The sequence below is a fragment of the Vulpes vulpes genome, chromosome 4 (assembly GCF_048418805.1).
Source record: "Vulpes vulpes isolate BD-2025 chromosome 4, VulVul3, whole genome shotgun sequence".
In the NCBI taxonomy this organism is placed as follows: domain Eukaryota; kingdom Metazoa; phylum Chordata; class Mammalia; order Carnivora; family Canidae; genus Vulpes; species Vulpes vulpes.
The window spans coordinates 116,664,539-116,726,325 of record NC_132783.1 but is presented as its reverse complement, the minus strand read 5'-3'; the positions used below and the strand labels follow the sequence as shown (position 1 = coordinate 116,726,325).

At 43.4% G+C, this 61,787-nt stretch overlaps 2 protein-coding genes and 1 pseudogene across 2 annotated transcripts; 2 read left to right on the top strand and 1 right to left on the bottom strand.

Annotated features, from left to right (window-relative positions):
* The first annotated feature begins 7,914 nt into the window (after positions 1 to 7,914).
* GM2A (ganglioside GM2 activator) lies at positions 7,915 to 21,500 on the top strand. Its single transcript, XM_026008306.2, has 4 exons — positions 7,915 to 8,322; positions 13,476 to 13,637; positions 19,270 to 19,452; positions 19,820 to 21,500. The coding sequence occupies exons 1-4, from the start codon at positions 8,233 to 8,235 to the stop codon at positions 19,973 to 19,975; spliced, it is 591 nt and encodes a 196-aa protein (XP_025864091.1). The 5' UTR covers positions 7,915 to 8,232; the 3' UTR covers positions 19,976 to 21,500.
* Positions 21,501 to 32,636: 11,136 nt separating this feature from the next.
* SLC36A3 (solute carrier family 36 member 3) lies at positions 32,637 to 58,131 on the bottom strand. The gene is made up of 10 exons (XM_026009829.2): positions 57,992 to 58,131; positions 54,870 to 54,960; positions 52,373 to 52,461; positions 49,190 to 49,285; positions 43,027 to 43,111; positions 41,711 to 41,929; positions 39,466 to 39,564; positions 38,923 to 39,089; positions 35,959 to 36,128; positions 32,637 to 32,905 (listed from the first exon to the last, which is right to left on the bottom strand). The coding sequence occupies exons 1-10, from the start codon at positions 58,129 to 58,131 to the stop codon at positions 32,637 to 32,639; spliced, it is 1,425 nt and encodes a 474-aa protein (XP_025865614.2).
* LOC112927656 (rab9 effector protein with kelch motifs-like) lies at positions 45,805 to 48,754 on the top strand (annotated as a pseudogene).
* Positions 58,132 to 61,787: the final 3,656 nt, after the last annotated feature.

The following is a 61,787-nucleotide window of genomic DNA, read 5'->3' as shown; positions in this document are numbered from 1 at the left end:
CCCCCCGCAGGCCCGCGCAGTTTTGCATCCCAGGGCCTGAGCCCCCGGCAGGGCTCGGCCCAGTAGATGCCCGTCGAAGGAACGGTCGGGACCGCCAATGGAAGACTTTGGAAACTGTAAAGGACTCGCGTGCAGGTTGTGACGATGGTGCCGCCTAGCGGAACTCCGGGGCCAGTGCATTGCCTGCCCCTGTCCCGAGTCCAGGTCCCAGGTCCTAAGGATGTGAGAAAGGAAGGCAGAAAGAAAGGTGGATAGAATTAACTGTCCTTATCAGGCAGCCCGTTGACAAATGCTTGAGGCAGGAGGAGTATGACGTTCCTCCAGGAAGCTCCCAGATGTCTCCACGTTAGTGCCTTGCTAGAGGGAGAAATAACCTTGGTGTGACAATAGCAAGTCCTTAGGTTTCCTGAGTCTTCTTTTAGCCCATGAAAATGGGGCAGGCCGGGTGGCTCAGTGGTTTAGCCCCGCCTTCCGCTCTGGGTGTGATCCTGGAGAACCGGGATCGAGGCCCACATGTAGACCCACATCGACATTGAGTCCCACATGCCCCCTTCACGGAGTCTCTCTCTGTGTCTCTCATGAATAAATAAATAAAATCTTTTTTTTTTTTTTTTTAAAGGTAAGAAAATCTTGTTGGGCGGCTCAGATGGTTGAGTGTTTGTCTTTGGCTCAGCTCATGATCCCAGGGTCCTGGGATGGAGTCCCACCTTGTCAAGGGGGCGGTGCTCAGTGGGGGAGGCTGCCTTTTCCTCAGCTCATGCACTCTCTCTCAAATAAATAAATAAATAAATAAATAAATAAATAAATATCTTAAAAAAAAAAAAAAAGAAAGAAAATTCTGTTGGGATTTCCCTTACCTTTACTTCCCCAAATCCCAAAGTATATAATCAGTAGCTCCTCACAATCCTGGGGCGGCAGCACCTCTTGCTGCCCACGAATCCTGTCCCCATGCTTTAATAAAACTGCCTTTCTGCACCAAAGATGTCTCAAGAATTCTTTTCTTGGTTTTTGGCCCCGCACCCCACCACCCTCACCTATATTCCAAAGTGACATCACTAAGGGGCAAGATTCTCATACTACCCTCCCGAACCCCTAAACCCACTAGGAGTTACTAGACAATTAAGGTTCTTTGAAGGCATTACCCAGACCTCCTGAGAAGTCAGTGGGATTGTCCTTGGTTGACAATTACTGACAGAAACAGCCAGGGTCTGTTTAACTCAATCCTTCAGAGCTCCTTGGGAGGCCAGCAGGGGAGCAGAGACAGAAGCAGGAGGGGGGAAGGGGAGGAAATGTAGAACAGAGCTTTTCAAAGAATAGCTTCTGGTCAGCCTGCTGGGATTCACCCAATTCCCTGGAGCTGGATGCTGCCTCTGGACTGGCCCTCAGACATCCTGAAACCCATCCCATGTCAACACGCAGTAGGGTGATGTGCAGAGATGAAAGCCTGGCAATGCCAGGCTTTGTCCCTTCTGCTCTGTCTCAGTAAACGGAGGAGAAGGAAGGTCACCTATAGCCTTCCTTGGAAGGAAACAGTGACCCTGTCTGTATCCTACCTCTGCCACTTGGTGGTAGAGAAAAGTCAATCAGTCTGGACCCTTGCTACTCTCCTTGTATCCTCAGATCAGCCAGCGTTGACTTCCAGAAGAGCCTGTTAGAAACGTACATTCTGGGATCCCTGGGTGGCGCAGCGGTTTAGCGCCTGCCTTTGGCCCAGGGCGCGATCCTGGAGACCCAGGATTGAATCCCACGTCGGGCTCCCAGTGCATGGAGCCTGCTTCTCCCTCTGCCTGTGTCTCTGCCTCTCTCTCTCTCTCTGTGTGACTATCATAAATAAATACAAAAAAAATTAAAAAAAAAAAAAAGAAACGTACATTCTTGGGCTCTACCTCAGACCTAGGGTATCATAATCTGCAGTTTTAATGAGATCCCAGGTGTTGTGCATATATTTTACTGTTAGATAAAAGTGGCTTTAGACCAGTGGTTCTCAATATTGGCTTCACCTTGGAATCCCCTGGGGACTTTTGAGAATGCTGATGTCTGAGGTGCCTGGGTGGCTCAATTGGTTAGGCATCCAGCTCTTGATTTCAGCTCAGGTCATGATCTCAGGGTTGTGAGACTGAACCTTACTTACATCAGGCTCCACCCTCAGCAGGGAGTCTGCTTGTGATTCTCTCTCTCTCTCCCTCTGCCACCTCTAAAATAAATAGACAAATCATTTTATTTTTTTCATTTGAGAGACTGCAAGAGAGTACAAGCAAGGGGAAGCAGAGTACAAACAGGGGAAGAGGGAGAAGCAGGCTCCCCACTTTGTGGAGAGCTCAACACGGGGCACAATCCTAGGACTCTGGGATCATGACCTAAGCTAAAGGCAGAGGCTCAACAGACTGAGCCACCCAGGTGCCCCATAAATCTTTTTCAAAGAATGCTGGTGTCTGGGGCAGACCTTCAGGGCAGACTCTCAGGGGCAGCCAGAGCATGGGTTCTCAGGTCATTTGTTTAAAGCTCCTCAGGTGGTTTCAGTGTGTGCCAGCACTGAGATCACAGCTCTAGGTAAAGCCTCTAATGAGATGAAAATTTTGGGGAATCAGAACCATGCAAATTGGTACAGGAGCTTCCCACCCTGGGCCTTCAGACTTAGGCTGGTGGGGGAATCAGATAGGTGTGGCTGGTGCTCCAGAGGCAGTCTCAGTGCAGTCTCACCTGTCAGACCAGGCCAACCCCTGTCCCCCAGCACATTGTCAGGCCAGCAGGTGCTCAGATTTCAAACAGGTGGGGTAAGAAGCAGGTGGTGCTACTCTGTGCTCAGCAATCCCGCCCAGGGGTGTGGCCCTGAGCCAGGGGACTAGAAGGCATTGCTTAAGGCCGGAAATACCGTTTACCATTTAGATAAAAATTTTTGGCTTCAATGGAAAACTATTTATTGCCTAGAGCGTCCCCTTCCAATATCGGCTTGTGATTCTATGGGGGCGGGGGGGGGGGGGGGGGGGGGGCTCTGTGCCTGTCATTGCCTCTGAAGATAACTCATGCCAGCGGAAAATCATCTTCTGGACTTGTAAATGCTAGTCCTGTGGAGGTTAAATTGACTTCTCTCACCTACCATGGAAGAGGCAGTTTTGCCTCCATTTGTGCATTTATCTCAGTATTCCTGATCTACAAATGCGTTTGTTCTTTAGACTTCCCTTTGCACTGGTTGTAGCATCTGTATCCCTCACTGAAAAAAATAAATAAAATCTCTCCTGTGTGCTCGTTTTCTATCTGTATGAGAGCTATGATTTTACCTTCTTTTTGAAAATGACCCTTTAATCACAAGCACAGCCATGATTTAAAACCAGATGTCCAGGGACACCTGGGTGGCTCAGTGGTTGAGCGTCTGCCTTCAGCTCAGGGCCTGATCCCAGGTCTGGGGATTGAGTCCCACACTGAGCTCCCTGCATGGAGCCTGCTTCTGCCTCTGCCTATGTCTCTGCCTCTCTCTCTGTGTCTCTCATGAATAAATAAAAATCTTTAAAAAAAAATACATAAAACCAGATGCCAAGACTACATTTGGGTTGAAACCACACAGAGACCTGGCTACAACAGAAATGAGAGATGCAATTGCAGGGGCTCTGGAGACTGCTGAGCTCAGGTCCCACGTAAGGGGTCAATGACCATTCAGCTTCAATGGAATGTTGTCTGCAGGATTGTAGGCTGATGTGTCCAGATTCTCTCTCTCTCTCTTTTTTTTACAGAAAAAGTTGGAAATCCACAATTTAGTGAGGAATTACTTGTTTTTATTATACACTGGCAAGTAAGTACATCTCTAAGAAAAACCATACAAACAAATTGTGTTTCAGGCTGGTATTGCCTGTCTGTGACTTCTGATCTGACTCAGTGCCTGCTTCATATGCATTTAAAGCAGTAAGCACTCCTCACTCTACTCTGGGGCACTCACCAGACCAGCCTTTCCACGCATGCTGGGTCCTGGGAACATTGACTCACTCCCCAGGGGACACAGCTGCTAGGTCATCCTGGGCCATACCTAGGTAATCCTCAAGGAAGCCCATGACCATAAACATTAGAGTACTAACAACTTCCAGGCTTCCAATCCATCACTCCTAGAATGTGATTTCAAGGACAAGAGCCTTGTTTTAATAATTGTCACTTTTATGTGTGCGTGCACTTATTGTCAAGCAGGTGCTTCACACCACTAGATGTCGCTCTCAGCTACACAGAATTGTCTGGAATTTAAAAATGTACCAATGCCAGAGATTTAGGTGTTGTTGGTTTGGAGTGTGGGCCTGGGGATGGGGATTTTTAAAAGCTCCCTAAGGTGATGGTGGTGTGCAGTCCCAGCCAATAACCATGGCCTGATGGTCTTGACCATGTTTAAGTTTTATACTGGCTCTCAGCCCAAATGTCTTTCACTTCTCCCAAGGATGATTCTCTGCCTCTGCAGAGAATTCCTACCAGACTCAAGAAGGCAGGCCCACCACACTTCGTATTTTTTTGTCTTCCAGGATAATTACTCTTAGATAGTATCTTGTTAATGCCTTTATTTGCTGACTGCCTTTCTGGAATGGACTTTGTTGGGGTAGGGATGGGGTTATGACGTGGGGGCAGGACTTTTATATAGTTCAACTTTAAATCTGTATTTGTTGAATGAGAGAATAGTTTAGCACCAACAACTAGTTGTTTGTTGACATTATTATTATTATTATTATTTTAATCTTTGTTTTGTCTTACAAATGAGGAAACCGAGGCCGGAGAGAATAAAGCCCTTGCCTAGGCTCTCACTGGACAAAGCCCTGGGTCTGCCCAACACAGAGTGAGTGCTCCGAATGAGACACTATCCTTGTGGTTTCACCTCCCACCTTGGTTATGGTCTTAGTTTCCAGTCACTGTGTCTGTGGCGTTCCAGCATCTCCTCCAAAGCCCTTCAGATGGAGGTGTCAAATACTCTCATCCACAGGGAATGTGCCAACTCACTGAGAGATCCTCCAAGGTGGCTGAGAGCATTAACCTTTGATACCCAAGATCAATAAGTTCTTGTTTGAAGGAGTGTGCTTCCAGGCTGAGGGACTGGAGCATTTAGGAGTGGGGAGGAAGTGGGTAATGGGGTTTAGGGGCCTTGGCAGGTGCAAAAATGAAGAAGAAATGATGCTGGAATGGAGTCAGTACAGCCCTCTTTCTATAGCCAATGAGGCTCCAGGGCTGACCAGCATTGGCTTCCAGTTCCCCTATCCAGCACCTGCACAGCCACCAAGGAGTGCAGCCACATGAGCATCTCTCATACCACTGTGGGATCAGCTTCAGGAGAAGTGAGTTCTCATTTTGCTATTGCTGTGTGTCATTGGGCAAGTCCTCTATCTCAAGGGGCCTGAAAGTGCACTTGCATATAATGAAGAGTCTATTCTAGATGAGAGAAAGAAGACCTTATCAGAATGGGAGGAAGGTGTGCAATTTATGAAACATATTAATTTTAGCCGTTCTGACTGGTGTGAGATGGTATCTTATTGGAGTTCTGATTTGCATTTCCCTGATGATTGATATCCAGCATCTTTTCATGTGTCTGTTGGCCATCTGTATGTCTTCTTTGGAAAAATGTCTATTCATGTCTTCTGCCCATTTTTAATTGGATTATTTGTTTTCAGGGTGTTAAGTTTGATCAAGTTCTTTATATATTTTGGATATTAACCTTTATTGGATATGTTTTTTGCAAACCTTCTCACATTCTGTAGGTTGCCTTTTAGTTTTGCTGATCATTTCCTTTGCTGTGCAGAAGCTTTTTATTTTGATGAAGTCCCAATAGTTTATTTTTTTTTTTTTGCTTTTGTTTTCCTTGCCTCAGGAGACATATCTAGAAAAGTTGTGATGGTTGGTGTCAAAGAGGTTGCTGCTGTGTTTCCCTCTAGGATTTTGATCGTTTCCTCTCTCACATTTAGGCCTTTAATCCATTTTGAATTTCTTTTTGTGTATGGTGTAAGAAAGTGGTCCAGTTTCATTCTTCTGCATGCTGTGGTCCAATTTTCTCAACACCATTTGTTGAAGATACTGTCTTCTTCTCATTGGGTATTCTTTTCTGTTTTGTTGAAGATTAATTAACCATATAGTTGTGGGCTCATTTCTGGGTTTTTTATTCTGTTCTTTTGATTTGTGTCTATTTTTTTTTCCAGTACCATACTACCTCCATGATAGAGGTTGAAATCTGGAATCATGCCTCCAGTTTTGCTTTTTCTTCTCAAGATTGCCTTGGCTATTCAGGGTGTTTGTGATTCCATAGAAATGTTAGGATTGTTTGGTATAGCTCTGTGAAAAATGCTAACCAACAGGTGTTGGCAAGAATATGGAGAAAAGGGAACCCCCCTTACACTATTAGGAATGCAAACTGTTGTGGCCACTCTGGAAGATGGTATGGAGGTTCCTCAAAAAGTTAAAAATAGAACTACGCTATGATCCTGCAATTACACTACTAGGTATTTACCCAAAGACTACAAAAATACTAATTCAAAGGGATACATGCACCCCAATATTTATAGCAGCATTATCTACAATAGCTGAATTATGGAAACAGCTCGTGTCCATTGACTGATGAATGAAGATGTGGTATATATACACAATAGAATATTACTTAGCCAAGAAAAAGAATGAAATCTTGCCATTTGCAATGATATAGACAGAGCTAGAGTACATTATGCTAAGCAAAATGAGTCAGAGAAAGACAAATACCATATGATTTCACTAATATGTGGAATTTAAGAAACAAAACAAACTAACAAAGGGAGGAAAATGAGAAAGAGAGGCAAATCAAGAAAAAGACTCAACTTTAGAGAACAAACTGAGGGTTAGCAGAGAGGGTGCATGGGGTGAAATAGGTGATGGGGATTAAGGAGAGCGCTTGCTGTGCTGAGCACTGGGTGATGTATGAAAGTGTTGAATTACTATATTGAACACCTGAAAGTAATATTACACTGTATTTTATTAATATTGAACTGAAATTTAAGTAAAAACTTAAACAAAGCATATTAAAAGATTGGATAAAGTCTGGCAACGTACCAATGCCAGTTTCCTCGTTTTTATAAGAATACCCTGATCTTTTTTAAAACTTAAAATCAATTAGTTAACATGTAGTGCATTATTAGTTTCAGAGGTAGAGTTTAGTGATTCATCAGTTGCATACACCATCCAGGTGACTTTTCTGTAAATCTAAAATTAATTCCAAAATTAAAAAAATTATTTTAAAAAAGCTGATTAGGTAAGTTTTAAATTCTACTTATGTATTCATTTATTCAACAAAGATTGATTGCTCATTATGGGTCAGGTCCATGTTAGTGACCAAAACTCATAGTCCCATCCTTTGCAGGGTTTACAATCTAGTGGTGATTTGGCAGGAATAATATCCCCATTGCTTTTTTAAAAAGCAAAACTTAAAAGTATTATAGCTTAACAAAATCTTGCTTGATGGGCTACATAAGCAGATGGGCTATATATCCTTGCTCTATCACTTCCCAGCTCTGTGACCTTGGCAGAGCTAACTCCACGGTGTACGTATGTCTTCCTCAGTGCTAAGATGGGGCAAAAAGATTTCTCATAGGCGTTTAACGTGCTTAGCATGCATTAAAGCACTTACTCTCGGTTATTACAATTGTGATTATAATTATTGAAAAAACACAGTGATTCGGAACACGGATACAGGAAAACGTAATATGAACAGGGAGCGTGACATTGGGTCCAAGAATGCACGCGGGTTTCAAAACAAAAAGGCTTTTCCGCAGCTAAGGTCACTGCGTCGGTTTAGCAACTGCAGTTTTGGCTCCGCCCCGCCCCGCGCTCGGCCCCGCCCCGCCCCGCCCCGCGCTCGGCCCCGCCCCGCCCCGCCCCGCGCTCGGCCCCGCCCCCACCCGGCCCCGCCCCGCGCTCGGCCCCGCCCCCGGCCCCGCCCCGCGCTCTGGCCCCGCCCCGGGCCCGCCCCCGTCGTCCCCCGGCTCCGCAGTCTCGGGCCCGAAGGAGGGGCTGCACGGCGGTGCCTGGAGGCAGGGGCTAAAGGAGGAACCTCTGCTGGGGGTTGTCGGGAGAGCTCTATCCAGCAGCAGGCCTCGCAATCTCTGATCCCCCCACTGGGCGGGGCAAACCTGGAAGTGGCGGCGCTCGGTTTTGCATAGCAATGCCCAGCTTTGCATAACCACCGAAGGCTTGCATTTAAGGGCGCCGCCGCCGCCGCAGACCTAGTAAGCCTGCACGGACCCGCTCTTTACAATGGCCTCCCAGATGGATGCTGTGCTCCTGATCGTCCTGGGCTTGCTTCTCGCCGGCCCTGCGGACCCTTCACGCGTCCGCCAGAGAAGGGTGAGTGTGCCCCCCACTCCCGCCCGCCCTCGCTCCTTTCGGGGCTGTTTCCAGCTCGCCGGTCCGGTTGGGGTGGGATTATGGGGGTGGCTACTCTGCTTTCTAGAATTCCTTCTCCTCTGCAGAGCCTCCCAAAGTCACTAACTGTGGGACTCCGAGTGGGTCCTTTTCTCTCCTGAGTCTCGGTTAACCCATCTGTATAGTGAACGTGGGCTATTAGGCCTTGTTCTGCTCCACTTTTAGGGAAGGTTCATCTCCCTTAGGTCTCTACTCTCTTGCTCTCTTTCGGAATATCGAACATCCGAGTGAAATTTGGCAGGACTGCAAGGCCTAAGGAACTGCTCTCAGGCCCAGAGACTCAGCCTTGTTTACCTGCCCCCGCCTTCCACCTCCCATAAAAAGGCCTGGCACTCATCCCTTCCCCTTCTGTCTGCTCTGTGGCTCAGCTTGTCGTGACAAGCGTGGGTTTGAGAGGCAGGTAGGCCCAGACCTGTTCTTCTGGTGACAGAGATCCAGCCCTGTGACCCACTGCTTCTAATTACAGGCCACAGAAGAGTCTTCACTTTTCCCTCACCCTATGCTCCAGACCCTTGGGAAGGGGAAGTTCTGTCTTTCTGAGACCTGGAGAAGCCTAGTTGCATTTGTTTCTTTGCTGCATAGCTGTGGGCAAGACACAGATGGTCTCCTCATCTGTAAAATGGACATGATGATACCAACCTGCCTTTCTCAGATGGGTGTGGGTGAAGGGAAATGCTTTCATGGTTGGAAAGGGGCTAAAGTAACAGGTAAAGTGATACAAGCCGCTAGACTCGGCCTCACCCTGCCCCCGGGGGCCAAGGGGTCTATTTTATTTTTCCTATTGAATGAAAGCATAAGGACCTCTTGGCCTAGAGGCCAAGACAAGAAGGACTCCCAGTGTGTCCCTGAGTATAGGTTGAGAATGTTTCTCTTGGCTCCAGGGCTGACCGCTATGAGGTGGAGTCGAGCTAGACCTCGGACTTGCCCTGCATCCCCAGTCTCTCCTATGTGTTGACCATGGATGCCATCCCAGACTAGAGGGCTTTAGATCAGCACTTTTGGAGAGGCCCTGAGACATCATAGAGTTCACCCACCTTGCTCAGGCCGGTAGAGAATAGGTGCCACCTGTGATGTACAGCAAAAGGCACTTTCAGTTTTCTCTGTGCTCATGTGATTCAGAGTCTGGTGCCTGAGACCAGGAGCCAGATAAGGGCAGCGGGGTGATGGTAACCACTTAAGCATCTGGAAACTTGTTTTATTTCCTCTTCTTGTGTTAACCACTCTTGTGTTGCTGGGCTATGACTGGCATCAGACAGCGGGGAGAATGTCTAATCCCGTGCAGGCATATGGTAGGTGCTTAATAGACTCTCTGACACTGTATAATGACTGTCATTTATTGTGCACACACTCTGTGCTATGTGTTGAGCTGTGTGCTTTTTTTTTTTCTAATAAACTTTTTTGGGGGAATAATTTTAGATTTACAGACAAGTTGCAGAGATAACACAGAGTTCTCTCATAAACTCCCCACCCAGTTTCCCTGATGTTAACAGCTCATATTACCATTGTGCATTTGCCCAAACTGAGAAACTAGCATTGGTTCATCAGCATTATCTAAAACTCTAGACTTTATTGGATTTCACAAGTTTTCCCATGAATGTCCTCTTTGTGTTCCAGGATCCAGTCCAAGGTAGCACAGTGCATCTGTCATCAGGCCACCCCAGTCTCCTCTGGTCTGTGACAGGTTCTCAGTCTTGTGTTTTCATTGTTTGCCAGGCTTGAGGTGTGGCCACTGTACTTTCTGTGCATACTTCTCATTTTCCCAGCAGCCCTGTGAGAAGATATAATTATGTCCATCTAATAGATGAGGAAACAACCTCAAGAGGGTAACTTTGTCCAGGGCCTCAGCTCGTGTGAGTGGCTGAGGTATGATTGGAACCCGGGTCTGTGATATGATATATACCTGTATTTTTGCCTCCAGAGCTGTGCATTTTCCCTCTGCCCTCTGTTGCCTCTTCCCACGTGTTGGCCTATCCTGGGGATGGCAAATACAGTAGTCTCTCCTTTATCTGTGGTTTTGCCTTCTGTGGTCTGTAAGCCCAGTGAGTCGCAGGCTGGAAGCAGATGATGCCCCTTCTGACTTCATCAGATGTTTAATAGTAGCCCTGATGCTATATCACAATGCCTGCATCACCCACCTCTCCTCCTCTCATCACACAGGCACTTTCTCGTCTCACATCATCACAAGAAGAAGGGTGAGTGCGGTACAGTAAGATATTTTGAGAGGGAGAGAGACCACACTTACATAACTTTTGTTACGGTGTGGTGTTAATGATCGTTCTGTTTTCTATTAGTTATGGTTGTTAATCTCTTACTGTGCCAAATTTATAAATTAAACTTCATCATAGGTATATATAAAAAAAGCATGCATAGAAGAAAATCCATAGAATATATAGGGTTCAGTACTATGTGTGGTTTCAGGCATCCACTGGGGGTCTGGGAACGTATCATGCACAGGTCAGAGGAGCTCCTGTGCCAGGTCTGGCCCTTAGTGGGCATTGCTAATCCTCTGTGCCTCCTCTTCCAGACGAGGCTGGACCCAGCTGCAGAAATCTTTGCCAGAGCGGCTTCTAGTCAGGCACGGGGGAAACTCTGTTGTTCTGCCTCCCTCAGGGGCTGAAGGAAAAGGGAGCTTAGAAGAAGGAAGGGAATTCTTCATCTCCAACAGGACGCTCGGGACACCTGCCCCAGCCTGGAATCAGCCCTCGATGTGAAGAAGGGTGCCTCAGAATCTGTGAAAACAGCCCCAGAAAATGGCTAGTCCTCCTACCTGCCTTCCAGCCCAACTCTTAAGTCCAGGCATTCTTTCATTTGACAACGGCCTCCTAACTGGTCTCCCCCTTCCAGACTTGTTCTTCTCCAGTCCATTCTCAACCATGAACCAGAGCGTGGCACTCTTGCAGTGGGGTTCTGTTGCACTTACAGTAAATCCAGGGTCCCAGTTATGACCTACGAGGTCGTACATTAAATGACCTTGCCTCCCCTCCAGCCTCATCTGGGTCAGTCATCTGCTACATGTAGCCCAATAGCCTTCTTATAGTGCCCAGGCCAGCGAAACTTCCTACCACAGGGCCTTTGCCCATGTAGTCTCTGCCTGGATAGAACAATCTTTCTCTACTTACATGGCCGACTTCTCATCCTGCAGGGGTCCAGCTTAAGTATCATTCCCTTACTACCCTGTTTAAGTAAGTCCTTTGTTCCTCTCAACATTACCTCTGTTCATTTCTTTTCCGGCGCTCTGAAATCACGGTGGGTAACATTTATTGGCTTTAGACTCTAAGCTCCTCAAGGCAGGGCAAGAACATCTCTAATTGTTTACCACTATGAACACAAACTTAGACCAGGGCCCGTGCTCATTGCTCCATAAATATTTGTGGGATGAATACTGAAGGAAACATTTATCGGCTCCTACCCTGCGTAAGGGGCTGTGGGGCACGCAGGCATGAATCAGACCCTGTCCTGTTCTTCTTACTCATGTCATGACATTTCATTCCAAGGGACAGAAACTCATTCCAAGAAGCTCAACTAAAGGGAAGTTTACTCCAGGTATACAAGGAATCTCTTGGAACTAATGGCAGGAATGGAGGCTGGGCCATATAAATGGCTTTCATTCAGTGAGCCAGCTCATGCTTTGGGCCTGGCATTGTTAAGAGCTTACATGCACGCTCTCATCTTCACATCCCTAAGAGGAAAGTATAAAGCCTCCACTTAAAAGATGTGGAAATTGGAGTGCCAAAGGGGAAACTGGCCTATAGAATCATGTGATGCTGTGGCTGAGCCAGGCCTGTTGACTCAAGCTCTGATTTACCCTATATCTCACTCCAGAGTCCTGCCTTTCACTGCTAACCCCTTATTGCCTATTTGGACAGGGGTGGGGTTGGGGAGGGGACACTTCTGTTTTCTCTTCCAGAGACCAGCAGAGCCCTTAGTTCTTGTCTCTTCCCAAACTTTGGCTTGGTCGTGAGTCACAGGTCTAGGTGTTCTGACCTTATCCCAAGTGTTATGACCCAATGACGGCAGAAAGCCTTCTAAGTGATTTGTGCCTCAACCTCCATTTCCCAGAGGCAAAGAGAATCTGCCGGCCTCGCTTGGGTTAGAAGTTTCCTTTCAGCCCAGTTGGCTGTGTTGACGATGGGGTCAGTTGGAGGTGTGGGGCTGGCAGGTATTCCTTCTAAGATGGGATGCACATAGTGGGAATGCCTAAAGTGTCTCTTAGGTGGCCTTCAGGGGGCTGGGAAAGGTGCGGGTGGGTGGGCAGAGTCTGCACAGTGTAGGAAGTGTTAAAGATCATAGATGAGTAGGCAGGTTCTGTGGGAGTGGGGAGTCAGCGGTCTTGTGTAGCCAGACAAGATGGTGGAATCTAGAGACCTCTAGGGGATATTGAGGAAGAAGAGGAAGTGGCTCAGCAAAGGGGAGGATGGTGATTCAGATGGGACAGAGTATGGGCAATGGGATAGGAGGCAGGAAGCACTGGTTAGGATTGGGGAAGCTTGTTCACTAGGGTTCATCGACAAGCGCCCCACTGGGTGTCTCTCTCCGTGTGTCCTATTCCCTCCCCGAGCTGATTGCATACTCCTTGAGGGTAGGGGTTTCCCACTGTGTTAGTTTCCAATTATTCCTGGCCCTGGATTGGGCATGGGGTGTGACATGAATAAGATCTGGGCATGAGGCTGCAAAGGTGAACCCTCCAGGAACTTCCCTCTTAGGAGATGCCAGGGCTGGCTGGAGAGGGGTGGAGGGGTGGGGGGCTAAGAGTGGAAGTCAGAGAAGGCACCTACCAAGGGTGGATGTGGTTGTTCACCGGTTTTGAAGCTCAAGATCTGACATCTTGTGCTTTCTAGTTAACAGCACACTTTGGGGAGATTCTATTTTTTGAGTTTTCTGGTGTAGTACTACCTTGGAGATGGGTACCAAGGTGTTATCCTGGGCTTACGGATACAGAGGTGCAGATAAAAGCTCAGGGAGGGGAAGTGCCTCGCCCACTGTCACACCATCCATAGCCTGTTCTGTTGATGCTTCTGCCCTGTGAGCGTTCCTTTTGTCAACATTTCTTTTCTTTTCTGCCTGATTTTCTTCAGCCACCCAAGTCCGGGAGCTTTTTCTGGAACAACTGCGATAGGGGGAAGGACCCTGTGTTCTTCAGGAGCCTGTCTCTGCTACCTGACCCTGTTATCTTTCCTGGGAACATGACTGTCAGCTTCGAGGTCCGGACCAATGTCCTCCTCACCGATCCTCAGAAGGTGAGCCTGGAAGTGGGCAGGGTTGCGGAGGTGCTGGAGGGAAGTGGCATGGGCCAGCTGGCGGGGCCCCTTAGGGATGTATGCTCAGGTGACCGTGAGTAATTCTACAATCCTGGAATCACAGAGCAGCAAAGGATGCGTGAATTCTACTCCAGTTGGGCAATTTTGTTTTGGTGCTGTTGTGAATTATAAAACAGGGATGTCACTTAGTAATATGTAGTCACTTTAGAAATTACAAATTCTCAAAAAGCGGGGGAGATACATCCCCTGCAATCTCAACTACCCAGTGATAAGGGGTAGGCACTTTAAACATTTGGTAGGCTAGGATTTGGAACTGTCCCCCATACAATCACATATAACATGCATATTAATTTTGAGTGGATATGTATGAAAATAAGAAGCAGTGTACCTTGTAAACGTGTCCTGCAATGTGCCTCCTCATGAGGTAGTCACTGCTATTTACATAATCATCAGAATATTTTCTACATTTGTAAGTTATATGTACATTTGTGTTGTAAATATATGTACATTTACAATAGTGGATTTTTATGGCATGTGCTATTAAACTTGCTTTTTTGGGGGTGCATGGGTGGCTTAGTTGGTTGGGCATCTGCCTTTGGCTCGGGTTGTGATCCTGGGTCCTGGGATCGGGCCCTGCGTTGGGCTCTCCACTCAGTGGGCAGTCTGCTTCTCCTTCTGCCCCTCCCCACTGCTCTTGCTCACTCTCTCTCAAATAAATAAAATCTTAAAAAAAATAAACTTGCTTTTTTTTTTTTTTTTTTTTTTTTTTTTTTAGCATCATACTGTAGGTTCTATACCTCTTTCTATGGCATTTGGCATCAGTTTACCTAACTCTTCTTAATGGCAGAAATATTCGGATGTAGATCTGTCCTAGTGTACTTAACAAATCTATTGTCAGACATTTAATTTGTTTCTAGGGCAGTTTTTGGTTTGTTTGTTTGGCTTCGTTTATTTTTTGGCTGTTATAAACACCTTTGCCAACATTATCCTTGTCATGTATCTTTTTGTACTTTTCTGATTATCTAGACAGAGACTTTATTTTTTTTAATTTATTATTTAATTACTTATTTATTTATTTTTAGGCACAGATTTTTTTAGGTCTTTAGGTACATATTGCCAAAGTGCCTCCACATATTTGAACCCCATATATACCCTCTCCCAACAGATTGCCAGCAACAGATTTGCCTTTTTTCACAGATTTGATTCTGAGCATTTTCTAATAATGTTTTCCACTATTTTATGTCATCCCTAGTGAGGTTCAATGTCTTTTCATTAATTTGGTTGCCTTTTTTTTTTTAAGGGTTTTATTTTTTCATGAGAGACACACAGAGAGAGGCAGAGACACAGGCAGGGAAAGAAGCAGGCTCCTTGTGGGGACCCTGTTGTGGGTTTCCATCCTGAGATTCTGGGATCAGGCCCTGAAATGAAGGCAGATGCTTAGCCACTGAGCCACCCAGTCATCCCAATTTTGTTGCCTTTTGTATTTACTTTGGGATTAGCCAGTTTGATCATGTCTGTTGCCTCTTATGGGGGTGGCTGTTTACATGCTTTTCTACAGAACAATAAAGGCTTTTCATATATCTATTGTAACACCATACATTGTAGTCCCTCTCACTACTTTCAACTGCTTCCTTTATAACATTTTTTAAAAGATTTTATTTATTTATCTATGGGAGACACACACAGAGAGAGACAGAAACATAGGCAGAGGGAGAAGCAGGCTTCCTGCAGGGAGCCTGATGCAGGACTTGATCCCAGGACCCCAGGATCACGACATGAGCCGAAGGCAGATGCTCAACCACTGAGCCACCCAGATGCCCCACAACATATTCTTATATGCCCTTCAGCTTGCCCAGGTGTAGATCTGTTCTGACACCAGTTTTGTTCTGATTCTTTAAAAGGCTTCTGATGTGGAATGTGTCCTGGTAACTACTCTTCCCCCTGGCTGAATCACAGCCTCTACCTTCTAGGTTGCTTGTGGACATTACTGGGTTGATAACATGCAGTGTGCTTTTTTACATAACCTGGCACATAAGACCTGCTCGCTACATGTTAACTCTTGTTAATAGTTCAGTTAATGTCAGTCTGTTCCTGTGGCCCCTCTGACTTGGACAGAAGCCCGGGATGTGTGGACAGCTCTTGGGCCCTGCCTTCCTCTGTACATCCCTCCCAAGTCTTCTCCAGGCTAGATCATTACATTTCCTTTAGCTATACTTCAAGCGATAATCTACCAGGGTCACACAAATGTCATTTCCGTGCTCTTTCTGCTGAGTCTGGAGTGTTGGGCTCTTTGGCAGGTGCCATCATGCTTGTTCTGCTGTCACTGTTGTGCAGAATGCTGGCATTTCTGTGATGCTTCGCATTTGATGGAAAAAATTGGTGCTCTTTCTGCCCCTAGCCTGCTTTTCTTGGCTTCTTCGAAGGCCCACCCCTTTCCTGATACTTTATGACCTGTCGTACATAAGTTTGGGCCATTGCACTTTATAAAAACTGTGCTTGGATTGCCTCTACTCCTTCCCTTGCTCTTAACATTTCTCTTGTATATTTTCAGTTTAGTTCTTTTCACTTTTCAGGTAATATGCATATTAGCTATCAAATGAAAGCCCCTGAACACTTGTGTAGGAGAAAAGATGATGAGCCTCGTTTTATAGATCAGGGGTGCTGAGGCTCATAGAAGGGGTACAGCTTGCCTAGGTCGCATAGTTACTAGCACATTCAAGGCTGGGTGTCCTTATGTTGTGTAACCTGTCCTTGAACTTTTTCAGGCACGGAGGTGGACTTAGTGCTTGGTATGTCTGTAGGAGAGTGCTCCAGAACTTTCCCTTGCTCAGCAGAGATCCCCTAGAGACAGCTCCTTATGAGCCTGGAGGCCTCAATGTCTTCCATCTCTTGTTCCTGAGGCCCAGAGAGGAGAGTGAGGCATCCAGGCCCACACAGCTTGCAAGCAGGAGAGCCAACTCATCCTCTCTTCCGCTGACCATGCTGAAGTGGAATTTTTTTAATCCAGAGTCTCATCTCAGACCTGGATGAATTTAACCCCTGCTGCAATGTTTAGAAGCTGGATGCCCCAGATTCCATGAGCCATGGGCAAGACTGGGGCCACCCAGGAGCTCCCCTTTCCTCTTTTGACTTGCTTTATAGGATTCAGCTTAATTTATAACTCCCTCTTGTGGGCCCTCTCTCGAATTCCAGTCTCTGAGACCCTTGTTTTCTCATCCTCAGGAATCATAAATCGCTTCTGTATTTGGCATATACACTAATTTTGGGCTTTTAGATGTGGCTTTCAGGCCTGATAGTTTGACCTATTTTCCCCCCGAGAATCATGTACCTCAGTTTATAACTGCCTCCTTCCGTTGCATCAGGTGGCTCCCCGACAGCTGCTCCCCATGTATCTTTATTTAGAGCTTTTGTGTGCCTATCTGTGTGGGAGAGGCCAAGATAAATAATTTCTTTTCAACCCATAAGAAATTTTCACTCTTAGGATGTCAGGACTGGTAGGCCTCTTTGAGATCATGAGATCCAAATATTCCATTGTCAGGATGGAGGGGTGGAGACCTGAGGACTTGCTCACGGGCCCTGGCAGGTGCAGGGATCCAGCCCTGATTATTGGTCAGAGCTTCTGTCTGTCTGGTTGTCGAGACAGGTCCCATGACAGAAGTTTATTTAAATCAAGCTACCTAATTTGCAAGGAAGTCTTAGACTAGAGAGATTGATGGTATCTTATTATTCAGCCTTGCTTGCTTTCCTGAGCCATAGGAGGAGGCAGATTGATAACAGGGGCTGGGAACTGAGCCATGCAATCCCCAAGTGGAAGGCATGGCACTGCCTCAAAAGTACCTATTGCCTTACATTTCATGCACTCCTACTGAGTACCTCCGGTGCTGTCTTTGGCCTGGGTAGGCAAGGCATGGCTCCTTCTGGTGGATACAGCCCCATAGGCTTCTAGCCTGATGGGAGGACCCCAGCCAGGACTTGGCCCTCACTGGTCCCCCCATCTGGGCATTTCTGTTCAGGGCATAACTTACTTAACCATTTTCATTGGGATACTGGAGAAACAAGGGTTACTGGCTGAGGGAGAAGGTAGGATAGGTAGTCCTGCAGGAGTTAATGTTTGGATTTCAGGCACTGTGCTAAGCATTTTACAGGCATTGTCTCACTCGATGGGATCTTATGAGGTTGGCACTCTAAAATATCCTGCTTTTGGAGACAAGGGAATGGAAACTGAGCAAAGTAGCTCGACGCAATGGCACAATATTAGGAAGTGGCAGGGATAGCTTTCCAGTCCAGGCCTTCTGGCTCTCCCAGGCAAAGGGGCTGGAGCAGGCTTGGCAGGAGAGCACAGAGGCAGACTGGCAGGGGACCATGTGTGAGTGGGGGTGCGGGATACTGCGTGTGTCAGCAGAGCACCATGAGGTCAGCGAAGAAAGCAATTTGAATCTGTCTGCTCAGGATCCAGAGTACACTGATGCTTCCCTTCCTCTCGAGCCTGGATCCTGACATCTAGGGCTGTTGGAAGACTGAGTCCACAAGCTGGGGAGCCAGCCCAAGCCCAGCAGACTCTAGGGGAATAAGTGCCCATCCAAGATTTGTCTTTTAAAGACAAAAGTCCTAAATCAAGTGAGCCTGGAGGCTGGGAAACATGACATTGCTAGAATTTCAGAACTGAAAGGGACCCTAAAATTGTGGTTTCCTGCCATAATACCCACAGAAATCAGATGTTCGAGTGAGCTAACCTCCCCCTTCCCTTTCCTTACTGTTTTCCCTTAATACATTTGGCAGGGGGCAGGGGGTTGCTGGTGGGGCACGAACATGGTCAAGAGAGAGAGCTCACTTAGTGAATGCCTGGCACACAGCAGGCACATCTGGGACTGTCTGCTTTGAAGTCCTGGCCTCTTCCGGCTCAGCTGCAACCTCTAGAACAGGAGTAGAATCATGTCAGCATGGAGGTGTGAAGCACATCATCGATCTTCTCATCCAGCTTCTTCTGAGTGTGGGGTCCTTCGGTGGCTTCCCCAACTCAGTCTGGAGAGCCTGCCACTTCTTGGGGGGTATTTCTTTTATATCCTAGCTATGATTGTGACGAAGATCTTCCTTTATATCAATCCCAAAGTGAGCTCCCTATAAATTCCTACTGTTTTAAATTCTTTTACAGCTCTACAGAGAAAATTTACCCAAGGATAGAAAAGAGGTTTCTACTCCAATCGGCTGGCAATTGTTGCCTGAGGTTCTACACAGGAAAGGGCTCTTGAAGCCAAGATGGGGCTGAGAAGGAAAGTCTAGCAAGTGGTGCCAGTTAGCAGTTACATGACAAGTGCATTTCAGCTCCAGTGTTAGCTTCAATCTATGGTAGTGATTACCTAAAGAATTTTAAGACTATGGTTCAGTGTGTGTGTGGGGGGAATATCACAACGATCATTAATTATCTGCCACAGGCACCGGGAAGGATAATACTGGGACATGTGCCACATGGTCACTTCTGGATCAAGAATATCTCCAAGACCCCATCGATCAAAAATTCCGTGATCAAAATAAAATGCTGATCTTTTAAAAATGTAGAGGAGTTGGTATGTTTGCCTTGGAGCTTATACTGTTTCAAACTCTTTCTCCCTAGGTGGAAATAATTGTGGAGAAGGAATTGGCTGGCTTCTGGGTCAAAGTCCCATGTGTGGATGAACTTGGTAGCTGCACCTATGAAGACCTCTGCCAAGTACTTGACACTTTTATTCCCCCTGGACATCGCTGCCCGGAGCCTCTGCACACCTATGGGCTTCCCTGCCACTGTCCCATCAAGGCAGTAAGTACATAGGAAAGGAGAGCATTCTTTCTGTGGCTGGAGTAAACACATGGGACTTGGAAGGAAGGGTTCTTGCATTCTCCTCTCACAGATCTGGATGTCTGTGGGTGATCTATCCTGAATTGCTTATATTTTGGGGGCTTTGGTTTATCCATCTGTGGGTTGGGAGACTTAAACCGCAGTATGACCTCCAGTGCCGGTTAGCTCTAACATTCCATGTTCTGTAGTGCTATGGCTATCCCCAGTGTCATGTGGCTCTCAGGGGAGTGGCAGAAAGGGCAGTTCATGGCTGCCCTTTTGGGAGAGTTCCATGAGAGTCCCCTCAGTAGGCTTCCACTGACTCTGTGATCCACCGGTTTTCCTGCAGGGCATCTACTCGCTGCCTCGGACTGATTTAATCCTGCCCAACATGGAGCTGCCCCCCTGGCTCAGTTTTGGGCACTACCGCATCCAGGTCATCCTCAGCAGCGGTGGGGAGCGTCTGGGCTGTGTCAAGATCTCTGCCTCTCTGATGGGCAAATAATGTGGCACCAGCAATAGCAGAAAGAAGGGGCCTGAGAAAGGTATCCCTCTTCTTCTGTCTTGTATTTGCAGAAGTCAAATCCTGACTCTCTGTACCCCTTTAAGCCCTTTCTGCAATGATGCCACTTCCCTCACTGAGAATCATTTTGTGCCACCTGCATGGCATGGGCGGGCAGCCCTGACCTAGGGGTGCGGCTTGGCAGCTCTGATAGCCCACAGCAGCTGCCAGGCCGGCCATTTCATTTCCCTCCTTGACTCTATGACTTTCTCTCTAAGAGCTTAATTCATTTTCTAAATAATCAAGGAATGGGACCAATGTATTTTGTGATCTTGAGTTCAGACCAACCCAGTTGTAGTTTTCAGAAGTTACCTTTGTGATTTTCTTTAAAAAAATTTTTTTGGGTCACTGACTTAAAAGCAGAATGGAAGTATTAATAACACTTTTTTGCTTTACTTTTATCCCCCTTATGATGAAGGGGCTGAAGTAGTTCACCTCAGTCTATTCCTCCATTAACTTCTGTGATTAATTCAGTATTCTTTTCTAGTTTTGCCCAGCAAACAGTGGGGCATAGTGTATCCGGGGGAGGCAGGGCATGTGGTGGAGCTTCACTGGGAGAGGTATTTAAGAATGCCCTATGTGTTTAAGAAAGTTTACAGACTCAGGTGCCTGCAGGGCCAAACACGAGACCTAAATGAGTGAGGATGACGACAAGGAGCATACTGTTTCCAGGCATGTCTTCCTACCCACCCCCGCCTTTTATAGCAGCAGATATGCATTGTTACAAGGCAGCTGATGTCCAGGCTTGAGCTTGGGAATATTGTCAGGGATGATGAGGCCTGGGCTGAGTTAGAAAGGGTGCATTCAGCCCATAAGGGCAGCTGCGGTAGAGCTGTGGCCAGTTGGTGCCACATGAGAATGCCATAGGCCCAGTATTGCCAAATAGTCTCAAATTTTTTTTCCCTTGGAGAAGCCAGAAGTCCAGACTTTTATATGAAATCTTATAGTTTTAAAATATTGGCAACAGATGATTTTTTTAAAACACTGTGCAGGCCAAAAGGGCAAAACCAATGTGTCAGTGGGGGAAATCTGCCCCACTGTGGCCAATTTGCATCCTCTGATGTAAGACCATGCATTCCTTGTCCTTTCAGTCTTGAGACGACTCCTCCAGGGTTGTTTGTCCCTCTGCAGAGCCGGATCCATAGGGTCTGACCCACAGAGAGGCTCTTGCAGGGCTAGGGACGGGGGAGGCAGCCTCTCAGAGCTGTCGGTGGCAGGGATCATGAGGCTGCCTGCCCCAGCCTTGCAGCATTGTCAGGCTGAATGGGGCAAACGCGGAAGAGTTGGAACCCACCAGCAGCTGCTCTGTGGAGCAAAGATCCAATGAAGAGAGGTGGACTCACCTCAGGTTCCTGGGTTCGCCCATCGTCCCGTCCTCCATGACAACCTACTGACCCCTGGATTACCCCCAGCTCCTGGGATCATTTGAAGCTTGGAATGGCAATAAACCTTTTTAACTTGCTGAGAATTCCTCCTTTGTCTTGACTGCACATTTGTCCATCGTCGAGTTTTTAGGAGCTTGTTTGGGGTGGGCTGTTCCTGCTGGTAGAGTTTGCTCTGGAGGCACAGACAAGCTGAAGTGATTCCAGGGACTGTCTCTTCTGTTTTTGCCTTGTGAGCTGCTTGTTCTCCCTGCTTCAATCTGTCTCGTCACCATCCAAGATCCTTGGCTTGTTTTTATTTTTTTGCTTTCCTATTGCTCTGTGACTACTCCAGCCTATTCCCCTTTTGGTTTTTTAGGCCTTGTTCTCACAGTTGTTCTCAGTTCATATCCTAGAATGGAATCTCATTAGCTCGGTTAATCTTTCCATGTCGTGCCAAGCTCTTGGTTCAAATGCTTCCCTGGGTCTCAGTGGGGAGGGTGTGAAAAATCTCAAATCACAGGCAAAATAGACTTTTTTAAGCAATGGTACTGAGCCAACTGGAAAAAGTTGAAAATAGATTCATACTTCACACCAAATGCAGAATAAACTCCAAATAGATCCAGGGTCTAAATATCAATGAAACCATACAACTACTAAAAGAAAACATAGATGCAAAATCCACAAGAAATAAAAGATTGGTACATTTGACTACATTAAAAAAAAAAAAGTCGCTTTTTACGAAATACCATGAAGTCGAAAGACTGTAAGAGGGATGCCTGGGTGGCTCAGTGGTTGAGCGTCTTCCTTCAACTCAGGATGTGATCCCGGAGTCCTGGGATCAAGTCCTGCCTCGGGTTCCCCTCAGGGAATCTGCTTCACCCTTTGCCTATGTCTCTGCTTCTCTCTGTGTCTCTCATGAATAAATGAAATCTTTGATTAAAAAAAAAAAACAAACCAAAAAAAAAAAAGAAAATAAAAAAAAAAAAAAAAAACAAACCAAGAAGACTCGAAGAAAACAGTTTCAGCACATATCATAGACCAAGTGTTAATATTTCTACTATATAAAGAATGAAACATCCAAGGGACTAAAAACCTGATAGAAAAATTGAGAAGAGACATGAATAGACAATTCTCCTCTCACACATACACACTAAGTTGTAAAAATAGGCCTTAAACATGAAACCTGCAGACTTACCTATGATTAGAGAAATGTCTGTCAAAACAATAGAACATCACCTCTCAGACTGGTGCACAATGGAGATAGAACCACACTGCTAGTCTAGGCTGTAGGGAACAGGCATGCCTACACAGCTGGTGGGGATGCAAAGTGGTACAATCCTTGACAGGAATTTGTTAGTACCTAACCAGACTTCAAAAGTGCTTATTCTTTGATCCTACATTCCACCGCTGGGAATCTCCTCTGAAGATACACCTCCCACCATACAAAAATACACCTGCATGTGACTTCATGGCAGCATTGTGATTGCAAATACTAAAAATGTAAACGTCTCTAAGAAAGTGACTGAATAAGCCACAATATGTTAACACTGAATCCTATTTGGCCATAAAAAAGAATGAGGGAGATCTTTGAATCGATATTGAGTGATTTCCAGGATATGCTGTTCAGTGCAAAGGCAAAGTGCAATGTGCTACTTTTCATGTTAGAAGGAAGATGGGGGTAATAAATAAATATACATTCATGTGCTCATTTGTAAAGATGAGCCAGCATTAATGAGATTAGTTGTTTGCAGAGTGTAGGTAGGGATATTTTTTTTATAAATTTATTTTTTATTGGTGTTCAATTTGCCAACATATAGAATAACACCCAGTGCTCATCCTATCAAGCGCCCACCTCAGTGCTAGTCACCCAGTCACTTCCACCCCCCGCCCACCTCCCCTTCTACCACCCCTAGTTTGTTTCCCAGAGTTAGGAGTCTCTCATGTTCCGTCTCCCTTTCTGATATTTCCTGCTCATTTTTTCTCCTTTCCCCTTTATTCACTTTCACTACTTTTTATATTCCCCAAATGAATGAGACCATATAATGTTTGTCCTTCTCCGATTGACTTCTTTCACTCAGCATAATACCCTCCAGTTCCATCCATGTCGAAGCAAATGGTGGGTATTTGTCATTTCTAATGGCTGAGTAATATTCCATTGTATACATAAACCACATCTCCTTTATGTTAGGTAGGGATATTGTGGAAAGAAGGGAAAATCATAACAGGGTATAAAGGATGAAGGAAGCAGGAGACTTCTGAGTGTATCTTTTCGTGTAATTGGCACTCTTAGAACTATAATAATGGTCCTCATACCTAAAACATGATTAAAATCAGTCAGGTGATGAGGAGAAACAACATGTAATACAAATGATAACAAACGAATTATATTTCAAATGAAGAATGCAACTGCATTGAAGGAGGTAAGAAAGATAACTGAAGTTACAGTATTTCGATGGGATACAATAAAGCTAAAGTAAAAGGATCTGCACACAAATATTGGATTCTACTCAATTTGTTTTTCACAGGAGTAGGGGTTAGCAATTGAGAATATGTGTATTAGGATTGAAAAAATAAATATATTGTGGATAATGAGAGCATGGGGGCATACTGTAAGGACACAGGAACCAACTTGAAGGAGCTCTCAATGGCCAAATCTTGGACATTTTGAGCAATACTATAAATAATGACAGTAATGTGTTCTAATCCATTGAATAAAAAAAAAATCCATTGGTCCATACACAACAGAATCCCAGTTAAATGTAGAAGGAATCTTGGAAAGGGAAAAAAAATCACCATTAGGCAAATATCATTGTAATAATTGCTGCAGACAGGAGAGACCTATGGATGCTAAAATTGTTAGGTCAAAGTATAATGAAAAACAGGATTTTTTTTCTTTTTCTTTTTTAATTTTTATTTATTTATGATAGTCACAGAGAGAGAGAGAGAGAGAGAGAGAGGCAGAGACATAGGCAGAGGGAGAAGCAGGCTCCATGCACCGGGAGCCCGACGTGGGATTCAATCCCGGGTCTCCAGGATCGTGCCCTGGGCCAAAGGCAGGCGGCAAACCGCTGCGCCACCCAGGGATCCCGAAAGCAAGCAGGAGTACGACGAGTCCGGCCCCTCCATCGTCCACCGCAAATGCTTCTAGGCGGACTGTTACTTTAGTTGCGTTACACCCTTTCTTGACAAAACCTAACTTGCGCAGAAACCGAGATGAGATTGGCATGGCTTTATTTGTTTTTTTTTTTTTTTTTAATTTTGTTTTTGGATTTTTAATTTTTTTAATTTTTTTGTTTTTTTGTTTTTTTGTTTTTTTTTTTTGGTTTGTTTTTTTTGGCGCTTGACTCAGGATTTAAAAACTGGAACGGTGAAGGTGACAGCAGTGGGTTGGAGCGAGCATCCCCAAAGTTCTACAATGTGGCCGAGGACTTTGATTGTACATTGTTCTTTTTTTTTTTTTTTAATAGTCATTCCAAATATCGTGAGATGCATTGTTACAGGAAGTCCTTTGCCTTCCCAAAAGCCACCCCGTTTCTCCCTGCAGAGAAGGGCCTGTCCTCGCCCGAGTCCACACAGGGGAGGGAAAGAGAATTGCTTTTGTGTAAATTATGTAGTCCAAATTTTTTTTAATCTTCGCCTTAATACTTGTTCTTTTTGTTTTATTTTAAATGGTCTGCCATCACGGCCCTTGTTTTTTGTCCCCCCAATTGAAGATTTATGAAGGCTTTTGGTCTCCCTGGGAGTGGGGCTGAGGCATGGAGGCATCCAGGGCTTACCTGTACACTGACTTGAGACCAGTTCAATAAAGTGCACACCTTAAAGAAAAAAAAAAAAAAAAAAAAAAAAAAAAAATTTTGTAGGATTTTGTAGGGCGCCTGAATGGGTTCAGTTAAGTGACTGACTCTTGATTTCGACTCAGGTCATGATCTCAGGGTTGTGAGATGGAGCCCAGTGTTGGGCTCCATGCTGGACGTGGAGCCTGCTTAGGATTCTCTTTCTCCCTCTCCCTCTGCCCCTTCCCTCCCCACTTGTGCCAGCACTCTCTCTCTCTGTCTAAAGAACAAAACAAGATTTTGCAAGGTTTCAAGGTATTCCCCTTACAAGATACCAACTGCAAAGGGAAAGTAGTCACTTTTTAGTGAGGAAAACTGGCAGGCACCACCTTAACCATGTATATCATTGAGTTAACATCACTAGTAATAAGACATTGACATCGTGTATCTCCCAATATGATGCATCGATAAAACACAATGAGACCTCTGTGGCATTGTCAAAAATGGATTAACCTCCAAGATGAGGAAAGATTAGAAAAACCCAAATTGAAAGACATTGCAAAATAAATGGCCAGTATTCTTCAAAATTATGGGGCCATGAACAAGACTGGCCATGGCCAAGACTGAAAGGTGCCTGGGTGGCTCAATCCGTTGGGCATCTGTCTTCAGCTGGGGTTGTGATCCCAGGGTCCTGAGATTGAGTCCCATGTGGGGCTCCCTGCTCAGCGGGTAGACGGCTTCTCTTTCTGCCCTTCTCCTTCCCCCTGCCTGTGCTTTCTCTGGATCACTCTCTAAATAAATAAATTAAGTAAGTAAGAAAGTAAGTAAATAAAATAAATTAAAATAAATAGGAAAGACTAAGGAACATTCACAGATTAGAGAGAATAAAGATACTGTGAGCTCTTGAACTGGATGCTGGATTAGAAAAAGGCCCAAAAACAGGATTTCACCAGTTAATTACTTTGGCTTTGATTGTTGTATTAGGATAAGATGTTAACATTAGTGAAAGCTAGATGAAAGGTATATTGGAAACTCTGTATTATTTTTGCCACCTTAAAGATTTTTCAAAAATAAAGTTTAAAAAATATGTTGCTGACGTCTCCATTTTGAGGGACAAAAAGAGTTTGAGCTATCTCTCATGTAACTTCAGTGCAGGGAGGGAGACAAACATGCAAATAAACACCACAATTGTGATGTGTTACAAAGTAGAAGTTACTGGGGACTGCAGAGTCTGGGTCAGTGCATGACGTCAGAGAAGGTTTTCTTGAGGAGGCGATGGCTGACATCTGAGAAATGAGGACTTAAGTAGGGGAAGAGAGGAATAGTGTATGTGGAAGCTCTGAAGCAAAGAGGAACATGGTGCTTTCAGGGAACTGGACAAGGACTGTTAAAACTGGAAGGAAAGGTGCTGCTGGTGCACGAAGCAGCTGGAGAGGTCGGGAGGGATCAGATCACCCAGGGCCTTTCGACTGGGTCCCAGTTTTTACCAAAGCAGCACAGACATCAGAGAATTTATCCTAGAGGATCAGTTCGGGTCCTATTAGTGATCTTCAGAGTGCTGCTGATTGTAATCAGATAGTGTGCGTGTTCGGTCACACGGTGCTGGATGTTCCTTGTCTGGGAACTTACCTCCCTGACCTGTAAGTCCAGCTTCTGAAATTGGAGTCCTCCTGATGAACTTCCCTTTCAAGAGTCGTATCGCCTCAATTTCACTTTCAAGTGGTATTTGCCATACCAGACAGTTCTGGCCCGTCACCCATTTTTGATCTTTGAACTCAGGTACTCGTTTGAGAGGCTCCTGTGTAGGTTTGAGTCAGCCTGGACATTGTTTGCCAATAGCAAATCTTGTCTATCCTTAGGAATTTGCCTTTCAGTTTCATTGCCAGGGGCACTGTGACTTTTTTTTTTTTTTTTTTTTTTTAATTTATGATAGTCACAGAGAGAGAGAGAGAGAGGCAGAGACACAGGCAGAGGGAGAAGCAGGCTCCATGCACCGGGAGCCCGACATGGGATTCCATCCCGGGTCTCCAGGATCATGCCCTGGGCCAAAGGCAGGCGCCAAACCGCTGCGTCACCCAGGGATCCCGGCACTGTGACTTATAAACCATTGCACTGTGTCACTAATGTCCACTTGGGGCCAACTCTGAATGCCTCCATTTCACTTGGGTGACTTCTGCTGCCCACCTGCCCATGCAAGGTTTGTGTTGCTTTAGCAGTGAGTTCTGTAGCAATCCCAGTTCTCTTATCGTTCCTCATTTTGATGGGCTTGCTTGCTGAAGATCCAAATTAAGCCTCTCCCTAAAACGATTCTGCAGATCATTCCACTTTATGCCCCAAATGTGGTCCAGCTCTATCATTTTAAGACTGATCACAGTTGTCCAGCAGAGAACTGCAACAGGAGATATTTCTGAAGGTCCTGAGGTAGGGGAAGGAATCCCTCTCCATCCTCGATATCCCCTAAAATATCTCTATTCCAGCTATCGGGTCCCAGTTTTTGCCAAAGAAGCACGTAGCAGTAGAGAATTCAGCCTACATTGTTGCATCAGGAATGAGCAGTTTGGGTCCTATCAGTGATCTTCAAAGGCCAGGCTGCGATCAGATAGTGTGTGTTGCACCAGTCACATGGTGCCTGACGTTTAATGTCTGGTAGCTTACCTCTCTAATCTGATCTTGCATTGCTTTATTTTGCATGCAAACCTTAGTGCCAGGGTTGGCTATCCACTATCTGTAGATTGTTCAATGCTATGAGAAGCAGACATTCTTGCATTCCTCTTTCCAAAGGTTCTTTTGCAACCCAGGGTCTATTAACTTCATGGATTTTGTGATTGTTCCTGAAATTGCACATAAAATTTAGCAAGCATGCATTTACGTGAATTTTATGAAGGGGGATCTATAGTTTCCCTTAGAATCTCAACAAGGTGTATGACTCCCCCCGCCAAAGTCATAAACCACTGTCTTAACTTGCTCTATATTCTATAGGAAAGCTTCCATATATTCCTCAAAGCCTCACTTTCTCCACGCTTGTAGCTTTCTTATCTAGGGATGGGATGCTCCCCTCTGCCTCCCCTCTCTTTCATAGTTATTTCACATCTCCTCCAAGAGCTAATTAGTTGCTGGACATCTGACTATTGGTAAATGGATGATGATGTGCTGAGGATGAGAACTCTGCTAACTCCAGTTGGGATTCCTGGGATTCCATAGCATCAGTCATGTCATAGAATGGGAGGTTGAAAAGTGACATTACCTGTAAGTATTCATTACACTGTACATTTATGCTTTATGTACTTTCTCATATGGGTTAAAGATAAAATTTTTATTTTTAAAATTGTGTTTCTGTTATAGTGAAACAAATCATTAAATTTCCCCCTCACACACACACACACACAAATTTTCCCCTCACATGCAGTTTCTTTAGTTATAAAATCAACGTTACTGCTAAAAACACAATAACACAGGCAGCAAAAAAAAAAAAAAGCATAAAATTTCATTTCTAACTCAACCAACTTGTGAAAATTCCTATAACATTTTATGTTCTGTATACCCTTCAAAATTACTTGAGTATATGCAAATGACTTCTTTTTAAAAAAGAACCTAATGGAATCATGCTTCACATTTTGTTTTTTAACAACTGTATTGACGCATAGTTAATATTAAATGGTGTATATCTAAAGTACATAATTGCTAAGTTTTAAAATATATATACACGCCTGGGAAGCCACCCTCACAATCAAAATTATGAACACATTCTCCATCAAGCCCAAAATTTCCTCGTGCCCCTTTGTAATGCCTCCCACTTACTCATCCACTCCTTCACCTTTCAACAATATTTCTGCCCCTACAGAACGTGTTGCATTTTCTACTATGGTAAAGCTACCATGAACATTTATGTATAAGTCTTTTGTAGGTATATGTTTCCTTTTCTTCTATGGGAGCTGGAGTTCCTCTACATATTTGCCAACACTAGTGATGTCAATCTTTTAAATGTTAGCTATATGGTGGGATCTCATTATGGCTTTTATTTGGGTTTCTCTAATTACTAATGGTGTTGAACATATTCTCATATGCTTATTCACCATCCATATATCTTCTTTAGTAATGGGTTATTCAAACCTTTGCCTATTTAAAAAAAAAGGATGTTTTCTTATCACTGGGTTTTAAGAGTTCTTCATGTATTCTGGGTATGAGAGTTTCAATAGACATAACTTTGCAAAGATTTTTCTCTCAGACTGTGGCTTTTCCTTCCATCCTCTCAATAGTGTCTTTTGAAGAGTAAGAGTTTTAATTTTGATGAAGCTCACTGCACTGAATTGTTCTTTTATGGATTGTGCTTTTGGTACTGTATCTAAGAAAATCTTTGCTTAACCCAAGGTCACAAAATTTTTTCCCCTATGATTTCTCCTAAAAATTTTATAGTTTCAGGTTTTATACTGAGGCCTAAGATTTATAGGTCTATTTTGAGTTGATTAATATATGCAATGTAAAGTATGGAACCTAGGTCCCTTTTTTAGGCATATTGACATCCAATTTGTGTAGTTCCATTTCTTGAAAAGGCAATCCTTTTCCAACTACTTTGCCTCTGAACCTTTGTCAAAAATCAGTTGCCCACATACGGAGAGAGTTTATTCTGGGTGCTATTCTGGTCTACTCATCTACTTGTCTGTCTTGGCACCAACACCATGCAGTTTTGGTTACTATCGCTTTGTTATAAATCTTGAAATCAGACAGTGTTAGCCCTCCACCTTTGTTCTGCTTTTTCATAGATATTTTGGCTCTTCTAGGTCCTTTACATTTTCATATGAATTTTAGAACCACTTGGTCAACTTATACAAAAAACAAAACAAAAGCCTGCTGAATGTGGTAAAAATTGATATCTTAACCACAAAGAGTCTTCTGAGTCATAAAGAAGGTTTATGTCTCCATTTATTTAGGTATTAATTTCTTTTACCAAAATACGATAGTGCCTGCAGAATAATATTAGTGCCTGCCTTCGGCCCAGGGAATGATCCCAAAGTTCCGGGATCGAGTCCCACTTCGGGCTCCCTGCATGGAGCCTGCTTCTCCCTCTGCCTAAGGCTCTGCCTCTCTCTCTCTCTCTCTGTGTCTCTCATGAATAAGTAAATAAAATCTTAAAAAATATTATAGTCTTCATGAATATTATATATTATAGTCTTTAACAGGTGTTTCATGTCTTTCATCAGATTTATTCCCCCATTATTTCATTTTTTTGATGCAATTATAAGCAGAATTTCTGACTGTTCTCAGCTAGTACAGAAAAATAGAGTTGGATTTTGTATATTGACTTTGTGTCCTCAAGCTTTGTAAACCAATTTGTAGTAGCTTTTTCTTAGATTCTGTTGGATTTTTCTATATTCGTATAATGACATCTTCATAAAGACAGTTCTTTCTTCCTTTCTGATCTGGATGCCATACATTTCTTTTTCTTGACCTATGTCATTGTTTAGATATCCAGCACAATATCAGATAGAAGTGGTGAGAGTAGACGTCTCTGATTTGCTTCTGATCTTTCTTACAGGGAAAGCACTGAGTTTTTTTCCATCCAGCATGACATTAGTTGTAGGTTTTCATTGACACTTTTTACTGGTTGTGAAAGTTTCCTTCTATTCCTAGTTGCTGGGAGTGGGAGTTGTTTTTTTTTTTTTTAAGGCATTTATTCATGAGATACACACACACACACACACAGAGAGAGAGAGAGAGAGAGAGAGAGAGAGAGAGAGGCAGAGACACAGGCAGAAGGAGAAGCAGGCTCCATGCAAGGAGCCCAACCTGGGACTCGATCTTGGGTCTCTAGGATCATGCCCTGGACTGAAGGCAGCGCTAAACCACTGAGCCACCCGGGCTGCCCAGTAGCTAGGAGTTTTATGTTAGGAATAGATGTTGGATTTTGCCAAATGCTTTTCTGTGTCTAGTGAGATGATTATTTTTTCTATTTTAGTTTATCAATAATGGTGAACTACACTGATTTCAAATATTAAACCAACCCTACATTCTTAGAATAAATCCCATTCTGCCATAATACATTACCCTTTTAATATACTGTTGAATTTGATTTGCTAAAATTTTTTTTACAATTTTTGCATGTCTGTCCATGAAAGATTTTGATCTGTAGCTTTATTTTCTCATAACGTCTTTGTCTACTTTAGGTTCACATAATGTTCTTAATAAACCAGCTTTACCTACTGACCAATCACAAATATATTTGCATATCAATGGGTGCATTTTTGCCATAGGTGGGGGCATATACCATTTTGTTTTGGAAGAGTCATAATTTAACCTAATGTGTCTATTAGGTTAAAAGTTAGGTGTTTCCAACTTTTTAATATTATAAAAATATAAGCTCTCCTTTTACATAAATTTTTGCAAACACAAAGTATTCTTAGGATAAATTCCCAGGATTAGTGGGTCAGAGGGCCACATATTTTAAAACTTATGTATTATAAAATTGTCCCTCAGAAAAGCTATAACAATGTATATTCCCATCTGCAAAATACAAGATTGTCTGTTTTTCAAAACCCTTCCCAAAACTAGGTATAATTTTTTTAAAGTAGGTCAGTAGTCCTTGCACATGATGAAATCCTTCTCTCACACACAAATTGCATAGACTCTTTGGCCTAAATAGCTCTAAGTGGCCTTAAAATTTCAGAGGGAAAAAAGAGAAGGAGAGAAAGAGGTAATGTCTTTCTAGGTAGGAAATCACCATAATGACAGATTGCTAAGAAATATGTTTGTATCCCTTACTCTACTTCCAGTAGGTCCATATCTCCAGGGCAATAGTATAGCTTGCTAGATGGCAATCACTTTGATTTTCACACATGTGGTTGAAGGACAAATTAATCTATTTTTTCACTTACAGAATGTTAGATCTAGATGAACCCTTAACAACTGACTCGTCTAGTCCTGCATTTCATAGATGGGACAGAGAGAAGGAAGAACTTGCCCAAGATCCCATAGGACATTAGTGGCAGAGCCAAATGGGCGGATAAAATTACTGCTAAGTTCTTTGTTCCATCTGTGATTCTCCCACTTAGAAGAATATCCAAATAGAACACTGCCCTTTCCCCAACACACACTTCCCTAAATCAAGCTTTAAGGGAAGCAACTGCAGAATAGAGAAAACAATTGCTTTTGCATTTACAGTTGTGCTTGGTCTGTTTCCAGGGATACCATGGGCGAATGGCAGTCCTCTTCCCAGTAAATGAGGGAGATGATACAAATAATTGAATGTGGTTTTGGTTCATAGGTACAAAAGACCTCTGAAGACATCCAAAACCAAAAAAGGCATAGCCTGAGAGATATGAGTACTGACTTGTGTCATGTACATTTTTCTTGGAAAGATAAAGAAGTCACTAATTAATATAGAAATATTGGGGTTTGATGAATGTATATAACATCCACAATGGAAGTCAAGTTGGGGATGGGAGGAAGAGCTACTAGAATAAAAATAGATAATTATGCATAGACACCTGTGGAGTTGGCTATGGAATGGTTGATGGGTTGGATCAACTCATAGAGGGCTTGGTATGTTCCAAATACACACCCTAAAAGGCCCAGGATGCTGATCATGATGTCTTTTGCAATGGTGACACAGCTCATGTCTTCAGGATAAAAGGTGATGAGCTCCAGGAGGGGCGGGATGATGAGGGCCAGGGCACTGCTGCTCACTGAGCCCACAAAGGAGATGACCAGGTCCAGGCGGGGGATGAGGATGGCTGAGACACCTGCAGAAAGAGAAGAAATTTAGAATCATTGATGGTTCCTGCAAGAAGGAAGCTCAGAAACAACCATTTCTTTGGAGCCTTATAATCCCATAGATGCCTGACAGACTATTTTGGAAAGGTGGGAAAGAGTTTCATTGCAGATGTAAGCAGGAGGTCAGGTACTGTGGTTCTGGACTCTTCAGCTCTATTTTAATGGCCAATATAGATGCTTTCCTTCTATCTATTGGGTTTTTTTGAATATAATAGTTATTTTAAAGGCTCCTCTGTCATCTATCTATTATCATCATCTTCTTATTAAAGAGGTGGAGGCATCTAGAGCCCTAGAGGGAATGGGATATGGCCGAGGCCACATATTCTCTTGATGAGAATCCATCGAAATGCCTGTCTAAGGCTCTTTCTTCTAGGTGCTCAATAAATGTCTGGCTCTTAATCAGACACTGAATCTACTGTGAATTTTTACTACTCTACAAAATATAGCTACTGTCAAGAAGCAAGAATGAATTAAAAATGAGATGGCGGGATCCCTGGGTGGCGCCGCGGTTTGGCGCCCGCCTCTGGCCCAGGGCGCGATCCTGGAGACCCGGGATCGAATCCCACATCGGGCTCCCGGTGCTTGGAGCCTGCTTCTCCCTCTGCCTGTGTCTCTGCCTCTCTCTCTCTCTGTGACTATCATAAATAAATAAAAAAAATTAAAAAAAAATAAAAATGAGATGGCTTTGTCATTGTCAGAATCTCGACTACTTGTTTTCCTACTCCTAGAATGATCCTGGTAATTAAAAGCATAAAACATAAACACAGCAATAGGCTGCTCTCTCCCCACCTTTTCTAAAACAGGGTCTTCTTACATCTCCATCGTTTATACCTATGATGAACATAAATATGAATTTTCCATGGGGGTCCAATTTCAATAATGTATGAATGAATAAATATAGCAATTATGTGATTTCACTTTGCACAACTGTATGATTTTCCTATGAACAAATTAGGGGAAAAACTGTCTTGAAAAGCACTCATACTAGCCTGCTGGATTTGAAGAAAACCTCACTTCTTTCTGAAATTGCTGCAACATCCAGTCAGATAATGGGACTCATCGACTCTCACAGTTGAGAATTCATCATCCCTTTGATGGGATGGTCATGTCCACAGCTTTCCCTTCTCAGATATTTAATAAATTGTTTACTTAGAGGAGGGCACAGAGAGGAATCAGTGTCTGTTCTCCAAGAGAGCCCATACTGACAGGACAGAGAAAATAATGTAAAGGAAAGCTATAATGCAAGGTAGGCTGGAGGAACTCTCTAGAAAGATCATGCTCATAGACCTTCCATAGCCCTCCATTGCCGATCTCCTTTAGCACAAGGTCTCTGATGACTCCCTGCCAGGTCCTCTGGCTTCAGATCTTATCACTCCCCACTTTTAGTTTTCCAAAGAGGCCAGTACATAAGTACTTGTCTCAGATCTGTGCACAGCCTACTGCCTACACATGGTACCTTCTTTGCTCCTCCATCTACTTCCTACTTATCTCTTAGATCTCAACTGAAATATCACTCCACTGGAGAGGACTCCCTGACCTGACCTAGGCTAAAATATAGGACCTTCTTATGTACTCTTAGAGAACCCTCTTCTTATCTTAACCATCATACGGTGGTACATCATTATGTACCATCGTAACATTCATCACAATGTGCTATAGTTATTTCTTTGCATATATTTCTTACTCAGCATGTCTTCTTTATTATTCATTATTGTATCCCTAGTGCCTAGCACAATGTCAGGCACACAGTAGGTGCTCAACAAATGACTGTTGAATGAATGAAGGATAATGGAATTGACAGAAGAAGGAGGAGGAAGTGGTCATACCACATATAATAGAAGCAGGGCATGTCGTTAGATGGTCAGCTCTGTCTAACACTGCCTTCCCTGATCTTAAATGGCCTGAACTACTCAGTTTTTCTCAACTTAGACCCTTCCTATTAGGAATTATCTCAAAACAATAGAGCCACAGGTCCCTAATGTCTTGGTACAGACTGGAAACTCTGTGATACCTTAAACCATCAAATGTGCTGCTTCTGCTTCTAGAACTCCATCTATGTGAACATCTGAAAGCATGTTCTTCTGGAAGCCTCCAAGAAGTACAGTTTCTTCTGACTCTGAACTGAAACTGCATTTCCTCAACTTTAAACTAAGAGTCTCTAAAACCAAATTCTCTCTCTCTCTCTCTCGTGTGTTATCTCACAGGTGTTTAAGGACAGATATAGAAGTTCCCAAGCCTTCGTTTCTCCAAGAAAAACATCCCTAGATTTTCCCCCTTTCCTCATGGGGCACCATTTCTGATTTGCTTCAGAGAAAAAAATTTCCCAGCCCCACTCATGATATTTCTCAAACATCTACAACAGTGCCTAAAGTAGAATGAATGAGTGAACCAATGAATGGAAGGAAGCATTAAGAAAGGAAGATGGAAGGAGGAGAAGAGTAAATATTGCACCCAAAAAATGATTTCCAAGACTAACAATCAGCCCCTTGTTTGCCCCTATAATTCAATGCCACTTTATGATAAGGGACTTGATCTTAATTTATAATAGGAAGGAATATGGCACATGATAGAAGAAGACAGGCTTAGGTGCCATAGAACCTGTGTTCAAATCCCAACTCTGTCACTTAGCAGCTGTATGATTTGAGTGTGTTACTTAAATTCTCTAGGCCATAGTTCCTCCAGTTGGTAACATTATGTTGCTAGGCTGTCACGAGTATAAGGCAATGTCAGTATGGTGCCTGGCCTCTAGCAGGAACATAGGAGTGTGAGTGAATGAATGCTACTTCTTTCTCCCATAAACCATCCAATGGATACTTTCCATGTGTAGACAGTAGAGACGATTGCAACATGTGATCATTCTGTTAAGCCCCCTTTTCAGGTGGAAAGTTGAGGTGCAGGGAGGTGAACTATCTTGCTCAAGGTCACAAAGAAGGTAAGTGGCAGAGTCAAGGATACTGGGGTAGATGCCAATGTGACTCACAGCCACAGCTTTGGGCAAAGAGTGCCCTTATATTCTACTCACAGGTCAGACAGACCAAGGCGGTGCGGACAGACAGGTCTATTAACAGTGTCCAGCTCTCTGACACCTGGGAGATGACGAAGGGGATGATGATCTCGGCTGGGACGTGGAACTGGAGGGCGTAGGTGAAGAAGATGCCAATGGAGTACATCAGCTTGACCGACTGGTACAGCCTGCAGACAGATAGATAGGACATGACATTTGATGTAACTTCCGGGCAGGGCCATTCAGGACTCACTCATTGCTCAGAAGCTGGTACCTGTCACCCAGTTACAGAACTGGCTCAGGCCTGACCTGCCATCAGAGCCATCTGGGAAGCTCATTAAAAGTGCACATTCCTGAAAATTCTGATTCAATAGGCCTGTGGCTCAGGTGTCCGTGCCTTTAATTCTTTTACTTTCTTAAAAAGGTATATTTGTATAGAGTAAAATTGCTAGTTCAAAAGTCATATAGTAAAAAGCTTCCCTTCCACACTCGATCTCCAGCCTCCAGTTCTTCTTTCCATAGGCAGTTCCTCAACAGTTTTCTTGTAGCCCTTTCAGAAATAATCAGTGCACATAAAAGCTTATACCCGATGTAGGTATACCTACACACACACACACGGTAGCATCCTTTACACACCACTGAGCTCTATTTTTGTTCATTAAATATATATTGGAGATTGTTTCCTGTAAGTACACATAGACTTGGCTCTTCTATTTAATAGATGCTTGGTATTCTAATAATGTAGATCACTATAATGTTTTTGGCCCAGTCCCCAGCTAATCGATATTTAGATTATTCCCAGTCTTTCACTAGTAAACAATGCTGCAAAATATATCCTGCTACATACATATCTATGCACATTTAGCATACATCATGAGAGGTGAAAATGCTGGCTAAAAGTATATGTGATTTCAATTTTGGATAGCTATTAACATTTGTTCCTTTGTTGTCCTGGCATATTGGAATGCTTGCTTCCCCATATCCTTGTCAAAACACAATGTGTGAATATATGCTAGTCTTTGCCATTCTGTTTTTTTCTGGCATTTCTATCTTTTCAAACATATAAAATGCCATTTTAAAAATTCGCCTGTGAACTGTGTGCACATGCCCATTTTTTCTCGGGTTGTTGGTCCTTTTCTTAATGGGAAGAGGTATTTCTCTAAGACTCCTCTGGGGAATCTGATGGCCAGCCCGGTTCAGAGCAGATGTGAAGTTCTCATGGCACCTGATGCCTGTTTTCTAGCTGAGGCCCACACAAGGAAAGTGCCGTGTCCAGGGTAGCCAGTGGCAGCCTGAATGGCCCGGAATAGAAATAGCATATTAGAATGATTATCTTGACTTTAAAGAAATCACATTATTACCCCACCTAGTCATTATCACAACACAATGAGGTAGGTGGGGCTGGTGGTATTTTTCTCATTTTATTAGCTGTGGCCTTGTGGGAAATGAATGCCCTACCATTCTACTCACCTCTGAAGGAACAGGCTGTGGGGAGATATAACAATGACAATAGCTAATACTTGATTAGTATTTACTATGTGCCAAGCACTTTTCTTTTCTAAGTAGTCTCTACACCCAACATGGAGCCTAACGTGGGGCTTGAAGTCATGCATGACCTTGAGATCAAGACCTGAGTTGAGATCAAGAGGTAGATGTTTAACCAACTGAGTCACCCAGGCACCCCTGTGTCAGACACTTTTCTAAGCTATATATATATATATATATATAGGACCCTCAAGCATTATATATATATATATATATATATATATATATATATATATATATATCCTCACAATCACTCCCCGAGATAACATGACAGTTATTTATTTGTGATGTTCATTAATACTTCCAGTTCTTCCAGGCAGTGGTAGAATTTTACTTCCTTGCCTTTTGGGGTGAAATGTGGCCATAGGACTTGCTTTAACCAAAGAAGTGCAAGCTGGGTGAACATACATGTCACTTCCCAGGGAACCTTTAGCAGCTTCATGGTGAAGGGCCTGATTCACCCCACTCTCTGCCATGGCAGCATTTGAGGGAATGGCCATCTTATCATTCTGTGTCCTTGAGTGGGGATAGTGTAGAGCTGAGCCCTAGCCACCCCATACTGGGCATGTAGCATGAGCATAGATTAAGCATTTGTGTGTGTTCAGCCACTGAGATTTTGGAGTTGTTTATGACTGGAGCATAACCAAACCTATATACATAGGCATTAGTATTGTCATTTACCGACAATGGAAATGAGGTCTGCAGGATTAGGTAGCTTGTCTAAGGTCACATAAGAATCAGGATGCAAATCCCTTTACTTAGCTTTAGAACCTGTGCTCTTCAACACTTGGCTCTGCTGACTGCTTAGTCTCAATGCACTCAGTATACTGCCAGAATAATGATAATGGACAACACTTGGTGAATGCTATGTGCCAGCCCCCAAAATGTTACCTGGACGAATGAATGGATGAGTGGATGAATGATCAAGTGTAAGAACCCCAAACTAAATTCCAACTGAGGCATAACAATGGCGTCTTAGGTCCATTTCTGGAACTGGAGGCCTGACTAATGGTCCATCTGTGGGACCCTCAAGCATTATTCTGGAATTATACTTTTTATTGTTGCTATTTGTGCTTCCTAAACACTCCCAGATCATTCTGCGTTAGGGTCTTTAAACCATAGAGTCAGACAGATTCAGTGTCAAATATCACAAACAGTGTGAGCTGGGAAGGTTCCATGTGGTCACTCCAAACAGCAACTTCCTCATCTAGGGAATGGATTTCATAATAATCATGCTAACTCATAGGGCTATTATGAGGGTTTAACCAGATAATGCACAATGCCTGGATTGTCAAACCTATCTGTTATCATCATACGAACACTGGCAGTTAATATATGGTGTTAGTGACAATCCGAAGGAATGCCACATTCTGTTGCTAAGGCTCAGATCCCAGGACTCTGCTCCCCTCGCATCACCCCAGGCAGGCAAGGACATACCAGCAATTAGGTAAGTTGAGGGTGATGCTGGCCTGGGTACTGGACCCAAACTTCATGTAGCCCAGTGTCCCCAGGCAGATGTAGAGGATGATGACAAGGGACATCCCTAAGTACAGCACAAAAGAAAAGTGTTGTGGATGCTTCATCTGATTTTTGAGAGGCAGAACCTAAAAGTGAAAGGAGATTGAGAAAGAAGAGTCAGAAGCATGACTCCTCATGAAGGATAAGGTTTCCCCTACGGGTACAAACTTTTTTCTTTGGGTGGCCCAGGGTCAGAAAGGTCCACACTCCTTTCTATTTGCTTCCACTCTATTGCCAGGAGTGCCCTACTTGGCCTGGGCTAATGAGTATATTTGCACTCAGGCTTCAAGGCTTAGTGTGGTGCATGGAGTGGTTGGTGACCCAGTGCACGGGTCCTAATTTTCCCTTCCAGCAGGAGCAGATCATAGGAGCACTTTTCATTAATACTTTAAGACTTCTGGAATGGCCAGCTTCCCCAGAGGGCACCAGGGACCATTCTTGCAAACCTCATGTCCATCTTACCATACCGACGCCTTCAAACGTGAAAATGGCTGTACCAAAGAACAGTAAGAATGTCTTCCAGCTCGCCATCAAGGGGAGGCTACTGGGATCCGGAATCTCCTGAAAGGGAGTAGAAGAAGGGCATTGGTTTTGCCATGGCATAGGAGTCATCCTCCAACTTTGCCTGTTAGAAAGCTGGGCCACATCTGCCATCAACAGAGACACTATCAGGAGCACCTGTGAGATAGCTAGAGCCAAATCAGCCTTCTTATCTTTAAAAAAGTTCTTGAGGCACCTGGGTGCCTCCATCAGCTAAGTATCTGACTCTTGATTTTGGCTTAGGTCATGATCTCAGGGTCCTGCAATGGAGCCCTGTCACCGTCCCATCATTGGGCTCAGCACTCAGTGGGGAGTCTGCTTGAGAATTTCTGTCTCCCTCTGCCCTTCCCCCCACTCATGCTCTCTCTCTCTCTCAAATAAATAAATAAATCTTAAAAAAAAATTTTAAAGTTCTTTATTTATTGTAGTAAATTATACATAGTCTAATTACATATACATATAAATTATACATAGCCTAAAGTTTACCATTTTAAACATTTTTAAGTGTACAACTCAGTGGTGTTGAGAGCATTTTCACTGATGTACAACCCTCACCACCACCCACCTCCAGAGCTTTTTCATCCTCCCAAATCGAAGCTTTGTATTTGTGAAAGAATAACTCATTACCCAGCTCCTGGTCACCCCTATTCTACATTTCCATGAATTTGACTACCCCACGTTATCTCATATAAGTGAAATCATATAATACCTGTCCCTGTCCTTTTGTGACTGGCTTATTTCTCTGAGCATCTTTTTAAGCTTCAACCTTGTAGTGTGGATCAGGAGTTCATTCCTTCTTAAGGAATGCATTGCATGTATTTGCCACATTGTGATTTCCCACATCTTTACATGTGGGAGAAGTGGGACCCAGGGAGAAGGGAGTTGCCCAAGGCTTCTCTGCAAGTTAGTGGCACAGCCTGAGTGAGAATTCAGGTTTCCTGTCTTCTCATTCTCCAAAGCCTCTTTCTCATCACTTCCCCCAGAGTCCTACAGTCTAGTAGCTGGTGTGCATGCAGAGAGAATGATTAAGAGACTTCCTGTGGTGGGCGGAATACTGGCTCTTTTCCCAAGATATACATGTCCTAGTCCCTGGAATCTGTGAATATGTTATGTTATATGGCAAGGGAGAATTAAGTTTTTAGCCTGAATTAAGGTTGCTAATCAGCATACCTTAAAATAAGGAGACTATCCTGGGTTACCTGGGTGGGTCCAATGTAATAACAAGGGTCTTTAAAAGTGGAAGAGGGAATTGAAAGAAAGAACTAGAGAGAGGGTGGCATCTCAATGGAAGGCTGAGCCTTATATTGCTGACTTTGGAGATGGAAGGGGACCATAAGCCAAGGCATGCAGGTGGCATCTAGAAGTAGGAGCAGGCAAGAAAACAGATTCTCCCCATAAGCTTCCAGAAAGACACCCAGCCCTGCTGGCACCTCGACTTTATTCCAGTGAGACACCCAGAAATGTAAGATAAATTTGTGTTATTTTAAATGGCTAGATTTGTGATGATTTTCTACATCAGCAGTAGGAAACTAATATAGCCCCAAAGATTTTCAGATTCAAAGAAATGAAGCTATAATGGTAGAATTTCAGGGTGGTGATAATGGCAAAGCATGGGCCTGGGAGGCAAATTTTTCTGTTGATCAGTTTCCTTGTCTGTAGACTGAGGATAAGGGTAGTATTTACAAAACATAAAATATATAAAATAGTATCACTGTAAAGATTCAGTGAGTTAATATATGTTAAGAACTTGACACCAAGTAAATAAAATGTCTTTATCATACGTGTATCCCTTGTCAACCTACCACCATTGTAATTTTTGTTGGTTTTTAGTGAGGTATATCCTCCCGAATGGGTGTGACTTTCATGAGAGCAGATACACCACCAGTTTCACCTACCACTGAATCCCAGTGCTTTGTACCATGCCTGCGTCACAGAAGGTATTCACTAACTGTCACCTGACTCACTGCTATCCAGTGTGACAATGAGGATGATGGTGATGATGTTGACTAGCTTTTGTGGCTTGTGGGCAGAAGTGTTCACAGATGTCACTTAGCAGAGGCTGCTCAGAGGAGGGCACCTTTCTCACCTTCACCCACCTGTAATACTATCCTATCTTTCCCCTGGTTAGTATCTAGAACCCCTTCTGCAGTCAATTTCAGGCACAGACCTGTATGATATACTCAAAGATCAGAGCCATGCTCCCCAGGGTGGTGATGTTGGCCAGCGTCGAGAAGATGGACAGCATCCTGAGGTTCTGGATAAACACCAACAGGACCACGAAGGGCAGGATTGTCAGCATGTAGAAGTGGATGTCCAGGATGGGGGTCAGCGCCAGGATCTTCCTGGGCTGGCAGTTGTTGGAGGTCATTTGGGCTTCTTCTACCATCTGACATAGACATAACGAGGGGCAGCATAGTCAGAGTTGTCAGATTAAATACAAAATACCCACATGAGTTTCTAGTTCAGATAATTAACAAGTAACTTTTTAGTAAAGTATGTCCCAAATATTCCATAGGATATACTCATAGAAAAAAAAATTCTTGTGTATCTGAAATTCCAACTTACCTGAGTGCCGTATATTTTTATTTGCCAAATCTGGTAACCCCAACTGTAGTGCCCATGACTTTGACAAAAGGAAACCCTTAGAATCTAAAGATCTCTTTTTGTCATTTAACCCAACCTCTTCCTCCTCGTCAAATGGTTTCCTCTCATATACTCGGAGAATGGAAGTTGATTACACAAGAATATCTTCTTTAACTTTAGATAGCCCTAAAAGTTAGAAAGCTCAAATACTGAGTAAAATCTATCTGCTTGAATATTTCATCTACAACAGTTGCCGTAGTTCTGGCTGTTTGAATGCACAAAACCAATTATGCTCCCTCTATTCCATGAAGCCAAGAAAGAACACTGTGATTGATTCGTTATGCCTCATGGAAATGCAACGAGGGCAAGATTGCATCTTGTTTGTCTTACATTTAATTAGTCATCTTTACTGTGACAACCCTGAAATACCTGAAGTGAATCTCACCAACACTTTTCAGGCTAAAAATTCCCAATTGTTTCTGATTGGACATGATTACAAACCTCTCTCTCCATCTTGGCTATATTCCCCAGATGTTGCTTTGGCTTCTCAATAATCCTCTTAAAAAGTTATTTTTGGGGCACCTTTGTTTGGCTCAGGTCATGATCCCAGAGTCCTGGGATGGATCCCTGACTTGAGGCTCTCTGCTCAGCGGGGAGTCTGCTTCTCCCTGTCTTTCTGCTCATCCCCCTGCTTATGCTTGCTTTCTCACTCTCTCTCAAATAAATAAACACATTTTTTAAAAGTGATTTATAGGACTGAGAGAACTCCCAAGTAGTCTGATCAAGCATGAGAAATGAAACCATCTCCTCCCAAGATCTGAACACTACACTTTTGCTAATGCAGTCCTAGCAGTGGGATGTCTGCTTTTCTCCCACTCTACCCAGAAGTATCCTCTTTACCTGTTGTAAGTTGTCTGCCATAAACATGAAATAAACACTGCAGAATCCCAGTTGGGTGGTAATTAATAAGAAGCTGACAGTGTACCTGAGTAGGAAAAGAGGAGACAGAGGGAGAAAACAAATTACTTTAAAAAATGTATTTATTTTTATTTTGAAATGATTATGTGTTATTTTTTTAATACTTTGCTTTTTTTTATTTTGAAAAATTTGAAGCCCACAGAAACAACGAAAAAATCGGTATAATTAACATCCATATATCTTTTAACTAAATATGCCAATTGTTAACTTTTGGTCCTACCTGCATTATATAAATATGTATGTGTATGAATGTACATATTCATCCATACACACACGTGCATTCTTTTTCAGAACCACTTGAAAGTCAACTGCAGATATCATAATACCTCAACCTTAACTCCCCCAGCATATCCCTTTGAAGACTATGAGATTCAGTATTTTGTCAAATGCTTTCTCTGCATCTATTGAAAGGATCATATGGTTCTTGTTTTTTCTCTTGCTGAAAATGGATGAAAGATCTAAATGTGAAATAAGATTCCATCAAAATCCTAGAGGAGAACACAGGCAACACCCTTTTTGAACTAGGCCACAGTAACTTCTTGCAAGATACATGCATGAAGGCAAAAGAAACAAAAGCAAAAATGAACTATTGGGACTTCATCAACATAAGAAGCTTTTGCACAGCAAAGGATACAGTCAACAAAACTAAAAGACAACCTACAGAATGGGAGAAGATATTTGCAAATGACGTATCAGATAAAGGGCTAGTTTCCAAGATCTATAAAGAACTTATTAAACTCAACAGCAAAGAAATAAACAATCCAATCATGAAATGGGCAAAAGACATGAACAGAAATCTCACAGAGGAAGACATAGACATGGCCAACAAGCACATGAGAAAATGCTCCCATCCCTTACCATCAGGGAAATACAAATCAAAACCACAATGAGATACCACCTCACACCAGTGAGAATGGGGAAAATTAACAAGGCAGGAAACCACAAATGTTGGAGAGGATGCAGAGAAAAGGGAACCCTCTTGCACTGTTGGTGGGAATGTGAACTGGTGCAGCCACTCTGGAAAACTGTGTGGAGGTTCCTCAAAGAGTTAAAAATAGACCTGCCCTACGACCCAGCAATTGCACTGTTGGGGATTTACCCCAAAGATACAGATGCAATGAAACGCCGGGACACCTGCACCCCAATGTTTATAGAAGCAATGTCCATAATAGCCAAACTGTGGAAGGAGCCTCAGTGTCCATAGAAAGATGAATGGATAAAGAAGATGTGGTTTATGTATACAATGGAACATTATTCAGCCATTAGAAACGACAACTACCCACCATTTACTTCAAAGTGGATGGAACTGGAGGGTATTATGTTAGTGAAAGTAAGTCAATCGGAGAAGGACAAACATTATATGGTCTCATTCATTTGGGGAATATAAAAAATAATGAAAGGGAATAAAGTGGAAAGGAGAAAAAATAAGTGGGAAATATCAGAAAGGGAGACAGAACATGAGAGACTCCTAACTCTGGGAAACGAACTAGGGGTGGTGGAAGGGGAGGTGGGCGGGGGGTGGGGGTGACTGGGTGGCAGGCACTGAGGTGGGCACTTGATGGGATGAGCATTGGGTGTTATTCTGTATGTTGACAAATTGAACACCAATAAAAATAAATTTATTTTTAAAAAAAGACTATGAGATTCAGAATATCAACTTCAATGTCCTCAAATATGTAGTCCATATTTTAAATAACCTAATTGTCTCCAAAACATCGTTTATAGCTATTATTTATTTTTTGGATTTAGGATCTAATCAAGGTTTACATATTGCATGTGACTATGTCTCTAGTCTTTATCCATGTAGAGCAGCCTTGTGAATATCCACATTTTTTGGTTTTCCATGACATTGGCTTTTGGGGAAGGATCCAGGCCAACTGTCCTATAGAAATGTCCCACACTGGAGGCACCTGAGTGGCAGGATGGTTATGCATCTGTCTTTGGCTCAGGTCGTGATCCTGGGGTCCAAGGATTGAGTCACATCGCAGGTTCCCTGAGGGGAGCCTGCTTCTTCCTCTATGTCTCTGCCTCTCTTTGTGTGTGTGTGTGTCTCATAAATAAATAAATGAATAAATAAATAAATAAATAAATAAATAAATAAATAAATAAAATCTTAAGGAAAAAAAAAAGAGAATGTCCCACATTGTGGACTTTGATGACTGCTTCCTCATGTTTAGATTCAGGTAAGCATATTTGGCAAGCATACCACATAGGTGATATTTTGTACTTTTTCCATCATATTGGGAGGCCCTGGGGTCCTGTGGCTCCACTGTGATGATGACAGTCAGTTGTCTCCATTGCCAATGCACATTTCCCTTGTTATAATCTGGAAGTAAAGCTTTGAGACAATATGAATATCCTGTCCTCTCAAACCAAGGGTTTTAACATTCATTGATCATCCTTGTCTGAATCAATTATTTCATCTGTGGTTGCAGGGTGATGGTTTTCTAATCCTGTAATTGTTTCTAAATGTATTGGTTGGCATTTAAAAAATATGTATTCTTCCTCTTTTTTGGTATCACACACACAAAAAAACTCACATTAACTTTGAAAATTTAGTATATTATACTCCATTATTGTCATTATTCTTTTGGATTCTTCAATTATCTCAAATTTGAAGATGCATTTATTGTTTAAGGGACCAAAATATGTTCCTCTACTTAGATCAGTTTAGATGAGATTCAGTGTGTTCAGGGTGACATGGCCGTGGACTTTAGTTCAGTGGTTTTCAAAGTTGGGTTGCTGTACCAGTTGCATCAGAATTACCTGAGGTTTATGCCAAAAATACAGATTCCTGACTCTCTAATGCCTATCAAATCAGAAGCTCAGTGATATCATATGAGACCAGAATAGGGATGTTTTCTCTTTCTTTATTATGGAAATTTTAAAACATATACAAAAGCAATGACAATAATCCATGACTCCTCGTGTGACTATCCCAGCTTCAATAATCACTAACTTTTTGTCAGTCCTATTCCAACCATCCCTTTACCTACACACGTGCTTATTTTGTTGGAATATTTGTAGCAAACTAAAGAACTCAAGGTACTTCATTGTAAATAATTCTATATGCAGCTCTAATGGACAAGGACTATATATACATATATATATATATCCAACATTATCACCCCTTGCAAAATTAATAATAATCTTTATATCATTTAATAACAGTCCATATTCAGATTTCTCCAAATATCTCAAAAATATTTTACTGCTGGTTTCTAAAGTCTATACTCTGTGTTTTGTTTTTATGTCTCTTAAGTTTTTAAAACTGCTATATTCCCTTTGCTCTCTTTTTTTCCCTTACAACTTTTAACTTTTTGGAGGGTGTTGAAGATACCAGATAATTTACCCTGTAGTGTGTCTCACTTTCTAGATTTGGTTGATGACTTCCTCATAATGTCAGTTAATGCATTTCTCTATGCCCTGTGTTTCCTGTATACTGATATTAGTTCTAGAAGCTTGACTAGATTGAGGTTCTTTATTTATCTCTCTGGCAAGGATATTTCCTGGGTGATAACAATACTCCCTGCTGTCCTGCTGTATCCCATCATAAGACACATTGTGTCTGGTTATCGCATGTCTAGACATGAGATACTAAGATTAATACCTGGGGTCAGATGACATCAGTGTTGTCTTCCTTCATAAAGTTTCCCAATGACTTTTTGCCTAATGGCTTGAGCATCCATTGATGATTGTTGCCTTTATCAAGCTCCCAGGTATCCCTTAGCACACTAAAAATTACAAATCATTGTTTAAAATATGTTCCCAACTCTTTTTCAGTTACTGAGCTTCTTGAAAAATGGTACAGTATAATGAGTGGGAGCTAGATGTTCAAGATTCAAGCTCTTGCTCTGTCACTAAATTCCCCTGTAACCCTGGGCAGCTTTATTGCCCTATCTGGGCTCTACATTTCTCCATTGAATAAGCATGGATATGGTGATCTCTAAAGACCCTTCTTACCCAAAAGTTTTATTCAGGGGTCATCAGAAACAAAAACTTTGGTGGGAAAGGATGAACAATTGTGAGTCATTTGTTATTATTGCCTCATGACCTCACCTGTCTGATAATCAGAGTGACTTCTGATCAAGAGAGCGATGACCTACTGAGAGTCCCAAGAGAGGAGCTGCAGAAGGGATCTTGGCAGTCACAATACTGACTCACTACCTCGTGAAGGGCTCTGCTGAGAAAGGCTGAAATGTTAGGTTTGGGTGAATTTCTGTGCAACTGCAACTATATCTGTTTGTGGACATGTTATTTTTTTCCTTATGAGCTTTGGTCATCTCATATTTCTAGGACAATAAAGACTCTCCCTGCCCATCTACAAAGTCAAAGATATGATCAGAGACACTAAGACAAAGAAAAGCATCTTGTATACCAGGCACTTTTCATCACGCAAGGAAGCAGCCTGAATGTTCATTAGGGGAAGGCTTGAATGAAACCATGGCACATGTCCCCACGGAGGAACATCCTGAACATTCACAAATAATCAGATAAGCCCAGGACCATCCTAAGCTGCCACAGGACACCACGAAGCTGCTGCCAGTTGCCTGGAGACAAGTTAGGAAAGCAACATGGAAGACCTTTACACATGCACACACCCTGCACCCTGGAGACAGATCCTGTGCTCCGGTTGGTCACAGTTGTTCATATGAACCCCCAGCAGGTGGTGCTGAGAGGCAAGGTCTTCATTGTTGGGGGGAGCAGATCCAAACAAGAGCTTCTCAGATGTGCACACCCCAGATCTGGGATTTAGCCACCTTGGAGGGCCTCTTGCCCCATTCCAAGCATACTGGCTTTGTTCTTTCTTATGCACCTCACAGCATCTGGGTGTTTGGAGGTGATGACTAGTCAGGAAATTGAAATTGCCTGCAAGTTCTGAATCCTGAAACTAGGACTTTGGGACCATGCCAGAGGTGAGCAATCCCCCACTGTTCCCAAGACCATTCACACATCATCTGAAGCCACTGGAAACCAGTTGTATATCTTTGTGGGTGGAAAGAGAGGCACCCAGCCCATGCAGGATGTGAAGCTGCATGTGTTTGATGCAAACACTTTGACCTGGTCACAGACAGACACACTTGGAAAACTTCCAATCTCCCGGGCATGGTCATGTGGTGGTGGCAGCAGGGACAAAGCTCTTCATCCATGGAGGCTTGGCAGGGGACAGATTCTATGACGATGTGATTGCACTGACATAAGTGACTGGAAGTAGCAGAAACTAAATCCCACTGGGGCACCTCCCACAGGCTGCACTGTCCACTCAGCTGTGGCTTTGGGGAAACACCTGTATCATCTTTGGAGGGGTGACTCCCACAGGAGCACTGGATACAATGTACCAATCTCACATAGAAAAGCAGCATAGGGGGGACCTTGCATAAATTTGAAACTTTTCTACCACCTGGACCATTGGATCATTCTATGTGTCATTCCATGGCCAGTGATGTGTAATTCTGAGAAAGAAGATTCCAATTCTGTCACTCTGAACTGTGATATGGAGAAAGGGGCTTCTACGGGCAAAACAGTGACCCAAGCTGTTTTTTTTTTTTTTTTTGACCCAAGCCAAAACAGTGACTCACATGAAGAAAGTCAGGCTAACATGCTGTTCTGTATTGTGCTTGGTAAGATGAATAGAGAAGGGGAAATCTAGTGATTGCATTTTGACTCTAGCTGACTAATAAATTGCACATTTTTGTTAAAAAAAATCAGGTATGGAATTTTGGAAAGTGTGGAAAGAAACTAGACACATTGTTAGATGAAAGAGCAAATTTCCAGAAAAATATTCTAACCAGTGTTCAGGAAAATGCAAAATGAAATCTAAATTTCCACTCACACACATATACTCATGAACACGCAGAGACAAAGTCTAGAAGAATATTTACTAACTAGGTATCACTGGTTACTTATTGGATGAAGAGTGGGGATGGAGCTATCAGAGGAGGTTCTCTGTACTGCTCTACAGTTTGTAATGACAACATATTCACTTAACCCTGCATAACTCGGAACAAAGGAGGATCAGGTGAGGATTATTATTGATCTTACTACTCCTGCCACTACCACTATGACATCTATGAGTAAATACTACCTGCCCCACACCGAGTGGGTCCTCAGCCAGGCATTTGGGCAGGTTTCCAGGCTGTACATCATGGCCTCTCCATAGTTCACAAAAGTCTTTTGCAATCTAGGGAAAGGACAAGCAACATGTAACTTAAAACATTTTTGTTAAAGGCACAATTTACTCCCAAAGTGAGCAATTATTATATATTTGTGTGTTAACATGAAGCATTCTAGACATTTTCTAGCAATGGTATTAACAAGATATCTTATAATACACTTTTAAAACTTTGAGGAGACTGCCTTTCCCCCCTTTTTTGTGGTGGTCTTCTTAAACATTATTATTTAAGTTAAAAAAAGTTTTTTAAGGAAACAGTAGCTTTGCATTGACTTAGGTCATGCAGACCAGGAAAAAGGGGTCATGAAAGGTGTGAGATGTGTAAACCTAGTCAGGGGGAGGAGGAAGTAGGAGAAGAGGGGGTGTGGGTATGGCCAAGCTAGTGATCAACTGCTGAGGGTGTTGGAACATTTGAGATCCCTGCTTCAGACCAGATCCCATGCAAATGTGGTACTGAGGTTTCTGCCCAGCACCTGTGTAGGATGTGACACCTCAGTCACAGCCTCTGCCCTAGATGGCCCTTCCTAAGGACCAGGAAGGGCCTGAAGAGGAACCACTTGTGAGCAGTGGAGCAGCAGCAGGTAGTCAGGGGATGGATCCCCACTAAGGGGAGTAGCTGGGAGAGAGAAGGAGATTCAGACTTGGGTCTTGGGTTTAAAACCAACACCCCTCTCCCTTAGATGGCTGAGAGACCATGAACAAGTCTCTTTAGGTTTCTGAGTCCCAGTGTTTTTCACACACGTCTGGGGTTATTTTACTTATTTATTTATTTTTTACAGTCTGGGTTTAGGGGAGGAGACAGTGACCAATGAATGTAGAGACGCGCTGGAAACATGGCGTAATCCTTCTATTTTTATTATGCTTCATTGTGCTTGGTATTCCCAAATAAATGAGGTCACATTGCATAGGAGGGGCATATTTATTAGTCTGAAGGTTATAAATTCAAAAGCTGTGGGGCCAGGCAGGTATCAGTAACCTGGGGAGAAGGGCTGGTATACCACAGAAGCAGGAGAGTGAAGACTACGCCAGGCCCCTGGAGCACATCCTATTCTAAAAGGGATCAACTGGGACTTGGTTCTCCAGAGCAATGAAGGAATGACACTACAGAGTTGCCAGGTTGTCTAATTGGCAAGGAGAAGGTGGTGTTTGTTTGTTTGTTTATTTTCCCAATGTGACATCTCTAGGTTTTTAAACATGAAATAAAACAAAACAAAACAAAAACACTGGGGCAGCCCGGGTGGCTCAGCGGTTTAGTGCCACCTTTGGCCCAGGGCGTGATCCTGAAGACCCGGGATCGAGTCCCACGTGGGGCTCCCTGCATGGAGCCTGCTTCTCCCTCGGCCTGTGTCTCTGCCTCTCTCTGTGTGTGTGTGTCTCTCGTGGATAAATAAATAAAAAACTTTAAAACAAAACAAAACTGTGAAGATCTTAGACCATCAGTCTGTAACATCTATATTAGAAAAAAATGAAAAACAAGTCATCAAAAAAAAAAAAAAATCAAGGGTGCCCGAGTGGCTCAGTCGGTTAAGTGCCTTCGGCTCAGGTTGTGATCTTGAGGTCCTGGGTTCAAGCTTTGCATCAGACTCTGTGCTCTGTGGGGAGTCTGCTTCTCCCTCTGTCCCCCTGTCCCCTTGCTCATGCTCTCTCTCTCTCTCAGGTAAATAAAGTCTTTTAAAAAATCAGGAAAAGACTTATCATGAATGGCTTAGGTATCAGAAACATACAAGTGATATAATTGTCCCAGTAAGCTTAAGGGGAAACAGGATTTGCAGAATGGTTGGAGTGGGTGCCACAGGCCTTTGAATACTGGCTCTGCAACTTCCTAGAGTGTGACCCTGAGCAAGGCATTTAATTTACCCAGGTCTCCGTTTACTCATGTGTAAGCTGGGGATAATAATAGTACCTGCCATAAAAGTTTACTGTAAGGAGTAAACTCTTGTTACTTAAACACTTGTAAAGCTCTGGCCAGGTATCTGGCACATGTAATTGTGTGATAAATTTAATAGTTGGATAAGTAAGTGCTATTAAAAGAGTTTTGCGAGCTGGAAAGTGTGCTGCAAGTTGGGTGTGACTGAGATACTCCAGATCCACCTGTTTGATAATTTTGCTTTATGAGAAGTTTCAGTTACTGTCTCTACTTTGACCTATGGGGAGTTTCTGCATATCTATAAGACCCCTTTGGATTTGCATGCCTCTGGAGCAGCTAAGTATTACAAATAGAGAGCCACCAGGCAGTTGGCTAGAAGGAATTACTAATCACCCACGAATTGGTTGGTTTATAGATATGAAACTTGCAACAAGTTTGTCTTCACTGCATTTGTCTTCTCTTTCAGGATTTTTTTTTTTTTGCATGGCAGTTTCAAATATGTAAACACCAAGTATTGTATGGATGCTTTATTAATGACTAGAGCCATTGTGAATTATTCATTTCAACTATGTTTTTTTTGCTTTTACTAAATTTGTCTCAGAAAGAATTTGCCTGGGACAAATTACCCCTATAAGGTGTGTGTGTGTTTTGAAGTTGGGGGAGGGAGGGTGTGGGGAGATAAGAGGGAAGGAAGGACATACTAAGTATCTTGTATGTTCTCGGTAGTTTATAAAGCATGCTTGCGTCTTTTATCACCTTTTTTTTTTTAAGATTTTATTTATTTATTCATGAGAGACACACAGAGAGAGGCAGAGACACAGGCAGAGGAAGAAGCAGGCTCCATGCAGGGAAACTGACATGGGACTTGATCCCGGGTCTCCAGGATCACTCCCTGGGCTGAAGGCGGCGATAAACCACTGGGCCACTGGAGCTGCCCCCTTTTATCACTTTTGACCTTTCCAGGTACAGATATTTAAGGCAGAGGGTGCAGGAACTTGGCAAAGTCATCCAGCAGATTAGCAGAGTCAGGCCCAGACATAGGAGTTTCCAGTTGGGATTGTCTAACCCTCTCTACCACCTCTGTAGAATCTAGAGCAGTAGGTGTGTGTGGTGGTGGTGGTGGTGGGGGGCGGGGGGTTTGAAGTGGCTGGTTAATTGGGTCAGTGGTCAAAGGAAACTCAACACAGATGGGGTCTGGCCCTGGGGAGAGAGGAAAGCAGGATTCTCACCTCTGACTGAGGTGGTGGGCACAGTTCAACAGGATGACCATGCAGTGCACAGTGAGGATCCCAATGGCTAGCAGGCTGATAGGACCCACCTGGAGGGGAAAGAGAGGTGGGGACAGTGAGCCATACACTGATCATTCCCATAACTAGCCCTCTTCCCGTCTGGGTGCAATGGTCCCTTTCATCATAAAGCTGCCTTTGGGATAGAGGTCCTTGCCTGAATGTCCTTGTGGCCGTAGACACTCTAGTTTGAATGCCTTTGGAGTTAGCATCACTGCAAATCAGCTGTCTAATCTCTGCTGGCACACTTCCTGTGACTACCCCACCACCTCCACAGATAATCCATGCCTTTCCTTATCTGCCTGGAGTTCTGCCGTCTAGATCCCTTGTTCCTTTTCTCATACCCTAGCCCTTACCTCCTCCAAGATACTCGAAGACCAAGGTTTCTTCTTTTAGGACTTCTCTTCCTCTAGCATAGAATTGCCAATGGGGGCGTCAGTGATATTTTGGACCAGATGATTCTTTGTTGTGGAGGCCTTCCTGTGCCTTGTAGGATGTTTAGCATGTTCCTTGATCTCTGCTCAAGGTGAGTGGCACTCCCTCTATGAGTCTGACAGCTGAGAACGTCTCTAAACATTGTTCATGTCTCGGGAGGTGTGTGTGCAACATTGTCCCCGGTTGAGAATCATTGCTCTAGTATATCTAATTCATCATTAACCCTTCTATTTAAGGATTGCATATATTTAAGGTGTGAAACATGACAATTTGACACACATATACATAGTGAAATGACTACTGCAGTCAAGTTAATAGAACTACCTTATCCTCACATAGTTTCCATTTTTTAATTTGTGTGATGAGATTAAAAAACCGAGGTCATTAGTAATCCTAATCTCTCAGATATGATCAGAGGGGAATAGAATAAAGAGAGACTCTCTCACCTCTCCTGTGCTGGACACTTGTGCCTTTATAGATGTGCCCTGATGTAACAAATGAGAGATGAAGAGCACCTGTAGATTTCACTAGAACATAGCCTCCATCTAACAGAGACTTCTTTTGATCTTCTTTACTTCTATATTCCCAGTACCTAAGAATCCACATAGTAGGTGCTGGTATGTATTTCTCAAATGAATCATGGTCAGAAGCTCTGGGAGATGGAAGGCAGAGGAATCACTAATGACTCTTCAGAAGCAAAAATAAGAAGATAACAGAGCTTATCTTCAATAGCATATACCACACTGGTATAGACAGTTTGGCTAAGGGCCATGTGGTAATAATACTCTTCAGAAGTTCTAGAACTCTGATGATTTCAAGGGGGAGAGTCTCATCTGTGGGTTGGAACTGTTACAGGCTGGAAGTCAGGTCAAAAGAAGTCAGGGTCTTTATATGCCTTCCTTTGACATGCAACCCACTTACCAGACCTGGATAAAGGGAGAAATTAGCATCACCTAAATGGAAATAATATATTTGGCATCCATCCAATTCAATAGCCATGAATTGGAACTTCCTGTGTGTCAGTCTCTATAGCAGTTATTGTGAGGAGATGTAAGACTACATCAGTGAGTTCCTGCACTCAGGGCTTTCAGGTAAGTGAGGAAAGTAGGTATACTAAAAAATTATGTCTTCTCTTTGTAAGAATTCTGGGTGAGGTAGATATAACTTCTAGAAAAACACAAGGGGAAGGTGGCATTAATTTTAGCAGGAAACAGTAAAGTTTCACGGAGGAGGCAGATTTCAAAAGACAAGAAATAAGGGAGAAGAAATGGCAGATGCGAAAAGATAGAGGTGGGATGATGCAAGGTGTCAGTGGACTGGCAAGGCCTTCGCTATCTTCCTCTTTCCAGCTGCTTTCTCACGGCCAACCTCCTGGTTTGAAACAAGAGCCAGTGTGCATATGTCTGTAGGGAGTAGGCTGTGAAGGTACATGAATGAAATGGGCTGGGTGTGTGGAGGATGATAGTACGTACCAGTGTGTGAGGATGGTGGGTCTTTAAGTATAGTGTGGGGGGGCATTCGATGAAGGGGTTCAAAAGGTACCAACTTCTAGTTATGAGATAAACAGGTACTGGGGAGGTAATGTACAACACAATGAACCATAGTTAATACTGCTGTATAATGCGCCTGGACGTTGCAAACTATATGATATATAACATCTATATGTGTACACGAAGAGATGGATGTTAACCAAACTTACTGTGGTAATCCTTTTGCAATATATGAATACCAAGTCATTATGTGGTACACCTTAAACTTATATGGTACTGTATGTCATTTATATCTCAGTAAAACTGGGGGGAGAAAAGAATAATGGCCTATCCCCTCTGGGAACACTCCATTGGACTCCAGGTTGACTCCAGGGGGATTGATGCCAAGAGGCACATTTCCTATTGCAGAGGGTATCCCCAATTGTCCATTGATAAAAGTGCAGAGTCTTTAGGGGCCCACTACCACTTTCCCCCAAATTGGTATACCTAGTTTCCATTGCACAGGTCCCTCTTACCAATAAGCCAGCATTTTTCATGGCCAAGGGAAGTCCCAGGAGTCCTGTGCCAATGTTGCATTTCAGTAAATGGACCAACGTTTGCATGATCCTGTAGGGGGAGAGTAGGGAGACAAGAGGGTATCTTAGTGGATGGGAAAGGTGACCCAAAATTCAGGTTCCTTCCAGCATCTCCAGCACTGTCTTTTGGGAAGAGGGACAAAACCAGGTGAAGTGGACTCTGGAACATCTGATCCAGGGCTGGTGCTAGTTTAGGTGACTCAACAAATATTTAACACACAACAGGCTCTAAAGAAAAGATTAAAAATTCCTCCCATTCTGGATAACTCCCTGCCAGCAGTTTATGCATTAACACATCCAGTGATTTTTTTTCACAGCCAATTCACTCAATATTTATTGATACTACTAACTGCCTGGCATTTTAGATGGACAATGAAAAAAAATTACTAGTAATTTTCTCAATTTCTAGAGTAATTATTGATACCTGGTTATTTATTAATTCGCTCACTAGAAAAAACATAACCTTTCCCAGCATATGGGATATTTATGCTGGTTCTAGTTCACTCCATCCATTTTCTCAACCAACATTCCTGTGAACTATTCCATGCTCTGCATTGGATACAATTTAATAACAATTGTTATTGCGCATATAGAATTCTTACTACGTGCCTGGCAGGGTGCTGGGTACCAGGGTTCTAAACACTCTCCACACCTGCGCTGGCAGTTCCTGCCCAGCACCACTCATCCATTGGGAAGGGAGAAGGTGGGACAGGATCATGAGAAGAGAATCAAGAAGGAACTGAAATGAAAAGCTGAGTGCAAGAGCAATGAATTCAGAGGTAAGAAGCACTGAGTTCTGAGTTCTAGCTGTGCCATCGACCTCCGAAGTTTGGTCACTACTTTGCAAAGACCCTTAGCTGTGTACATCTTCTGTTCATCTGCCAAAAAAAGAGATAGAAAAAGGCAATAATTCTTGCCCTGCCTACCTCCCAGGGAAGAATCAGAAGAGGTAATGACATGATGAATCTTGGAATTATGAAGTGCTTCTAGGATGTGAGGCATCCTCACCACCACCACCCTCATCATCACCATCTTCTTCATTATCAGTATCACTACCACCTTTAGTCTGACTTTATGGTGCTCACCTGCTAGCAGGGCCCCTGGAAGGGGAAGCAGATTTGGGTTAATAGAAAAACAGCAAGTAAGGGCTGGGTTAAGTAGGTTGAGGTGTCCCCTGCCCCTGGAATGAAAGGTACATTGAGGAAGCCTTTGGAGGTACCTCCTTGTGCAGTCTTAGGACTGTCTACAGGCAGCTTGCCTCGGTCACACATTGGGTCCCTTAGAGACCGTGCTCATCACTCCAGGTCTTTGTCCCATCTGTTAGGGATTCAGGACTGTGTCAAATTTTACAATTCAGTAACAACCTGGGAGAGGGTTGGGGCTGAGACAACAGGGTAGGCCCTTGGCATCCCCCTGACTCTTCATATCTTCATTAATTTGAGGATGGAGGAGGGTACCTGTTGTCCCTTCACTTACAGGAGGCCATTTTTATAACTTTCATTTCTTGATAATTGCAATTATTGGAAAACATGTCAAAGCAAAACAAAACAAAACACTATGTTTTATGTTTTGTCAAATTTCTTAGTAATTTCTCCAACAGATAATGCTCTTTCTCCCCCCTTCCTGCCCTCTGTCCTTCCATTCCTTAGTTCTTTCCTATAGCATCATCTTATCCAAGCTGAATCAGATCTCTTTTCTGATCTGAAAAGGTAAGACCAACTTTTGGAGAAACCAGGTGCCCTAGATAACAGCATTATACATCAGGGCCTTGGATGGTGAAACACACGTTGGGATTTTTTTTTTTTAATTATTTTCCCTTGAGAAATGATACATTGCTATTGTAAGATGAAATACCAAAATTCTACTAATTGGAAATAACCATGGTTAGCATTTGGACTAGCATTCCTCTGGGCATTTCTGTTTGTTTTTAAAGGTGCACACTTTCACATATGCAGAACCATTATTATACTGTTTCCTAAATTAATTTTCTTTATGAATGGTGTGTCCCACACATTTTCCACAAACAGATTTCCTTCACCACTTGTAATGGCTGTATTATATTCTACTGTATGTGTGTACCATACTTTATTCAGACAGTATCTTCTTATTTCCAAATCATCCATATTATAACTGGTGCTTCAATAAAATTATCACGAATATGTGTGTTAATAGCTCATTAGGAAGAATTCCTAGAAGTGGTATTTATTGATCAAAGGATATATTTATTTCTATCTGTACTTAAAAAGTACCTAAGTAACACACAGTATGAAATTCAAAAGGTAAAACAAAAACAAGAACCAAAACCCCTTATGTAGTGAATATAAACCTCCCTGCCTCTCTGTCTCCCAATCCTCTTACCCCAAAGCAGCCACTGCTGCCAGCTGTGTGTGTGTGTGTGTGTACTTTCAAAGGAAGCATATGCCAAGTATTTGTATGTTTTATATAAGTAGGTGTTAGGATTTGACATACATTACAACATTGCCATCTGGAAAGGTACCAGTTTAATTCTTCCTAGAAGGATGAGCAAGGGCATTTCCTAACACCCTTATCCACACTAGGTATTGTCATTTACAATCTCATTATGACCAAGGATGTTATTTGGTCTGATTACTAGATAATAGTTAAATTTCCAATAAAGCTCTAAGAAAAAGTTCTGTGTGTCTGAGTTTATAGTAGTAAAAGTAGGGTCAAGGGGCTAGGAGGTGACCTTCTGTGTCCTGGGTGAGTTTGTAGGAGGGAGGGAGGGAGAGAGAATGAATAATAGCAGATGTAAAAGAGTCTGAAACCGTGGAAGAGCAAGCAGCGTATGATAGAAACTGTTCCTAGAATCAAGCTCACATTGGGGCGGCTACTCTGCTTGGATTCTCTGCAAAAACTGGGAGACAAGGGTCATACCCAGAGCCACACGGATCAACCTTCTTAGGTTCTGCTTTCATCTTTCCTCCACACATGTGTTCAGTTGGGCTAAGAGTGTTAGGAAGAGAGAAGTAGGCAGATGTGGCCTGAGCTGTGAGGGCAGCATCGCTTGACCTCAGGTCTGGAAGGGCAGTGAGGCCACTTACGATAATCTGTTGGCTTCTTCAGTAGGATGGACATTCTCTGAAGCAACACTGCCTCTACTCTCCGAGAGTGACTTGGACCTGTTGTCCAAGGGGCTGGGCTCTCTGTTGAAGTCTCTTCCAAGCAGTGACGTCTTCAACATGGTGGGTAGCTGGTGGCAGCTCAGGGTGAAGGCCTGTAACCACCTTGAACCAGCCTCCCATGGGTTTTTCTCCAGAGAAACCAGGGCTGCAGGCACAAGATGCTGGTTCCTGTTTCCCAACGATGCCTGACCCAGAATGAAGCCCGGATGTGCGAATCAGTGAAGCGCTGGAGGCAGGGGAAGCTGATGTTGGCTATGCCTCACCTGGCTTTGGGGGACTTAGGAGAGTCTCAGCATGACACTCAGGGCCCCTTATATTTGGTTGGCCATAAGCCAGGACTTACCTGGGCTTCCAGTCCCTCCCAGTTCAGCCCTAAGTGCTACAGGGCAAAGTGAACAGTGTGACTGGGAGGAGGAAGTCACCCTGGGATTGCAGGTCCTGGTGCCTGGATGTGGGGCCAGGCTCAGTGCTCACCTACCTCCGTGAGGAGGAAGCCACAGCTACCTCACAATGGAGGCTGCCCAGCCAATAAGGTGCTGCAGAATCCCAGGATGCAGGGTGGCCCAATTGATAGTGGATCCAGCCACCACCCTCACTGGGTGGGAGTGAAGAGTGGCCCTTTTAAGGCCCAGTTCAAATGTTACCTGCTCAGGATTCTGGTACAGGAAGGGTATGTGTTCTGTACCTATTTGGAAGTGAGTACAAGTAAACTTTTAAAAAAAAATCATTTATTCAAGAAATATCTCTTGAGTACCTGAGTATACTAGGCACTGTTCTCCCTGCTGGGAATACATTAGGGTAGAAACTTACTGTAATCTCTGCACTCATGGAATTACAGTCTAGTGAAGAGACAGATAATAAACAGATATGTCAAGTTATGTTAGTCGGTAATAAGAACTATAGAGAAAAATAAAGGAATAAAGGGGAATGGGAAGTGTTGGCTGGTGGGAGAAGGGTTGCAATCCTGGATGAGGTGGTCAGAGAGAGCCTCGCTGAGAAATTGTCATCTGAGTAAAGGGCTGACTGGGGTGAGGGAGCATGACTCATGTATGTTTTGGGTAAGAAACTTAAAGCAAAGAACAGTATGTGCAAAGGTCCTGAGGCAGAAGAGGGCCTGGGTATTTTGGGAATGGCAATAAGGCCATGTGGCTGGCTCAGCATGCACAAAGGAGAGGGGAGATGAGCAGAGTTGACACATGTCTGGTTTGCCCAGGACTGTGCTGGTGTGTTTTTATTGCCCTGGCATAACCACCAATAGTGCCTCTTTTCCTTATCAAAAAGTGTCCTTGTTTGGATGATAAATTACATGGTCACACTAGTGGTGCAGTTAATGAAAGTGGAAGTAATGGAAGAGGGATGGAACGGGATAGGCAGGATCTTATAGGCCACTGTAATGCCTTTAATTTTTACTCTGGGATGGGAAATTGTGAAGGGTTTGAGAAGAGAAGTGACATGACTTGCATTTTAACAGGATCTCTCAGGGCCATTTGGTTGGGAGCGAATTCAAGGAGGGCAAGGGTCAGAGCAGGGAGATAATTAGGAGACCACTGTGATGAGTTGGGTGCCAGTCAACAGTGGTTCAGACCAGCACAGTAGCTAAAGAGATGGTGAGAAGCACACAAAGTCTGGGTACTTTTAAAAAGTAAAGCCAAGAGGATGTGCTGAAGGATGGACGTGGTGTGGGGTATAGAGGAAGGGGAGGGATCAAGATAACGTCAAGAATTTTGACATAATGGGAAGAATGGAGTTAGTGTGCACAAGCCTTGTCTTGGAGATGCCTTTGCAGAGCAAACCTGGGCACACCAATCTTGGCTTGCACGTTCATTTGGGATGGCCTAGATAGGCCACTTATGAAGATTATGGGAGCCACATGCTGCCCACGTCAACTCAATGCTGCTGTCAAATCTGCTCCAAGCGCCTCTTCCTTCCTCTGAATGTCATCAAATGAGACCTCTCCTTCCTCTGATGCCCCAAAGGTTTTTTCTCAAGTTGAAAAGAATCCCCCCGCCCCCACCACCACTGCATTTGTTTACCACTTTAGTACTGTCTAGTGATTGTCTCTCCACATCAGGCACTGCAGGCTTCGCAGTGAACACTTTCAAGGAGTCCACACTTTAGTGGGAAGCAGGAAGATGATACAAAACAAATAAACTAGATAGTGAGAGATTATAGTCAAGGCCACGCTCATTCTAAAGCAAAGCAACACAAAACTCAAGAGGGTGAGAGTCACCACCATCTAGGGAAAACGACTGTGAACATTTGGATGTGCTTCATCACTTGTACACATCCCACTACCAACTTTCTGTGTAAGGAAAATAAGTGTGTTCCACATAACATCAAATCTAGCATCTTAACCATTTTTAAATGTGCAGTTCAGTAATGTTAAATAATCCCAACAGGGCAGCCTGGGTGGCACAGTGGTTTAGCGCCACCTTCTGCCCAGGGCGTGAGCCTGGAGACCCCTGCTTCTCCCTCTGCCTATCTCTCTCTGTCTCTCATGAATAAACAAAATCTTTAAAAAAAATAATCCCCAACGTTGTGTAACCAGTCTTCAGCCCTCTTTTCTTCTCGCAAAACTGAACCTCTGTCCCCATTAAGCAGCTATGTGTTCCCCTCACCAGCCTGCCCCCATCATTCTATATTTTTAGGAGTCTGACTCCTCCAGGTACCTCGTAAAACTGGGATAATAACATTATTTGTCTTTTCGTGACTGACTTATTTCACTGGACATGTTTTTCCTCTTTTTCGCTTTGACCATATCAGCATTCGAGATCCCTCCTGGGCCCTACAAAGTGAGGGATGTTGGTATACAGCTGTGTAAGTCCTGAACCCAACTACATGTTTGATCATCAGTAACTTCCTTTCTATCTCTCAGCCTGTTTCCTTATCTGAAAACTAGGGACAATGACAGTACATATCTCATAGGGTTAAGGATTAGGTGAGATAATCCCAAGCAAAACACAGTAAGTGCTCAGTGAGGGAAGGAAGAAAGGATTTTTGCTAGGATTCCTTGATTCAAGAGCAAGCTCCAAAAGTTAAAGAATCAGTGGGGATGGGAGGTAGAAGGTGGAGGGCCTGTGTGTGTGTGTGTGTGTGTGTGTGTGTGTGTGTGTAAACCAGTACCAGACAAAAAAAATTTAATATCCCCACCACTGAAGCACAATTCTAGCAATTGGTATTCTTTAGCGCTGCTGACAATTACTAATCAGTCTCCCCAGCTTACTTTTCTTGGTTACATCCATGTTACTAAATTTTTTTTTCCGAAATTGAATTTTAGCCAGATTAGTCTAAATGGTAAGATTAACCTGAGCATCTTACACTGTAGGGCCTTGTCCCTGGACAACGAGTGACCATTTTTTAATAACAGGACAATCTTAAACTTAGCAAGGCTGATTGGGCGATGGTGGAAGATGGTGGGAGAGGCAAGCATATAGAGAGGAAGAATGCTTTGCCATGGAAAGCATTCTTCCACGGACTGAGCCAGTCTGTGGAAGTGCTCTGGGTTTGTTGATGAAACAGAGAAGTGTAGGGTGGAAATAAGCCAGCTCTCTGGCCAGGTGGGCTGTGGACCACTGCATAACCTATGAGTGCCCTCCCAGCAGGTATTCTGTAGTCTACGGGATCTGGGTGCAGTCTGCTGGCCCTTCTTTCACCTGAGCAGGGCTGGTATGCATGAAGTACCTTCTGGAAGTCTAGCAGGTAGAAAGCAACATAC

Excerpts from the sequence above, each read along its gene's own strand:
- GM2A (XM_026008306.2), top strand. The coding sequence starts at position 8,233 with ATGGCCTCCCAGATGGATGCTGTGCTCCTGATCGTCCTGGGCTTGCTT. Across the intron at positions 13,638-19,269 it reads TCCTCACCGATCCTCAGAAG|GTGGAAATAATTGTGGAGAA; the intron begins GTGAGCCTGGAA and ends CTTTCTCCCTAG. Across the intron at positions 19,453-19,819 it reads GCCACTGTCCCATCAAGGCA|GGCATCTACTCGCTGCCTCG; the intron begins GTAAGTACATAG and ends GTTTTCCTGCAG.
- SLC36A3 (XM_026009829.2), bottom strand. The coding sequence starts at position 58,131 with ATGTTGAAGACGTCACTGCTTGGAAGAGACTTCAACAGAGAGCCCAGC. Across the intron at positions 54,961-57,991 it reads GAAGAAGCCAACAGATTATC|GATCATGCAAACGTTGGTCC; the intron begins GTAAGTGGCCTC and ends CTCCCCCTACAG. Across the intron at positions 41,930-43,026 it reads TGGCAGACAACTTACAACAG|ATGGTAGAAGAAGCCCAAAT; the intron begins GTAAAGAGGATA and ends TGTCTATGTCAG.